The sequence below is a fragment of the Aegilops tauschii genome, chromosome 6 (genome assembly GCF_002575655.3).
Source record: "Aegilops tauschii subsp. strangulata cultivar AL8/78 chromosome 6, Aet v6.0, whole genome shotgun sequence".
Lineage (NCBI taxonomy): Eukaryota > Viridiplantae > Streptophyta > Magnoliopsida > Poales > Poaceae > Aegilops > Aegilops tauschii.
Genome location: NC_053040.3, coordinates 379,525,324 through 379,597,412, shown reverse-complemented (window position 1 = coordinate 379,597,412; position 72,089 = coordinate 379,525,324). Strand labels below are relative to the sequence as shown.

The window sequence follows — 72,089 nt, the reverse complement described above, 5'->3', positions numbered from 1 at the left end:
GAGTTGATGTAGATGCCCTCCATGATCGAATCCCCCTCCGGCAGGGTGCCAGAAAAGGCCCCAAGATGGGATCTCACGGGAACAGAGGCTTGCGGCGGCGGAAATGTATTTCTGTGGATGCCTCTGATGGTTTGGGAATATTTGGGAATTTATAGACCAAGAATTAGGGTTGGAGGACTCCCGAGGGGCCCACAAGCCAGGGTGCGCCCCCCCCCCCCAAGGACTCGCCCCGAGGGCTTGTGGTGCCCTCCGGACTCTTCTGCCTTCCTCTCCAAGCTCCGTGGATGTCTTTTGTCCCAAGAAAAATCATCGCGAAAGTTTTATTCCATTTGGACTCCGTTTGATATTCCTTTTCTGTAAAACTCAAAAACAAGGAAAAAACAGAAACTGGCACTAGGCTCTAGGTTAATAAGTTAGTCCCAAAAATAATATAAAATAGCATATTAGTGCATATAAAACATCCAAAACAGACAATATAATAGCATGGAACAATCAAAACTTATATATACGTTGGAGACGTATCAAGCATCCCCAAGCTTAATTCCTACTCGTCCTCGAGTAGGTAAATGATAAAAATAGAATTTTTGATGTGGAATGCAACCTAACATATTTATCCATGTAATTTATTTATTGTGGCATGAATGTCAGATCCATAAGATTCAAAAGAAAAGTTTAATATTGACATAAAAACAATAATACTTCAAGCATACTAATAAAGCAATCATGTCTTCTCAAAATAACATGTCCAAAGAAAGTTATCCCTACAAAATCATATAGTCTGGCTATGCTCCATCTTCATCACACAAAATATTTCATCATGCACAACCCCCGTATTGGCCAAGCAATTGTTTCATACTTTAGTATTCTCAAACTTTTCAACTTTCAGGCAATACATAAGCGTGAGCCATGGATATAGCAATATAGGTGGAAAGATTATGGTGGTTGTGGAGAAGATAAAAAGAAGGAGAAATTCCCACATCAACTAGGTGTATTAATGGGATATGGAGATGCCCATCAATAGATATCAATGTGAGTGAGTAGGGATTGCCATGCAACGGATGCACTAGAGCTATAAGTGTATGAAAGCTCAAAAAGAAACTAAGTGGTTGTGCATCCAACTCGCTTGCTCACGAAGACCTAGGGCAATTTGTGGAAGCTCATCATTGGAATACACAAGCCAAGTTCTATAATGAAAAATTCCCACTAGTATATGAAAGTGACAAAATAGGAGTCTCTCTATCATGAAGATCATGGTGCTACTTTGAAGCACAAGTGTGGAAAAAGGATAGTAACATTGTCCCTTCTCTCTTTTCTCTCATTCTTTCAGTGGGCTTCTTTGGCCTCTTCTTTTATTTTGGGCTTCTTTGGCCTCTTTCATTTTTTACAAAGTCCGGAGACTCATCCCAACTTGTGAGGGAATCATAGCCTCCATCATCCTTTCCTCACATGGGACAGTGCTCTAATAATGATGATCATCACACTTTTATTTACTTACAACTCAAGAATTACAACTCGATTCTAGAACAAAGTATGACTATATGAATGCCTCCGGCGGTGTACCGGGATGTGCAATGATCAAAAGTGACATGTATAAAAAATATGAATGGTGGCCTTGCCACAAATACGATGTCAACTACATGATCATGCAAAGCAATATGACAATGATGAAGTGTGTCATAATAAATGGAACGGTGGAAGTTGCATGGCAATATATCTCGGAATGGCTATGGAAATGCCATAATAGGTAGGTATGGTTGCTATTTTGAGGAAGGTATATGGTGGGTTTAATGCACCGGCGATAATTGCGCGGTACTAGCGACACTACTAGGGAAAACCTCATACACAAAACCTTAGCAGTAGCGCTAGATAAAATGAGGCGCTACTGCTACTTAGCAGTAGCGCGTGTCCACAGCAGGCCCTACTGCTATAGACATAGCAATAGCGCGGCACGGACAAAGAGCGCTACTACTAAAATTGCCCCACCGTTGCTGCCAGGCTAAGTGTAGTAGTAGCACTTTCCCTTGAAACGCGCTACTGCTAGGAAGTTTAGCAGTAGCGCTTTCCCCTAACACGCGCTACTGCTAAACCCATCCTATCTTCTCCACCGTCTGCCCCTCACTTTCCCCCTCTCCACTCCCACTCTCACTCCCCACACACCCTATCGTCCGCCGCCGCTTTTCGGCCCTCCCCGACCACCGTCGTCACCCGCCGCCGCCGACACTCCTGCTCCTCCTCCATCGAGGTAGTTCCTCCATCCCTCCTCCTTCCACCTCCCTCCCCTCCTCGTCTCTCTCCCGATCCCTCCCTCCCTCTCTCTCCCTCCTCACTCCCGCCTCCTCCCTCCCACCTTCCTCCCTGCCTCGTCTGTCCTCTCCTCCCTGCCTCATCCGTCCTCCTCCTCCCTGCCTCATCTGTTTGCCTCCTCCCTTCCACCGTCACTCACCCCTCCCTTCATTCCTACTCCCTCCACTTCCCTCTGTTTTTGAAATTTTAAGAATAGAAATTTTTAGTTATTAAATTTAGTAATAGAAGTAAGAAAATTTAGGGTAGAACTAGGGTAATAGAATTTTTAGTAAGTGTTTAATAGAAATAGTTTATTTAGTAAGTGGTTAATAGAACTAGTTTATTTGTAGTAAGTACTTAATAGAACTAGTTTATTTAGTAAGTGGTTAATAGAACTAGTTTATTTAGTAAGTACTTAATAGAACTAGTTTATTTAGTAAGTGCTTAATAGAACTAGTTTAGAGAGAGACCTATATTGGCAAATTTAGTTATGTTAGGTTTATATATAAGATATTTTGAAATGTTTTTGCTCATATTTTTAACCATTGAAATGCAATGACCATCAAGTTTGAATGCTCATATGATGTAGATATAAACATGTATATCTAGTGTTGCTCGAATAGGATATGTGCTTGCCCAAGTGGCCATGTGTGCAGGGAACACCTTCGAGTGGCCTATGTTTTGCCGGAATGTTGATTAGTTTCCAACTTTCCGTTCTGGCAAATTTCAGGCGCTCGATATGTCCTTTTTTAGCAAAGGTCATGCCGGATTTTTCTGTGAATTTTGGCATGGCTTGTGCTATAATATAGGAAATATCGAGTGCGTTGGAAATGTCGGAAAGAGCATTTAATGCCATTTTGGGTTGACTTAAGTCGACAGACCGATAGTCAACCCATGATGAACAATAATGATCTAATTTAGTTTTTGTAGTACATATATTGAATTGTACAAGTTTAATCTTTGAATTATGAATCATACGTCAAAAAAATTGTATTTATAATTTTTTTATTGTTCCATGCTATTATATTATCTATCTTGGATGTTTTATATACATTTATACACTGTTTTATATGACTTTTGGGACTAACCTATTAACCTAGAGCCCAGTGCCAGTTTCTATTTTTCCTTGTTTTAGAGTTTCGCAGAAAAGGAATATCAAACAGAGTCCAATCGAGCTGAAACTTTTCGGAGATTATTTTTGGACCAAAAGAAGCCCACGGAGTACCGAAGATACACCAGAGGAGTCCCGAGGCCACCACAAGGGTGGGGGTGCGCCCACCCCCTATGGCACGCCTCCCGACCTTGTGGGCCCCTCGTGGACTCCCCTGACTTGTTCTCGATGCCAACACCTCTTCTATATCCCAAAACCTCCAGAACAGAACCTAGGTCGGGAGTTCCGCCGCCGCAAGCCTCTGTAGCCACGAAAAACCAATCGGGAGCCCGTTCCGGCACCCTGCCGGAGGGGGAATCCATCACCGGTGGCCATTTTCATCATCCCGGTGCTCTCCATGATGAGAAGGTAGTAGTTCACCCTCGGGGCTGAGGGTATGTACCAGTAGCTATGTGTTTGATATCTCTCTCTCGTGTTCTTGATTTGGCACAATCTTGATGTACCGCGAGCATTGCTATTATAGTTGGATCTTATGATGTTTCTCCCCCTCTACTTTCTTGTAATGGATTGAGTTTTCCCTTTCAAGTTATATTATAGGATTGAGTCTTTAAGGATTTGAGAACACTTGATGTATGTCTTGCATGTGCTTATCTGTGGTGACAATGGGATATTCACGTGATCCACTTGATGTATGATTTGGTGATCAACTTGCGGGTTATGTGACCTTGTGAACTTATGCATAGGGGTTGGCACACATTTTCGTCTTGACCCTCCGGTAGAAACTTTGGGGCACTCTTTGAAGTTCTTTGTGTTGGTTTGAATAGATGAATCTGAGATTGTGTGATGCATATCGTATAATCAAACCTGCAGATACTTGTAGTGACATTGGAGTATCTAGGTGACATTAGGGTTTTGGTTGATGTGTGTCTTAAGGTGTTATTTTAGTATGAACTCTAGGGCTGTTTGTGACACTTATAGGAATAGCCCAATAGATCGATCAGAAAGAATAATTTGAGGTGGTTTCGTACCCTACAATAATCTCTTCATTTGTTCTCCGCTATTAGTAACTTTGGAGTGACTCTTTGTTGCACGTTGAGGGATTGTTATATGATTCAATTATGTTATCATTGTTGAGATAACTTGCACTAGTGAAAGTATGAACCCTAGGTCTTGTTTCGAAGCATTGCAATACCGTTTTCGCTCACTTTTACCACTTGCTACCTTGCTGGTTTTATATTTTCAGATTATAAAAACCTATATCTACCATCCATATTGCACTTGTATCACCATCTCTTCGCCGAACTAGGGCACCTATACAATTTACCATTGTATTGGGTGTGTTGGGACACAAGAGACTCTTTGATATTTGGTTCCAGGGTTGTTTGAGAGAGACTATCTTCATCCTATGCCTCCCATGGATTGATAAACCTTAGGTCATCCACTTGAGGAAAATTTGCTACTGTCCTACAAAACTCTGTGCTTGGAGGCCCAACACGAGTCTACAAGAAGAAGGTTGTGTAGTATACATCAAGCTCTTTTCTGGCGCTGTTGAGGATATAGACCTTAGAGTCACCCGCCAGGAGGGGCCGGGTTACTCATATGGTCATTGCCAGAAGCCCGGCGCCAAGCTTAAAGACGGTGGGCCAAAGATGGGCTTAAGACCCGGATATGGCTTAAGGCCCGTAGTTACAATCATTATTATGGTAGAACTTGTAGTGTAAGGCAAGAATAGTTGAGAGTCCGAGCCGGACACTCTTATGAGCCGGCCGGGACTCTGAGAGCTGCAGGGCGTCAGCCTCCCTATATAAAGGGACGACCCGGCAGCAGTTTAAGGACGACAACAATCTCATCGAGAGCCGGGCATAGCAGTTTAGCTCCCTGGTGATCGTAACCCTAATCAATACCACCTCAAACTGGACGTAGGCTTTTACCTTCACTGTAAGGGGCCGAACCAGTATAAACCCTCGTGTTCCTTGTCCCGCATTAACCCCTTCAAGCTTCCTAGCTGCGATGGCTCCACGACTAAGTCCTAGCTCGAGGACATCTGCCGTGACAATTCCATGGTAGTTGGCGCCCACCGTGGGGCCAGCGCACGGTGGATTTGAGTTCTTGAAGGGCGGCTTCGAAGGGCTCAAGTGATACGCTGTGGGCCGGATGACCAAGAGTCATTGCGGCAAGCTCTACATCGACGATGCAAACTGGGGCCCCGACGCCGGCTCAATTGAGTACGGGTACCGGGTCCCCTTCGGCAGAATTCATGTTTCTATTGGCAAGATTGGTGAGCCGGGCCCTGAGCCGGATCTCTGTGCCGATCTCATCGAGGTGGCTCAGCGTGCACGACCAGCCCGGGCCCGGCCTGCTTTAAGGCAGGCTTTTGTGGGGTGTATCCACGGAGGACTCTCTGATCGATCTGGATCGGGTGATGAGACGGCCGCCGGCTCTGACGGCGAGTCGTCCACCGATGAGTCAAACTCGTTGTATCAACTTCAAGATGGCAGGCTCATGGGTTGTTCCGATGATGACAGTATTCCGGACCTATTTGAGCCGCCAAGCCGGGTGGGAATCTTTATGGCCGGTGCACAGCCTGTTCAGAACCCCGCGGCTGGATCTCACGGACAAGATGACGGCCCTGTTAACCGCCACGGTTGACCCGACGGATCAAGCTCAGCATGATGCGGAGGTGGCACAGTTAAAATTGGATCTAGTGAAAGCTAAGGAGGACCTTGCAGCGGAAGGGATCAGGATAGCTGCGGAGAGGGCAGCTCTCGATGCCCAAACTCAGTTGATCCAGGCGCAGTCCTTCCAACTCACGATGGATCAGAACGCGTCCAATGAGTTCATGAGAAGGAGGCATCAAAAGACCCAATCTCGACTCCCTCCGGTTTACGATCCACGCAACCTCTTCAACACGCCAGGTGCAGGGTCTAGTAACCCGCCAGGGGTCATAGTGCCCGGGTCTGGAACCCCTATTCAGCCAATAGTGATGGGGCCTCCCCAGGTGCCCCCTGCCCCGCCTCAGTACGTGCCAATACCCCCGGGTCATTATAATAACCCACTGGAGAACATGGTCGCCGCGGCAGCACGGCTGGCGGCTCTCCCAGTTGACGGCGACTCTCCGACGGCTATTGAAACCCGTCGGGTCAGGGAACTCCTTCAGACAGCACTGGCGCAGCAAGAGGCGTACTCCTACAGCCGGGACAGGATCCACTCGACCCCTCGGCCAGGCCGGAGCCCAAGTTATAGCAGACACATGGTCTCAGCGACCGGCTCAAGTAACGTCCGACGCCATGACCCGCTTCCTGGCCATGGTCCGGCTCATAACGGAGCCTTTCACGCAGCAGACCAGGACAGAGCGCGGCAAGAGGCGGAGCAGGTGCCTCAATTGACGGCTTACCAGACCCCCCCCCCGGCTTACCCAACGACTTCCGTCGACGTGGGTATCCCTACCAGGACTGGGGGTGTCCCTTGTTTAGTACCAGCTATCTGTAATGAACGTTTACCTAAGGACTTCAAAGGCCCTAGGAAGGTGCCTAATTACACAGCTGACTTACAACCCACAGCCTGGATCGAGAGTTACGAGATGGCCATGGAGCTGCTGGAGGTCAGTGAGGCGGCAATGGCCAAGTATTTCACCATGATGTTAGATGGGACTGCCCGCACTTGGTTGAAAGGGCTACCGCCGAATTCCATTGGGTATTGGGCTGAGCTGAAGGCCCGGTTCATCCAAAACTTCAAAGATACCTGTAGGCAGTCTATGTCAATTGTGGATTTGACTAACTGTAAGCAGCAGGAGGGTGAGTCTACGACACATTGGGTTCGCCGGGTTAAGGAGATCATACACTTGTCAGACAAGATGGATGCCGGCTCAGCAGTTTTAATGCTGGAGCAGAATTGTCGTTTTGTGCCCCTGAAGATGAAACTCGGGCGGCTTAAGCGTGACTGCAATGATATGGGTACACTAATGGCAGCTCTTGTCAAGTACGTCGATTCTGATGGTACCAAGGATCCCCCTTCAGATGATGAAAGGACAGGGAAGGGAAAGAAGAACGGCAATGGCAAGGGTCCTCAGCATAACCCGGGGAACCAAGGAGGAAGCAAGCGCAAGGCTGATGGCAGCCTAGAGTTTGTAGCCAACGCCAGCTCACAAGGTAATAACCAGCGACGCAAAGGGAGGCCCCCTCCCCGAGGCGGTGGGGCAGGCCCGACGCTGGAGCAGCTGTTGAATGAGCCTTGTCCAAGGCATGGCTCTAGAGAGAAGCCGGTGACTCATCTATGGAAGGACTGTGCAATCATGAAGGCCTTTAAGAATTACAATGGCCCGGGCCGCGGCTCAGGCGCCGGCGGTTTCCATGGCCCGGGTGGCGGCTCAAATTCTAATCCTCAGAACAGTCAAGGGGGCTTCAATCAACAGTCTGGCCAGGGTCATCAACAGCAGCAGGGGGGTTATCAGACCAATCCAAAGCAGCTTAGCGGTGGACAGTACCATGTGTTTACCACCAGCCTGTGTAAGCGAGATCAGAAGCTTCATAAGAGGGCTGTGAATGCTGTTGAGCCGGCGGTTCCACGCTACTTGCGGTGGTCTGAGCAGCCTATAGTGTGGAGTAGGGAGGATCACCCTCCCCGGGTGGATAACCCGGGCCACTTGGCCCTAGTGGTGGCTCCTCAAGTGGGAGGATATAAGTTTACTAAGGTGCTCATGGATGGAGGCAGCAGCATCAACATCCTCTATTATGAGACGTTCCGTCGTATGGGATTGATTGATAAGAACCTCAGCCAGTCCAACACTATTTTCCACGGTGTGGTACCTGGTAAATCGGCTTATCCAGTCGGCAAGATCGAATTGGAAGTGGCCTTTGGAGATGAGAACAACTACAGGGTGGAGAAATTGACCTTTGAGGTGGTTAAGATAAGAAGTCCGTATCATGCTATATTTGGGCGGCTGGCTTACGCCAAGTTCATGGCTCGGCCGTGTTATGTGTACTTACAGCTCAAGATGCCGGGTCACAATGGGACCAATACGGTTCACGGCAGCCAGAAAGTGGCCCTGGAGTGTGAGGAAGGCGATGCAGCTTATGCAGAATCTGTTTGTGCAACAGAGGAGTTGAAGTTTTACAAGGACAATGTCGACCCAACAGATATGACCTCTCTGAAAAAGCCGACTACGGAGCATGAGCCGGCGATGAAATTTAAGTCGGCTGATGAGACTAAACTTGTTGATTTCGTTCCAGGAGATTCATCTCAGCAGTTCAGCATCAGTGCCAACCTGGATCCGAAATAGGAAAGCGCGCTCATCGAGTTCATCCGTGAGAATAGGGACATCTTCGCATGGACACCTTCTGACATGCCAGGTGTACCTAGAGAACTCGCTGAGCACACTCTCAATGTTGATCCGAAATTTAAGCCGGTCAGGCAGTTCCTTCGGCGGTTTAATGAAGAGAGGCGGAAAGCTATTGGTGAAGTGGTGGCCCGGCTCTTGGCGGCCGGGTTTATCGTTGAAGTCTTTCACCCAGAGTGGTTAGCTAACCCGGTGCTCGTACTCAAGAAGAACGGCACTTGGCGGATGTGTGTGGACTACACGGACTTAAACAAGGCGTGTCCGGCTGATCCTTTTGCCCTTCCCCGTATTGATCAAATTATTGATGCTACGGCCGGTTGTGCGCGCTTAAGTTTCCTGGATGCTTATTCCGGATATCATCAGATTAAAATGGCGGTTAAGGACCAGGAGAAGACGGCGTTCATCACTCCCTTTGGAGCCTTCTGCTATGTATCCATGCCCTTTGGACTCAAGTGTGCGCAGGCGACTTATCAGCGTTGCGTGCAGAACTGTCTTCATAAACAGATTGGGCGTAATGTTCATGCTTATGTGGACGACATTGTGGTTAAATCCATAAAGGAGGAAACCCTGATAGATGATTTGAGAGAAACCTTTGATAATCTCCGGGTCTACAAGATGATGCTTAACCCAGCCAAGTGTGTCTTTGGTGTTCCTGCAGGCAAACTCTTGGGTTTTTTGGTTTCTGACAGAGGCATTGAAGCTAACCCGGAGAAGATCAAGGCCATCACCTCCCTGGCTAAGCCGGCGTGTATAAACGATGTTCAGCGCTTGGCGGGTCGCATCGCTGCTTTAAGCCGGTTTATAAGCCGTTTGGGTGAGAAGGCCATGCCATTATATCAGTTGATGAAGAAAACTGATAACTTTGTCTGGAATGATGCAGCTAATACTGCCTTTGAAGATTTGAAGAAGCAGCTGGCAGAGCCTCCAGTCCTTGCTGCTCCGGTTGATAAGGAGCCCTTATTATTATATGTGGCGGTGAACACACGAGCCGTCAGTGTGGCTATGGTGGTGGAGCGCAAGGAGGAGGGTAAGGAGCATCCGGTTCAGCGGCCGGTTTACTATGTCAGCGAAGTGCTTATTGAGTCCAAACAACGGTATCCACATTGGCAGAAGCTTGTTTATGGTGTGTTCATGGCAAGCCGGAAGCTTAAGCATTATTTCCAGGGTCATCCCATAACCGTGGTCAGTTGTGCCCCTCTTGGTGATATCATTCAAAACAGAGAGGCCACAGGGAGAGTGGCTAAGTGGCCTATCGAGCTCGGACCTCATGGTCTCAAATATGTGCCACGCACTGCTGTTAAATCTCAGGCCCTGGTGGATTTCATCAATGATTGGACAGAGTCACAAGTGCCCGAGCAAAAGCCGGATAACACATATTGGACTATTCACTTCGACGGGTCCAGGCAGTTGGAGGGCTCGGGGGCTGGAGTTGTTTTGGCTTCCCCTAAAGGTGACAAGTTCCATTATGTGCTACAATTGATGTTTCCTTGCACTAACAATGCGGCTGAGTACGAGGCCTTGCTCCACGGCCTTCGGATGGCTAAGGAGATGAGCTTGAGCCGGGTGAGGTGTTTCGGTGACTCAGACTTGGTGGCTCAACAAGTATCAGGCAAGTGGGACTCTAAGGACCCTCTCATGGCGGCTTATCGCCGCGAAGTTGATGCCATTGCAGGGCACTTTCAGGGCTACCAGGTAGAGCACATTGATCGCAGGAGGAACGAGGTGGCTGATGCTTTAAGCCGGCTAGGCTCTCAGCGAAAGCCAATGCCGCCTAATACTTTCCTGGATGTCCTGTATAATCCTTCTGTTAAGTTGCCTACAGAGGAAGATTTGGCTGTCCCTGACCCGGAGGCACGACTGGTGGCGGCTCTCCATATCATACCAGACTGGACAATGCCGTATCTGGCTTACATGACCCGGGGCGAGTTGCCTGAGGATGAAACTTTGGCCAGGCAAATAACTCGGCGGGCTAAGTCAATGATTGTTATCGATGGCGAGTTGCATCATCGCAGTGTTACAGGGGTGTTTCAGCGTTGTGTTTCCCCCGAGGAAGGGCAAGAGATCTTGCGTGAGATTCATGAAGGGGATTGTGGCCATCACGCCGGCTCAAAGTCCCTTGTGGCCAAGGCTTTTCGTCATGGTTTTTATTGGTTGACGGCTCATGCTGATGCAGAGGACTTGGTCAGTAAGTGTGATGGTTGCCAAAGGTTCTCGCGACGGGCTCATGTACCGGCTCAAGAGCTGAGGATGATCCCAATTACTTGGCCCTTTTTGGTCTGGGGGCTGGACATGGTTGGGCCTTTCAAAATATCCAAGGATAAGAAGACCCACCTTTTGGTGGCAGTTGACAAGTTTAGCAAGTGGGTTGAAGCGGAGCCAGTTAGCAAGTGTGATGCAGCCACGGCGGTTCAGTTTATGAAGAAGGTGATCTTTCGCTTTGGTTTCCCACACAGCATCATAACTGACAATGGCACCAATCTCTCCAAAGGCGCCATGGAGGAGTTTTGTCAACGAGAGCATATCCGACTTGATGTTTCCTCAGTGGCTCATCCTCAATCCAATGGTCAAGCTGAGAGAGCTAATCAGGAGATTCTGAAGGGTATCAAGCCCCGGCTTTTGGTCCCTTTGCAACGGACGCCGGGTTGTTGGGTGGAGGAGTTGCCCTCCGTGTTATGGAGCATCAACACTACTCCTAACAGGTCTACAGGTTTTACACCTTTCTTCATGGTTTATGGGGCAGAAGCAGTCCTCCCCAGTGACATCCGTCATGACTCACCTCGAGTGGCGGCTTACGTTGAGGCGGATAATGAGCAGGCGCGCCAAGATGCTCTTGACTTGTTGGACGAACAGCATGATGTGGCAGCAGCCCGTTCAGCGATTTACCAACAAGACCTGCGCCGTTATCATAGCCGCCGGGTTAAATCCTGGGTCTTCCAGGAAGGGGATCTCGTGCTCCGGCTCATCCAAGATCAAACTGATGCGCACAAGCTATCCCCGCCTTGGGAAGGGCCCTTTGTGGTCAGCAAGAACTTGCACAACGGGTCATATTACCTCATTGACATTCGGGAGCACAAAGATTCACGTAAGTCGGAGGAAGAAACCCGTCGGCCGTGGAACATAGCTCAGCTTCGGCCTTACTACACTTGAGCCACCGGCTCTCATAATGTACATATTTCTCTCAGCCATGTATATATTATGATAAGCAATAAAGCAGGACCTCTGTCCTTTTTTCTCCTCCATATGTGCACGTGTTGTTTTCATTGCAAGATTACATGATAACTTGAAGGAGGATCCGGCTTATGATCGTATTCGAATCTAGCCGTAGGCAGTAAGGTCACTTGGGGGCTTCCTGTTCAAACATGGGTCGTATTCGAACCAAAGAGAACATAGCTGTCGATACCCATTTGATTGGCAAAGTGCCGAGCTCATTGAGGAGTTTTCTTTGATCATATTTGAATCTTAGTTTAAACCCTTTGAGAACCGACGTGGATCGTATTCGAATCAGCGTCGTTAAACAATTCTTAAAGTCATTTGGGGGCTTCCTGTTCAAACATGGGTCGTATTCGAACCAAAGAGAACATAGCTGTCGATACCCTTTTGATTGGCATCGCCACACCCACTGGGGGCTATATGATCGTATTCGAATCCTAGCATAACCCCTTTGGGCCGGGTCTCTGGTCGTATTCGAACCGGAAGCCCCTAAGTTCTTCTGTTTTATAGCAAGTTTCTTCTGATTATTTCAAAGTGTGTACGGCCGGGTCTCACTTTGCCGGTTTAACTTTGGTTTACAGTGTTGGTTGAACACAATGGGTGTCATTAAGACAAGTAAATCGGAATTAAGGTACCAACCTTATTACCCGGGTTATCTAAACCGGAAGTATGCTTGCAGGCTGCTAAGTGTGTTATTACGGCTGTATTAAGGATATAATCGAGGACCAGTCTTTTTTTTATTCATATTCCGGGTTATATATCTAAAACATATGATTCTCACGGCGGTAAGCCACCTGGAGACTTGTGATTCGTCTTTCTGTGCAGGATAGTTAAAGACAATTATTTGAGACTAAGGAGAATGAATAACCCGGAGAAGCATAAAGGAGACAACTTCAATAAAACTTCAAGCATTCAAGACGTGCACGATGGCACGGCAAAGATAAAGTGTTTGTCCTACTCTATTACAAGACTCGTTGAGTCCAAAAGGGTGAGGCATTGTTTGGTAAACCGCCAGCAGAATTACGACGCTTGCTGGGTTGATGTCTCCGGCTCGTCTCTTTCTTCTCCTCCGGCTGTTCCCAGGATCTGGAAAGTCGAAGACTTCCAGTCGATGCCGCTCAGAGCTTCGAACTGGGCTTCCTCGTCAATTAACCCGGCCGGGTCAATTTCCGGGGCGAAGGTGTACTGACGAGCCGGCGGGATTAAACTCAGAGCTTCATAGCGAGGGGTCGGGATCCTCTGATTCTCCGCATTGTAACCCGGCTGATACTTGGTCAGATCTGTGTCGTTGCCAATAAGAGTGGCCACCGGGCGTACAGTCTTCACGCAAGCTGCGAAGTCCTTCTGATCAAAGGCGGTGCCGTCTTCCTTCAGGCTTGGGTAGCCGAGGGCGATGTCCGCCGGGTCTAGCTCTGGCAAGAACGCCTTGGCCCGGCTCAACGCAGCGATTGCTCCGGCTCTCGCAGAGGCCCGTCGCAGCTCTTGGATCCCTTGAGGCAGAACGGCGAGCCGGCGGAGGACTTCCGCCAGGTGAGTCGGCACCTCGTTGGAGAGAGCCACCATAGCCAAGGCACGCTGAGACCCGGTGTAGAGTTTCTCCACCAGGGTATACACGGCCTTCAGCTTGGTTACCACGCTCTGGTTGAGGTTGGCACTTCTGGGACCTGTTTAACAGAGTCAGATAAGCCGCCGACAAGGATGAATTATGAGATATGAAAATTCTAAGATTGATGAAAGCCGGTGAGACGACTTACCGAAGATTGCAGCAACCATCTGGGACACCTGGCGCTTTAGGCGGGAGAGCTCGGCGGTCTTCTCGGAGAGAGTCTTCTCCGCCTGTTCAGCCCGGGTCACCAATGCGGCCTTTTCTTCGGCCCATGCCTTCCGCTCAGCGTCGAACTCCGTCTTCAGCTTCTCTTGCGCGGCGATGCTGGACACGAACTTGGCGTTTGCCTTCCGGGTCTCCATCTCTTGCATCTGCAGCCGGCTCTTGAGATCAGCCATGTCAGCCTCTAGCTTCTTGCCAGCAGCCTGCATACATTTCCGGGTTATGACATGAACAGTTACTATATAAATTTTAAGTCCCAAGCGTTTTCCAAGCAAACACACTTGGCACTTGGGGGCTAATGCATATTGAACGTATCTATCGACAAGCTGCCGGCTCAGTTGAGTAAGCCGGACCCTAAGTCTACAACATATTTAATCATAAGTCGCCGACTTGGGGGCTAGCATGATAAAAGTAACTATGCAGTAAGTAAGAGGATAGCAGAAGGATACCTCAGACTTTTGCTGGATCTGGTTCACCATGGCAACCTCTGCGTCCCGGCTCTTGTGCACTTGGCTGATGTAGCCAGAGACGAGTTCTCCAATGCTCAGGTTGGTGTGGTCGGAGAGGTCCAGGTTCACCCGGTGGGGCTGCAGCAACTCCCCCTTCGCGGAGCACTTAGCCAATGCGGTAGGTCTCCCCGGCTCAACAAATGCCGTCCGGGTGATTACCATGTCCGGGTCATTTGTTGGTTGAGCCGAGCCAGAGGCCTCTGGGTCAGCAGAAGCTTCTACAGGTGTCGTGTCCGTTGGAGTGGTGGCTTCGGGGGCGGAGGCAGCTGGCGGGTCTTGGACCGTCACCTCCGGCTCAGGCAAATCCGGCTCTCCGGCCGACTTGGTTTTCTTCGCCCTCTTGGTGAGTTTTGCCTGGGCACTGAAAGAACAACAAAGGTTAGTATAAAAAGTATGAGCAAGGACCAGAACAAATATGAGAGGGTTATCATTACCCGGGCACGGTCTTGAAAGCCGGAAGACTCGACTGTATAGAGTCGCCTGAAGAGGGGGAGGTCTCCTGATAATTGGAGTCAGAAGAATTGAGTGGCTGACGGATAACACCCGCCAACGGATGAAAAGGGTACAAGTGGGAAATAACCTCAGTTCGGCGCTTCCTTGTTGCGTCGGGTAACCCGGCTGAGAGGTCGGTGTCCTTGTTGGTCCGGGTGTGACGCCGGCTTTCATGAACCTGTCGCTTCAAAATAAATTGAGGGTCTTGATAAGCTAAAGGATGTGAAAAGCTTACTTTCCGGGTTACCCTTCGGACTTTCAGCTTGGGCAAGGGCTCCGAGTCGGAGGAAAGTGACATTACCTCTTCAACCACTGGGTTACTTGCGCCGGTGTCATCCTGTCAATGAGCAAATATTGATAAGGCGGACAGCAACAAACAACAAATACAGCAAGGACTTAAAGGCTCAGGGGTTACCTCTGACTCGGAGCTATCGCTTAATTGCATCAGCTCCGAAGCAGTAGGCCTGCTTCCTTTCTTGCGAGGGGCGGCTTTCTTCGCCTTCCTGGCCTTCTTGGCCGCTTCATGGTCGTATTTGACCCGCCAGAACTTATCATCAGCCTGAAAAATGCAATGAGGTTTTCTTAAAAACAATTCAGATGAAAGTCATGTACAGATAAGATGTTCAGATCAGCGGCTTACCGCTGGGGCTGGGTTGGTCTTGCAGAAGGGGGCTAGCCCGGTCCTTCCGCAGTCTGCCAGGCTCTCCTTCAAAAGAGCCTTGGTCATCTCTTCTGCAACGTCTTCAGGAAGATCGTTGCGGCTGTGTCTCTGAGGGTCATCGTTTCGGCCCGTGTACTCACACATTAAGCCGGGGCGGTGGCTCAATGGGATCACCCGCCATGAGATCCAGACCCGGACCAGGTCGATTCCATTCAGACCATTGCCCAGGAGAGCCTTGATCTTGTTGATAGTGGGGAGCAGAGGTTGGCGCTCCGCTTGAGTCAGCTCGTCTGACAGTGGGTGAGTCGGCTCCAGACGCGAGGGGCGAAAGCCGGGCAACGGACTCTCGTCAGCCGGCGACGTGTCTTGGCAGTAAAACCACGTCAGATTCCAGTCCTTGGGGTGGCTGGGCGGCTCTGCATAAGGGAAAAGGCAGTCCCTACGCCGCTGGATGGAGATGCCACCTAACTCCAGACTTGGCCCATTGGCGCACTCATTCTGACGGTTCAAATAAAAAAGCTCTCTGAAGAGCAGCAGACTAGGTTCTTCTCCAAGGTAAACCTCGCAGAACACTTGGAAATTGCAGATGTTGGACACTGAGTTGGGTCCTATGTCCTGAGGCCGCAGGTCGAAGAAGTTCAGGACGTCTCTGAAAAACTTTGAACCGGGCGGTGCGAAGCCCCGGCTCATATGATCCGCAAAAACCACTACCTCCCTGTCCTTTGGCTGTGGTCTCTCTTCTGACGGGTCGGGGGCACGGTAGGACATGACGTCCTTCTTGGGCAGGTATCCGGACTTAACAAAATCTGCTACTGTCTCACTGGTGACATTGGACCTCATCCAGTTGCAAGTGATGGAAGCTTTGGGAGCTTTGGGAGGCATGGTGAAAGTTGGCAGTCTATGATAAAAGGAAAAATGTCCGGGTTAATTATGAGCCGGAGGAAATCTACAGTTCAATGTCAAGGTGGCGGCTTATGAAGGGGGCTAATGGTATACACTTAAGTGCATCGGGCTATTTAAGCCGCCGAGGGATTGAGAGTAATTTGATCGTCTACAGGCCTTATCACAGCTAAGCCGGAAAATTTTATGGTGCATGGTTTATTTAAGCCGGACGGTTCTACCTCGCGTGATTTCTTTAAGCCGGAACTGTAAACCGCCGAGATTCAATGATTGCAGTTTTTTACTAAGTGTGGTAAAACAGGTTCCACACATCGCAGTAAAACTTTTGGATCAAAATGGTCGGGTAAAATAAAAAGTTTCTAGACCTAGAAACAGACGCGCGGATGTTCTTGAGCTCGAACGAAGCCGTTATGCAGTGGAAAGAGACCTACTGGCATTTGAAATAAGTACCAAACAACCACCGCACTAGTTCTATGCAGATCTAAGATCGAAAGGGGCAGTAAAAAAGAAAACTACCGGAGTTTGTGGCAATGGCGACGAACACGAAGAACGCGGACGAACCCTACGGCAGATCCATTCTACAGGACAAGCAGGACTTACAGGAGCTGGAGAGCTGCGGAGGTTGTTGCGTTTCTCTGGTCCGATCAGGGTGATGCAGCGGCCTGAGCTGGCGACGGCGAGAAGACCCGCGGCGGCGACGGCGGCGGAGCTCGAGCAGCACGGGGCAGTGAGAGGAAAGAACGACAGAGGAAGGAGAGTGAGAAAGGCCCGTCGGGCCGGCCTATTTATAAGGCGAGCTCGTAAAGCGGGCGCGAGAATCAAGGAGACCGTGGCGTGGTTATCTCCCCACGCAACGCCTCGATTTTCGGGATGACAGTAAAGGTAAAGATCCGTTGCGGATCTGGCGGAGTAAAAAACGGATTTAATGGAGGATGACGTCACGGCGGATTACCCGGAGTCCAGAGGATGACGTCACGCCGGGTTATGGCCTTCATACAATTGTAAGCCGGAGGTTTTTCTGTCGAAGGAGTTGAAGATTGACATGAGCCGGCTCAAATCAATCTGGGGCCTAATGTTGAGGATATAGACCTTAGAGTCACCCGCCAGGAGGGGCCGGGTTACTCATATGGTCATTGCCAGAAGCCCGGCGCCAAGCTTAAAGACGGTGGGCCAAAGATGGGCTTAAGACCCGGATATGGCTTAAGGCCCGTAGTTACAATCATTATTATGGTAGAACTTGTAGTGTAAGGCAAGAATAGTTGAGAGTCCGAGCCGGACACTCTTATGAGCCAGCCGGGACTCTGAGAGCTGCAGGGCGTCAGCCTCCCTATATAAAGGGACGACCCGGCAGCAGTTTAAGGACGACAACAATCTCATCGAGAGCCGGGCATAGCAGTTTAGCTCCCTGGTGATCGTAACCCTAATCAATACCACCTCAAACTGGACGTAGGCTTTTACCTTCACCGTAAGGGGCCGAACCAGTATAAACCCTCGTGTTCCTTGTCCCGCATTAACCCCTTCAAGCTTCCTAGCTGCGATGGCTCCACGACTAAGTCCTAGCTCGAGGACATCTGCCGTGACAATTCCACGACAGGCGCCGTTGCCGGGGAGGCTAGGTAAGCGGCACTAAATCCCCGTCAACTCAGGTCTTTTCTGGCGCCGTTGCCGGGGAGGTTAGTGCTTGAAGTTATATCTTTAGATCTTGCAATCGAATCTTTTAGTTTCTTGTTTTATCACTAGTTTAGTCTATAAAAGAAAACTACAAAAAATGGAATTGAGGTTGCCTCATATGCTTCATCTTTTTAATGTCTTTCGTGAAAATAAGGATTCCGATAATTGTGCCAAAGTGTTAGAAGAAGAATGCATTAAAATGTTTGGCATAAAATCTTTGAATGATGAGCATGATTGCAATGTTGTTAGTATGAATTCTTTGAATATCCATGATGCTAATCATATGCAAAGCCACAAGCTTGGGGATGCTATGTTTGATGAATATGATCTTTTTAGTCCCACAAGTTTTAATGAGCAAATTTATTATGATGATAGCATGCCTCCTATTTATGATGATTATATTGATGAAAGTGGGTTTGGAAGAGTTTCAACTTTAGGAAGTAAGGATCCCACTATTTTGGAGGGTGTTGAATCTTATTATAATGATAAAAGTGGATTTGGAGAGGTCATGACTTTATTTAGTGATGATTCCACTATTTCGAAAGAGGTTCCAATTGATTATAAGAACAAAGTTGCTATCTATGATGATTATTGTGATGACATGTACGCTATAAAGAATAATGATAACCATGAAACTTGTCATCTTGATTTTAATTTTCAATTGGATTATGCCTCACATGATAGTTATTTTGTTGAGTTTGCTCCCACTACTATTCATGAGAATAAATTTGCTTATGTGGAGAGTAATAAAATTTCTATGCTCGTAGATCATGAAAATAATTCTTCATGTAATGGTTATATTGTTGAATTCATTCATGATGCTACTGAAAATTATTATGAGGGAGGAATATATGCTGGTAGGAGTTGCAATAATATCAAGTTTCCTCTCTATGTGTTGAAAGTTTTGAAGTTATGCTTGTTTTGTCTTCTTATGCTAGTTGATTCTTGTTCCCATAAGTTGTTTGCTCGCAAAACCCCTATGCATAGGAAGTGGGTTAGGCTTAAATGTGCTAATCATATGCTTTATGATGCTCCCATTATGTTTCAATTCTTATCTTTTATGTGAGCATCATTGAAATCATCATGCCTAGCTAAAAAGGCATTAAAGAAAAGCGCTTGTTGGGAGATAACCCAACATTTACCCCTACTATTTTTGTGTGTTCACATGATTAAGCTACTATAGTAATCATGTTTTATAGCTTTTGTTTCAATAAAGTGCCTAATGAAGCCTTTGGGATAGTATGGATGATAGTTGACTAGATTTTGTGCAAAAATAGAAACTTTTGCTCCTAGTCCAGGAATTTTGAAAATTCACTGGAACGTGATTTTGATCTGAATTTTTTACACAAGATTGATATACAAATTGTCTAGATTGTCCTAACTTTGCAGAATTTTTGGAGTTAGAGAAGTATGATTTCAATTCAGATCTTTACAGACTGTTCTGTTTTTGACAGGTTCTGTTTTCGATGCATAGTTTGCTTGTTTTCTAGTTTCTATGGCTTATATTGCTTAATATAAATTGTAGAAATGATAGGATACAGTAGTCATCATGTGAGAAAAATTATGAATCTTGTCTTGACAGTACCAAAGTGAATGATTTGTTTTATTATACTAACGGAGCTCACGAGTTTTCTGTTAAGTTTTGTGTTGTGAAATTTTCAAGTTTTGGGTAAAGTCTTGATGGACTACGGAATAAGGAGTGGCAAGAGCCTAAGCTTGGGGATGCCCAAGGAACACCAAGGTAATATTCAAGGACAACCAAGAGCCTAAGCTTGGGGATGCCCAAGGCACACCAACGTAATATTCAAGGACAACCAAGAGCCTAAGCTTGGGGATGCCCCGGATGGCATCCCCTCTTTCATCTTCGTCCATCGGTAACTTTACTTGGGGCTATATTTTTATTCACCACATGATATGTGTTTTGCTTGGAGCGTCATTTTCTTTTATTAGGATTTGCTTGTTGTTATTTAGAGTAATGTTTTGCATCTTTTAGTTCAATAAAAGGGTCAAGTATAGCCTTTACCATGCTTATTTTGCAAGTCCATATGTTGTTGTTTTAAAAACAGAAAGTTTGTTGTTATGTTTTGAATATTTGTGAATAGTCAGAACATGATAAAATCTTGAAATTTTTACACAATGAGTAACAACAAAATTTCTACAGTGTGGTAATTTTTAAGAATTTTTGAAGTTAGGGAAGTATGATTCCTCTTGCATTCTTTACAGACTGTTGTGTTTAGACAGATTGCTGTTATGTTTGCATTGTTTGCATATGTTTGCTTGTTTAATGATTCTATTTGAGGATAGGAGTATTAAATATGCAGAGGCATTTAGTATGCAGTGTCAAATAATAATTTTAGTGATTTTCCACAGTAGAGAATAATAAGGTTTTGCATTGGTTTATACTAACTTATCTCACGAGTTCTTGTTGAGTTTTGTGTGCATGAAGTTTTTAAGATTTAGGGAAACCGCGATATGAAAGGAATTAAGGAGACACCAAAGCTCAAGCTTGGGGATGCCCATGGCATCCCTAACTAATATTTCGAGAAGTCTCAAGCATCTAAGCTTGGGGATGCCCCGGTTGGCATCCCACCTTTCTTCTTCAACAATGATCGGTTAGTTTTGGTTGAACCTAAGTTTTTGCTTCTTCACATGATATGTGCTATCCTTGCAATGTCATTTTATTTTGCTTTGCTCGCTGTTTGAATAAAATATTAAGATCTAAAATACCTAAATGGGAGAGAGTCCTCACATAGCTAAATAATTATTTGACTACTCATTGATCTTCACTTATATCTTTTTGTAGTAGTTTGTCATTTACTCTCGTGCTTCACTTATATCCCATGAGTAAATGGTTGAATGAATTGAATATCATAAATCTGAATTTATACATGTTTCATATGCTCATTCCATGGGGAGTAATGACTTCACATCTAAGTAGTATAGGTGGTAAATTTATTGAAAGTTAGCAAACATAGTTTCGGTCACTTGAACAATTCATGAAAGAATATTGAAGGAAGAGAGATTTCACATATAAATATACTATCTTGGACATCTTCTATGATTGTGAGCCCCATTAATTATTTTCAAACTTAATCAAATTAGTTGAAGTTGGACAAGGAAGACAACTTAATGAGTTATGTTTGGGTATATTTGTATAGAAGTTATATTGTTATGGATCCTCCAACATGTGGTGCTTGCTATTTAGAATCTTTTGCTAGCCAAAATTTCTGTACTAAGCGGGAATCCTGCTTGTGCATCCAAAATCCTTGAACCAAGTTTCTTCCATGAGTGTTCACCATATCTACCTATATGCGGTATTTACCTGCCGTTCCAAGTAAATTTGCATGTGCCAAACTCTAAACCTTCAAATAATAATCTGTTTTGTATGCCCGAATCGCTCATGTAGCGACTAGGGGCTGTCAGTATCTTCCATGCTAGGTGGGTTATTCTCACGGTGAGTGGACTCCGCTCATCATTCACGAGAAAATGGCTGGTAACTGGGATGCCCAGTCCCATGATCAAAAGATCAAAAACAAAATCGCAAATAAATTAAACAAAACTCCCCCAGGATTGTTGATAGTTGGATGGTACCCGTTGTTTCGGACCAGCCGTGGAATGTGATTGTTGGTGGAGGGGGAGTAAGACCTTTACCTTTCTGTTTCGGAACCGCCTATAATGTACTCCCTCCGTTCCTAAATATAGGGTGTATAGGTTTTGGCACGGAAATTAGTAAACGCACGTGGAGGGAAAATTTCACATGTTTTGGACGAGATTACACATGACTAATTCACATGATAAAATAGAGGAGCTTGCCTAATATAAGGAGATGTAATCAAATCCCTAAAAAAATATCCAAACGAGTGGTGTGATGCAATACACCTTATATTTTGATTTTTTTCTCAAAAATCTACACACCTTATATCAAGGAACAGAGGGAGTATCTAGTATGGAAGATATTGGGAACTCTTGGTTGTTATGTTGACAATGAAAGCATACCTCTCAAAATTATTTTCATCTCTGTTTTAAAAGCTTCGAGCTCTGGCACCTCTGCAAATCCCTGCGTCCCTCTGCGAAGGGCCTATCTTTTACTTTTATGCAAGAGTCAGTAGTATTCCTTCTCATTCCAACCTACTCTTTAGTTGGCAAGCATCATGTGGTGGGGAAAGATCTAAAGATATATGGCCATTCAAATATATTACTTAAGAACTCCCACTTAGATAGACATCCCTCTAGTCATCTAAATGATCACGTGATCCACATCAACTAAACCATGTCCGATCATCACGTGAGATGGAGTAGTTTTTAATGGTGAACATCTCTATGTTGATCATATCTACTATATGATTCACGTCCGACCTTTTGGTCTAAGTGTTCCGAGGCCATATCTGCATATGCTAGGCTTGTCAAGTTTAACCTGAGTATTCTGCACGTGCAAAACTAGCTTGCACCCGTTGTATGTGAACGTAGAGCTTATCACACCCAATCATCACGTGGTGTCTCGGCACGACGAACTGTAGCAACGGGGCATACTCAGGGAGAACACTTATACCTTGAGATTTAGTGAGGGATCATCTTATAATGCTACCGTCGTACTGAGCAAAATAAGATGCATAAAAGATAAACATCACATGCAATCAAAATATGTGACATGATATGGCCATCATCATCTTGTGCCTTTCATCTCCATCTCCAAAGCACCATCATGATCTCCATCGTCACCGGCTTGACACCTTGATCTCCATCGTAGCGTCGTTGTCGTCTCGCCAACTATTGCTTCTACAACTATCGCTACCGCATAGTAATAAAGTAAAGCAATTACATGGCGATTGCATTTCATACAATAAAGCGACAACCATAAGGCTCCTGCCAGTTGCCGATAACTTTTACAAAATATTATCATCTCATACAATAACGTATATCACATCATGCCTTGACCATATCACATCACAACATGCCTTGCAAAAACAAGTTAGACGTCCTCTACTTTGTTGTTGCAAGTTTTACGTGGCTGCTACGGGCTTCTAGCAAGAACCGTTCTTACCTACGCATCAAAACCACAACGATTTTTTGTCAAGTGTGCTGTTTTAGCCTTCAACAAGGATTGGCCGTAGTCAAACTCGATTCAACTAAAGTTGGAGAAACAGACACCCGCCAGCCACCTGTGTGCAAAGCACGTCAGTAGAGCCGGTCTCATGAACGTGGTCATGTAATGTTGGTCCGGGACACTTCATCCAACAATACCGCCGAATCAAAGGAAGACGTTGGTGGTCAGCAGTATGACTATTATCACCCACAACTCTTTGTGTTCTACTCGTGCATATCATCTACGCATAGACCTGGCTCGGATGCCACTGTTGGGGAACGTAGCATGCAATTTCAAAAAAAATCCTCTGCTCACGCAAGATCTATCTAGGAGATGCATAGCCACGAGACGGGGAGAGTGTGTCCACGTACCCTCGTAGACCGAAAGCGGAAGCGTTAGGTTAACGCGGTTGATGTAGTCGAACGTCTTCACGATCCAACCGATCTAGTACCGAACGTACGGCACCTCCGAGTTCAGCACACGTTTAGCTCGATGACGTCCCTCGAACTCTTGATCCAGCAGAGGGTCGAGGGAGAGTTCCGTCAGCACAACGGCGTGGTTGCGGTGATGGTGATGTGATCCACGCAGGGCTTCGCCTAAGCACTACGACGATATGACCGGAGGAGTAAACTGTGGAGGGGGGCACCGCACACGGCTAAGAGAACAATTGATGTGCCTTTGGGGTGCACCCCGCACCCGTATATAAAGGACGGGAGGAGGAGGTGGCCGGCCTTAGGGGTGGCGCGCCATGGGGGGGAGTCCTACTAGGACTCCACTCCTAGTATGATTCGGCTCCCCCCTTCATTCCAATAGAGAGGGAAAAGGGGAAAGAGGGGGAGAGGGAGAATGAAAGGGGGTGCCCCCCACCCCTAGTCCAATTCGGATTGGCCATGGGGGGCGCGCCACCTCTTGTGGCCTGCCTCCCTCTCTCCACAATGGCCCATGAGGCCCATTAACTTTCCCGGGGGGGTCCGGTAACCTCCCGGTACTCCGTAAAATCCCCGAACCTCTTCGGAACCATTCCGGTGTCCGTACATAACCTTCCAATATATCAATCTTTACCTCTCGACCATTTCGAGACTCCTCGTTATGTCCGTGATCTCATCCGGGACTCCAAACAAACTTCGGTCACCAAAACACATAACTCATAATACAAATCGTCATCGAACGTTAAGCATGCGGACCCTATGGGTTCGAGAACTATGTAGACATGACCGAGACACATCTCCGGTCAATAACCAATAGCGGAACCTGGATGCTCATATTGGTTCCTACATATTCTACGAAGATCTTTATCGGTCAAACCGCATGACAACATACGTCATTCCCTTTGTCATCGGTATGTTACTTGCCCGAGATTCGATGGTCGGTATCCTCATACCTAGTTCAATCTCGTTACCGGCAAGTCTCTTTACTCGTTCCGTAATGCATCATCCCGTAACTAACTCATTAGTCACATTTCTTGCAAGGCTTATAGTGATATGCATTACCGAGAGGGCCCAGAGATACCTCTCCGATACTCGGAGTGACAAATCCTAATCTCGATCTACGCCAACCCAACAAACACCTTCGGAGACACCTGTAGAGCATCTTTATAATCACCCAATTATGTTGTGACGTTTGATAGCACACAAGGTGTTCCTCCGGTATTCGGGAGTTGCATAATCTCATAGTCAGAGGAATATGTATAAGTCATGAAGAAAGCAATAGCAATAAAACTTAACGATCATAATGCTAAGCTAACGGATGGGTCTTGACCATCACATCATTCTCTAATGATGTGATCCCGTTCATCAAATGACAACCCATGTTTATGGCCAGGAAACTTAACCATCTTTGGTTAACGAGCTAGTCAAGTAGAGGCATACTAGGGACACTCAGTATTGTCTATGTATTCACACATGTACTAAGTTTCTGGTTAATACAATTCTAGCATGAATAATGAACATTTATCATGATATAAGGAAATATAAATAACAACTTTATTATTGCCTCTAGGGCATATTTCCATCAGCTACTTGATACGTCTCCAACGTATCTATAATTTTTTTATTGTTCCATGCTATATTATATTCTGTTTTGGACATTAATGGGCTTTATTATACACTTTTATATTATTTTTGGGACTAACCTATTAACCGGAGGCCCAGCCCAGAATTGTTGTTTTTTCCTATTTCAGAGTTTCGCAGAAAAAGAATATCAAACGGAGTCCAAACGGAATGAAACCTTCGGGAACGTGATTTTTGGAACGAACGTGATCCAGAGGACTTGGACCCTACGTCAAGACATCAACCAGGAAGGCACGAGGTAGGGGGCGCGCCTACCCCCCAGGGTGCGCCCTCCACCCTCGTGGGCCCCATGTTTCTCCACCGATGTACTTCTTCCTCCTATATATACCTACGTACCCCCAAACTACCAGATACTGAGCCAAAAACCTAATTCCACCGCCGTAACCTTTTGTACCCATGAGATCCCATCTTGGGGCCTTTTTCCGGAGCTCCGCCGGAGGGGGCATCGATCACGGAGGGCTTCTACATCAACACCATAGCCTCTCCGATGATGTGTTAGTAGTTTACCTCAGACCTTCGGGTCCATAGTTATTAGCTAGATGGCTTCTTCTTTCTTTTTGGATCTCAATACAATGTTCTCCCCCTCTCTTGTGGCGATCTATTCGATGCAATCTCCTTTTGCGGTGTGTTTGTTGAGACCGATGAATTGTGGGTTTATGATCAAGTTTATCTATGAACAATATTTGAATCTTCTCTGAATTCTTTTATGTATGATTGGTTATCTTTGCAAGTCTCTTCGAATTATCAGTTTGGTTTGGCCTACTAGATTGATCTTTCTTGCAATGGGAGAAGTGCTTAGCTTTGGGTTCAATCTTGCGGTGTCCTTTCCCAGTGACAGTAGGGGCAGCAAGGCACATATTGTATTGTTGCCATCGAGGATAACAAGATGGGGTTTATATCATATTGCATGAGTTTATCCCTCTACATCATGTCATCTTACTTAAAGCGTTACTCTGTTCTTATGAACTTAATACTCTAGATGCATGCTGGATAGCGGTCGATGTGTGGAGTAATAGTAGTAGATGCAAGCAGGAGTCGGTCTACTTGTCTCGGACGTGATGCCTATATACATGATCATACCTAGATATTCTCATAACTATGCTCAATTCTGTCAATTGCTCAACAGTAATTTGTTCACCCACCGTAATACTTATGCTCATGAGAGAAGCCACTAGTGAAACCTATGGCCCCCGGGTCTATTTTCCGTCATATTAATCTTCCAATACTTAGCTATTTTTATTGCCTTTTATTTTACTTTGCATCTTTACCATAAAAATACCCAAAAAAATATCTTATCATATCTATCAGATCTCACTCTCGTAAGTGACCGTGAAGGGATTGACAACCCATTTATTGCGTTGGTTGCGAGGATTTATTTGTTTGTGTAGGTGCGAGGGACTTGTGTGTGGCCTCCTACTGGATTGATACCTTGGTTCTCAAAAACTGAGGGAAATACTTACGCTACTTTGCTGCATCACCCTTTCCTCTTCAAGGGAAAACCAACGCAGTGCTCAAGAGGTAGCACTACTGCTAGGCCAAAAACCAGCGCTACTGCTAGGCTTTTCCCTAGTAGTGAGAGGCTAGCAATGGTGGAAGGGTGAGAGTGCATATAATCCATGGACTCAACATTAGTCATAAAGAAATCACATACTTATTGCAAAAGTTTATATGACATTGAAACAAAGTACTACACGCATGCTCCTAGGGGAAGGGTTGGTAGGAGTTAACCACCGCGCGATCCCGGCCTCCACACAAAGGATGGCAATCAAAAAATAAATCATGCTCCGACTTCATCACATAACGATTCACCATACGTGCATGCTACGGGAATAACAAACTTTAACACAAGTATTTTTATCAATCCACAGTTACTCACTAGCATGACTCTAATATCACCATCTTTATATCTCAAAACAAATGCAAGGAATCAAACTTCTCATAGTATTCAATGCTCTTAATATGAAAGTTTTTATTATATCCCTCTTGGATGCCCATCATATTAGGACTAAATTCATAACTTAAGAAAATTACCATGCTGTTTAGAGACTCTCAAAATAATATAAGTGAAGCATGAGAGTTCAACAATTTCTATAAAATAAAACCACCGCCGTGCTCTAAAATGATATAAGTGAAGCACTAGAGCAAATTGCCTAGCTCAAAAGATACAAGTGAAGCACATAGAGTATTCTAATAAATTCATGATTCATACGTGTCCCTCTCAAAAGGTGTGTACAGCAAGGATGATTGTGGCAAACTAAAAAGCAAAGACTCATATCATACAAGACGCTCCATGCAAAACACATATCATGTGATGAATAAAAATATAGCCTCAAGTAAATTTACCGATGGATTGAAGCCGAAAGAGGGGATGCCATCCGGGGCATCCTCAAGCTTAGATGCTTGGTTGTCCTTGAATATTACCTTGGGGTGCCTTGGGCATCCCCAAGCATAGGCTCTTTCCACTCCTTATTCCATAGTCCATCAAACCTTTACCCAAAACTTGAGAACTTCACAACACAAAACTCAACAGAAAACTCATGAGATCCGCTAGTATATGAGAATAAATCACCACTTTTGGTACTGTTGTGAACTCATTCTTTATTTATATTGGTGTAATATCGACTGTATACCATCTTCTCCATGGTTCATACCCCCCCCCCCCCCCCCCGATACTACCCATAGATTCATCAAAATAAGCAAACAACACATAGAAAACAGAATCTGTCAAAAACAGAAATGTCTGTAGTAATCTGTAAACTTCATATACTTTTGTAACTCCAAAAATTCTGAAAATTTAGGACAACCTTGGCAATTCATATATCAATTTTGTGTCGAAAAATCAGGATTTTATCGCGCTTCTGTGACTTTGAACAATTCTGTTACTGGACGCAAAAATTTCTGTTTTTCAGCAAGATCAAATCAACGATATACAAAAGTATCCCAAAGGCTTTACTTGGCTCAAACACTAATTGAAACACCAAAACACAATTACTACAGAGGTAATAATGTGTATTTTCACAAAAACAGAAAATTAAAATATTGGGTTGTCTCCCAACAAGCGCTTTTCTTTAAAGCCTTTTAGCTAGGCGTTGATAATTTTAATGATGCTCACGTGAAAGACAATAAATTGAAGCACAAAGAGAGCATCATATAGCATGTGAAAAACAAGTTTAAGTCTAACATACTTCCTGTGCATAGGCATTTTGTAAGCAAACAAATTATCAAGACAAGCAAAAACTAGCATATGCAAGGAAGAAGAAAGAAACAATAGCAATCTCAGCATAACGAGAGGTAATTTAGTAACATGAAAATTTCTACAACCATATTTTCCTCTCTCATAATAATTACATGTATGATAATAATCAAATTCAACAATATAGCTATCATATAATATATTCTCTACATGATCCACATGCATGCAAAGTTCACACTCTTCCAAAATAGTGGGATTATCATAAAATAAAGTCATGACCTTTTTGAACCCACTTTTATCAAAAAATTCATAAGAATGAACACTCTACAAATATGTGGGATTATTTTTACCTAGAGTTGACACTCTTCCCAACCCACTTTCAATATTATCGCAAACATATTCATCATGAGACTTAAATAAATTTCCAAGATCATAAGAAGCATTATCACCCCAATCATGATCATTACAATAAGTAGTGGACATAGCAAAATTAGCATCCCCAAGCTTAGGGTTTTGGATATCATTAACACAACTGACATTAATAGAATTTATAATAACATCATTGCAATCATGCTTTTCATTAAAGGAGCTATCATGAATCACTTCATAAGTTTCTTATTTAAACACTTCATCACAATTTTCAGATTCACGAATTTCAAGCAAAACATCATAAAGATAATCTAGTGCACTCAACTCACTAGCAATTGATTCATCATAGTTGGATCTTCTAAAAATATTAGCAAGTGGATGAGGATCCATAAACTCTTTGCTTCTGATTTTCAATAAACACACAATTATACCAAGCAAACGAGCAAACAATGTAAGAGGAAAACGAGAGGCAAAATGTCAAATAATGTAATGCAAGAGATAAGAGTTTATGATGGGTACTTGGTAGGCTGACGTAGAACCTCCCCGGCAATGGCGACAGAAATTCTTCCTGCTACTTCTTGAGCTTGCGTTGGTTTTTCCCTTGAAGAGGAAAGGGTGATGCAGCAAAGTAGAGATAAGTATTTCCCTCAGTTTGAGAACCAAGGAATCAATCCAGTAGGAGGTACGAGCAAGTCTCCAATCCATGTACCTACACAAACAATCAAACAGTTGCACCCAACGCGATAAAGGGGTTGTCAATCCCTTCACGGTCACTTGCAAGGATGAGATCTGATAGAGATAGATATAAAATATTACTAAAACGTAAAACAAAGAAAAAAACAAATAAATTGCAGCAAGGTATTTTGGGGTTTTTGGTTTTATAGATCTGAAAATATATGATGGGAAATAGACCCGAGGGTCATAGGTTTCACTAGAGGCTTCTCTCTTGAAAGAGAACATATGGTGGGTGAACAAATTACTGTCGAGCAATTGATAGAAAAGCGCAAAGTTATGACGATATCTCCAAGGCAATGATTATGAATATAAGCATCATGTATGTGTCAAGTAGACCGAAACGATTCTGCATCTACTACTATTACTCCACACATCGACCGCTATCCAGCATGCATCTAGAGTATTAAGTTCATAAGAACGGAGTAACGCCATAAGTAAGATGAGATGATGTAGAGGGATAAACTCAAGCAATATGATGAAATACCCATCTTTTTACCCTTGATGGCAACAATACAATACGTGCCTCGCTACCCTTTCTGTCACTGGGTGAGGATACCGCAAGATTGAACCCAAAATCTAAGCACCTCTCCCATTGCAAGAAGAATCAATCTAGTTGGCTAGACCAAACCAACAATTTGAAGAGAAATACAAAGATATTTAATCATGCATATAAGAATTCAGTAAACACTCAAATAATATTCATAGATAATCTGATCATAAATCCACAATTCATCGGATCTCGACAAACAGACCGCAAAAGAATATTACATCGGATAGAACTCCAAGAAAAATGAGGAGAACATTGTATTGAATATCAAAGAGAGATAAGAAGCCATCTAGCTACTAGCTATGGACCCATAGGTCTGTGGTAAACTACTCACGCTTCATCGGTAGGGCAATAGAGTTGATGTAGATGCCCTCTGTGATCGAATCCCCCTCCGACAGGGTGCCGAAAAAGGTCCCAAGATGGGATCTCACGAGAACAAAGGCTTGCGGCGGCGAAAAAGTATTTTCATGGATGCCTCTGATGGTTTGGGAATATTTGGGAATTTATAGGCCAAGAATTAGGGTTGGAGGACTCCCGGGGGGTCCACAAGCCAGGGGCGCCCCCCCCCCTAGGGCACGCCCTCAGGGCTTGTGGAGCCATCAGGACTCTTCTGCCTTCCTCTCCAAGCTCCGTGGATGTCTTCTATCCCAAGAAAAATCATCGCGAAAAATTTATTTCGTTTGGACTCCGTTTGATATTCCTTTTCTGTAAAACTCAAAAACAAGGAAAAAACAAAAACTGGCACTGGGCTCTAGGTTAATAAGTTAGTCCCAAAAATAATATATAATAGCATATTAATGCATATAAAACATCCAAAACAGATAATATAATAGCATGGAACAATCAAACATTGTAGATACGTCGTATCAGCGCTCCCCCAAGCGCCCGGGGGGAATCCTAATCGCCACCGCCACTCACCTCCTCCCTTTTTTCTCCTCCCCCGTTGTCTCCCAGGGGTGCCGCCAGGAAAAGTCCGGCTAGCGTGGGTCGGCCGCTCGTCTGGGGGCGCTAGCCTGTGGCAGGGGCCGGCGGCGCGGCGGCGCTGCCCCGGGACGACAGTGAGGGTGCCTGGTGGCGTCGTGGCGGCGGGTGCGTGGGCGTTTGCGGCAGATTTGGATCGAGCGATCATGTGGTGGCTGATACGTCTCCAACGTATCTCTAATTTTTTTATTGTTCCAGGCTATTATATTATCTGTTTTGGATGTTTTAATGCATTAATATGCTATTTTATATTATTTTTGGGACTAAACTATTAACTTAGAGCCAAATGCTAGTTTCTGTTTTTCCTTGTTTTAGAGTTTCGTAGAAAAGGAATATCAAACGGAGTCCAAACGGAATGAAACTTTCGCGATGATTTTTCTTGGACCAGAAGACATCCAAAGGACTTAGAGTGCAAGTCAGAGAAGCCACGAGGCGGCCACAAGGACGGAGGGCGCGCCCAGGGGGGTAGGGCGCGCCCGCACCCTTGTGGGCCCCTCGTGACTCCACCGACCTATTTCTTCTGCCTATATATTCTCAAATATCCCAAAACCTACCAGGAGAGCCACGAAAACACTTTTCCACCGCCGCAACCTTCTGTACCCGTGAGATCCCATCTACGGGCCTTTTCCGGCATCCTGCCGGAGGGGGATTCGATCACGGAGGGCTTCTACATTAACACCATTGCCTCTCCGATGAAGCGTGAGTAGTTTACCTCAAACCTACGGGTCCATAGCTAGTAGCTAGATGGCTTTTTCTCTCTTTTTGATTCTCAATACCATGTTCTTGGAGATCTATCCGATGTAATACTCTTTTGCGGTGTGTTTGCCGAGATTCGATGAATTGTGGATTTATGATCAGCTTATCTATGAATATTATTTGAATCTTCTTTGAATTCTTATATGCATGATTTGATATCTTTGCAAGTCTCTTCGAACTATCGATTTGGTTTGGCCAACTAGATTGGTTTTTCTTGCAATGGGACAAGTGCTTAGTTTTGGGTTCAATCTTGTGGTGCTCGATCCCAGTGACAGAAGGGGAACCGACACGTATTGTATTGTTGCCATCGAGGATAACAAGATGGGGTTTTCATCATATTGCGTGAGTTTATCCCGCTACATCATGTCATCTTACTTAATGCGTTACTCTATTCTATGAAACTAATACTCTAGATGCACGCAGGAGTCGGTCGATGTGTGGAGTAATAGTAGTAGATGCAGCAGGAGTCGGTCTACTTGATAAGGACGTGATGCCTATATTCATGATCATTGCCTTAGATATCGTCATAACTTTGTGCTTTTCTATCAATTGCTCGGCAGTAATTTGTTCACCCACCATATTATTTTTTATCTTGAGAGAAGCCTCTAGTGAAACCTATGGCCCCCGGGTCTATTTTCCATCATTTAAGTTTCCGATCTACAATTTTAGTTTCCGATTTACTTCCTTTGCAATCTTTTACTTTCCGTTCCTGATACGTCTCCAACGTATCTATAATTTTTGATTGTTCCATGTTGTTATATTATCAATCTTGGATGTTTTATAATCATTTTATATCATTTTTTGGTACTTACCTATTGACATAGTGCCAAGTGCCAGTTGCTGTTTTCTGCATGTTTTTTACATCGCAGGAAATCAATATCAGACGGAGTCCAAATGCAACGAAACTTTACGGAGATTTTTTTGGACCAGAACAGAACGGACCCTGGCTACGCCTGGGGTGCTCCGAGGACACCAGGGCGTGCCAGGAGGCCCAGGCGCGCCCTGGTGGGTTGTGCCCACCTCGGGTGCCCCTCGGACCGCCTCTTTGTTCTATAAATACCCCAATATTCCCAAAACCCTAGGGGAGTCTACGAAATATTCATCCAGCCGCCGCAGAATCCAGAACCACCAGATCCAATCTAGACACCATCTTGGATGGGGTTCACCACCTCCATTGGTGCCTCTCCGATGATGTGTGAGTAGTTCTTTGTAGACCTTCGGGTCCGTAGTTAGTAGCTAGATGGCTTCCTCTCTCTCGCTGAATTCTCAATACAATGGTCTCTTGGAGATCCATATGATGTAACTCTTTTGCGGTGTGTTTGTTGGGATCTGATGAACTTTGAGTTTATGATCAGTTATACCTTTTTATATCCATAAAAGTATTTGAGTTTCTTTGATCTCTTATATGCATGATTGCTTATAGCCTCGTATTTCTTCTACGATATTTGGGTTTTGTTTGGCCAACTTGATCTATTTATCTTGCAATGGGAAGAGGTGCTTTGTAACGGGTTCGATCTTACGGTGCTTGATCCCAGAGACAGAAGGGGAACCGACACGTATGTATCGTCGCTACTGATGTCTACTATGCAACCTTATTCTTGTAGACGTTGTTGGGCCTCTAAGTGCTGAGGTTTGTAGGACAGTAGCAAATTTCCCTCAAGTGGATGACCTAAGGTTTATCAATCCGTGGGAGGCGTAGGATGAAGATGGTCTCTCTCAAACAACCCTGCAACCAAATAACAAAGAGTCTCTTGTGTCCCCAACACACCCAATACAATGGTAAATTGTATAGGTGCACTAGTTCGGCGAAGAGATGGTGATACAAGTGCAATATGGATGGTAGATATAGGTTTTTGTAATCTGAAAATATAAAAACAGCAAGGTAACAAGCGATAAAAGTGAGCGTAAACGGTATTGCAATGCTAAGAAACAAGGCCTGGGGTTCATACTTTCACTAGTGCAAGTTCTCTCAACAATAATAACATAATTGGATCACATAACTATCCCTCAACATGCAACAAAGAGTCCCTCCAAAGTCACTAGTAGCGGAGAACAAACGAAGAGATTATGGTAGGGTACAAAACCACCTCAAAGTTATTCTTTCCGATCAATCCATTGGGCTATTCCTATAAGTGTCACAAACAGCCCTAGAGTTCGTAGTAAAATAACACCTTAAGACACACATCAACCAAAACCCTAATGTCACCTAGATACTCCAATGTCACCTCAAGTATCCGTGGGTATGATTATACGATATGCATCACACAATCTCAGATTCATCTATTCAACCAACACAAAGAACTTCAAAGAGTGCCCCAAAGTTTCTACCGGAGAGTCAAGATGAAAACGTGTGCCAACCCCTATGCATAGGTTCATGGGCGGAACCCGCAAGTTGATCACCAAAACATACATCAAGTGAATCAATAGAATAACCCATTGTCACCACGGTTATCCCACGCAAGACATACATCAAGTGTTCTCAAATCATTAAAGACTCAATCCGATAAGATAACTTCAAAGGAAAAACTCAATCCATTACAAGAGAGTAGAGGGGGAGAAACATCATAAGATCCAACTATAATAGCAAAGCTCGTGATACATCAAGATCGTACCACCTCAAGAACATCAGAGAGAGATCAAACACATAGCTACTGGTACATATCCTCAGCCCCGAGGGTGAACTACTCCCTCCTCGTCATGGAGAGCACCGGGATGATGAAGATGGCCACCGGTGAGGGTTCCCCCCTCCGGCAGGGTGCCGGAACAGGGTCCCGATTGGTTTTTGGTGGCTACAGACGCTTGCGGCGGCGGAACTCCCGATCTATTTTGTTCCCTGATGTTTTCAGGCTATATGGATATATATAGGCGAAAGAAGTCGGTAAGGGGAGCCACGAGGGGCCCACGAGGGTGGAGGGCGCGCCCAGGGGGTGGGCGCGCCCCTACCTTGTGCCTTCCTCGTTGCTTCCCTTATGTATACTCCAAGTCTTCTGGATTGCTTCCGTTCCAAAAATAACTCTCCTGAAGGTTTCATTCCGTTTGGACTCCGTTTGATATTCCTTTTCTGCGAAACACTGAAATAGGCGAAAAACAGAAACTGGCACTGGGCTCTAGGTTAATAGGTCAGTCCCAAAAATCATATAAAAGTGCTTAGTAAAGCCCATTAAACATCCAAAAGAGATAATATAATAGCATGGAACAATCAAAAATTATAGATACGTTGGAGACGTATCAAGCATCCCCAAGCTTAATTCATGCTCATCCTCGAGTAGGTAAATGATAAAAACAGAATTTTTGATGTGGAATGCTACCTAACATATTTATCAATATAATCTTCTTTATTGTGGCAAGAATATTCAGATCCATAAGATTCAAGACAAAAGTTTAATATTGACATGAGAACAATAATACTTCAAGCATACTAACAAAGCAATCATGTCTTCTCAAAATAACATGGCCAAAGAAAGCTATCCCTACAAAATCATATAGTCTGGCTATGCTCTATCTTCATCACACAAAATAATTAAATCATGCACAGCCCCGATGACAAGCCAAGCAATTGTTTCATACTTTTGATGTTCTCAAACTTTTTCAATCTTCACGCAATACATGAGCGTGAGCCATGGACATAGCACTATAGGTGGAATAGAATGGTGGTTGTGGAGAAGACAAAAGGGAGAAGATAGTCTCACGTCAACTAGGCGTATCAACGGGCTATGGAGATGCCCATCAATAGATATCAATGTGAGTGAGTAGGGATTGCCATGCAACGGATGCACTAGAGCTATAAGTATATGAAAGCTCAACAAAAGAAACTAAGTGGGTGTGCATCCAACTCGCTTGCTCACGAAGACCTAGGGCATTTTGAGGAAGCCCATCATTGGAATATACAAGCCAAGTTCTATAATGAAAGATTCCCACTAGTATATGAAAGTGACAACATAGGAGACTCTCTATCATGAAGATCATGGTGCTACTTTGATGCACAAGTGTGGTAAAAGGATAGTAGCATTGTCCCTTCTCTCTTTTTCTCTCATTTTTTTATTTTTTTTATTGGGCCTTTTCTCTTTTTTTTATGCCCCCCCTTTTTTTAGTCCGGAGTCTCATCCCGACTTGTGGGGGAATGATAGTCTCCATCATCCTTTCCTCACTGGGACAATGCTCTAATAAAGATGATCATCACACTTTTATTTACTTACAACTCATGAATTACAACTCGGTACTTAGAACAAAATATGACTCTATATGAATGCCTCCGGAGGTGTACCGGGATGTGCAATGACTCATGAGTGACATGTATCAAAGAATTATGAATGGTGGCTTTGCCACAAATACAATGTCAATTACATGATCATGCAAAGTAATATGACAATGATGGAGCGTGTCATAATAAACGGAATGGTGGAAAGTTGCATGGCAATATACCTCGAAATGGATATGGAAATGCCATGATAGGTAGGTATGGTGGCTGTTTTGAGGAAGGTATATGGTGGGTGTATGATACCGGCGAAAAGGCGTGGTATTAGAGAGGCTAGCAATGGTGGAAGGGTGAGAGTGCGTATAATCCATGGACTCAACATTAGTCATAAAGAACTCATATACTTGTTGCAAAAATCTATTAGTTATCGAAACAAAGTATTACGCGCATGCTCCTAGGGGGATAGATTGGTAGGAAAAGACCATCGCTCATCCCCGACCGCCACTCATAAGGAGGACAATCAATAAATAAATCATGCTCCGACTTCATCACATAACGGTTCACCATACGTGCATGCTACGGGAATCACAAACTTTAGAACAAGTATTTCTCAAATTCACAACTACTCAACTAGCATGACTCTAATATCACCATCTTCATATCTCAAAACAATCATAAGGAATCAAACTTCTCATAGTATTCAATGCACTTTATATGAAAGTTTTTATTATATCCCTCTTGGATGCCCATCATATTAGGACTAAATTCATAACCTAAGCAAATTACCATGATGTTCTAAAGACTCTCAAAATAATATAAGTGAAGCATGAGAGTTCATATATTTATTCAAAATAAATCCACCGCCATGCTCTAAAAGGATATAAGTGAAGCACTAGAGCAAATGACAAACTACTCCAAAAGATATAAGTGAAGATCAATGAATAGTTGAATAATTATGTAACTATGTGAAGGCTCTCTAACATTTAATAATTTCAGATCTTGGTATTTTATTCAGACAGCAATCAAAACAAAATAAAATAAAATGACGCTCCAAGCAAAACACATATCATGTGGTGAATAAAAATATAGCTCCAAGTAAAGTTACCGATGGATGAGGACGAAAGAGGGGATGCCTTTCGGGGCATCCCCAAGCTTAGACGCATGGTTATCCTTGAATATTACCTTGGGCTGCCTTGGGCATCCCCAAGCTTAGGCTCTTGCCACTCCTTATTCCATAGTCCATCGAATCTTTACCCAAAACTTGAAAACTTCACAACACAAAACTTAACAGAAAACTCGTAAGCTCCGTTAGTATAAGAAAATCAAACCGCCACTGTGAACTCATTATAAATTAATATTTGTGTAATATATACTATATTCTAACTTCTCTATGGTTCATACCCTCCGATACTACTCATAGATTCATTAAAATAAGCAAACAACACATAGAAAACAGAATCTGTCAAAAACAGAACAGTCTGTAGTAATCTGTATCATTCGAATACTTCTGTAACTCCAAAAATTCTAAAATAAATTGGTGGTCCTGAGGAATTTGTCTAGTAATCATTTGCAAAACAAATCAACTAAATATCACTCTCCAGTAAAAAGTTTTAGCTAATCTCGTGAGCGCTAAAGTTTCTGTTTTTTTACAGCATGATCATAAAGACTTCACCCAAGTCTTCCCAAAGGTTCTACTTGGCACAAACACTAATTAAAACACAAAACCACATATAAACAGAAGCTAGATGGATTATTTATTCCTAAACAGAACCAAAAAGCAAGAAACTAAAATAAAATTGGGTTGCCTCCCAACAAGCGCTAACGTTTAACGCCCTTTGCTAGGCATGATGATTTCAATGATGCTCGTATAAAAGATAAGAATTGAAACATAAAGAGAGCATCATGAAGAATATGACTAGCACATTTAAGTCTAACCCACTTCCTATGCATAGGGATTTTGTGAGCAAACAACTTATGGGAACAATAATCAACTAGCATAGGAAGGCAAAACAAGCATAACTTTAAAACTTTAAGCACGTAGAGAGGAAACTTGATATTATTGCAACTCCTACAAGCATATGTTCCTCCCTCATAATAATTTTTAGTAGCATCATGAATGAATTCAACAATATAACTATCACATAAAGCACTATTTTCATGATGCACAAGCATAGAATTTTTATTACTCTCCACATAAGCAAATTTCTTCTCATGAATAGTAGTGGGAGCAAACTCAACAAAATAACTATCATGTGATTGAAAATTAAGATCAAGATGACAAGTTTCATGGTTATCATTATTCTTTATAGCATACGTGTCATCACAATAATCATCATAGATAGGAGGCATGCTTTCATCATAGTAAATTAACTATTCAAAGCTTGGGGGACAAAAAATATCATCTTCATCAAACATAGCTTCCCCAAGCTTGTGGCTTTGCATATCATTAGCATCATGGGTATTCAAGGAATTCATACTAACAACATTGCAATCATGCTCATCATTCACATATTTTATGCCAAGCATTCTATGTAATTCTTCTTCTAGTACTTGAGCACAATTTTCCTTCCCATCATTTTCACGAAAGACATTAAAAAGATGAAGCATATGAGGCACCCTTAATTCCATTTTTTGTACTTTTATTTTATAGACTAAACTAGTGATAAAACAAGAAACTAAAAGATTCGATTGCAAGATCTAAAGACGCCAGAAAAGAGCTTGATTTCTACTACGCAACCTTCTTCTTGTAGACGTTGTTGGGCCTCCAAGTGCACAGGTTTGTAGGACAGTAGCAAATTTCCCTCAAGTGGATGACCTAAGGTTTATCAATCCGTGGGAGGCGTAGGATGAAGATGGTCTCTCTCAAACAACCCTGCAACCAAATAACAAAGAGTCTCTTGTGTCCCCAACACACCCAATACAATGGTAAATTGTATAGGTGCACTAGTTCGGCGAAGAGATGGTGGTACATGTGCAATATGGATGGTAGATATAGGTTTTTGTAATCTGAAAATATAAAAACAGCAAGGTAACAAGCGATAAAAGTGAGCGTAAACGGTATTGCAATACTAAGAAACAAGGCCTAGGGTTCATACTTTCACTAGTGCAAGTTCTCTCAACAATAATAACATAATTGGATCACATAACTATCCCTCAACATGCAACAAAGAGTCCCTCCAAAGTCACTAGTAGCGGAGAACAAACGAAGAGATTATGGTAGGGTACGAAACCACCTCAAAGTTATTCTTTCCGATCAATCCATTGGGCTATTCCTACAAGTGTCACAAACATCCCTAGAGTTCGTAGTAAAATAACACCTTAAGACACACATCAACCAAAACCCTAATGTCACCTAGATACTCCAATGTCACCTCAAGTATCCGTGGGTATGATTATACGATATGCATCACACAATCTCAGATTCATCTATTCAACCAACACAAAGAACTTCAAAGAGTGCCCCAAAGTTTCTACCGGAGAGTCAAGATGAAAACGTGTGCCAACCCCTATGCATAGGTTCATGGGCGGAACCCGCAAGTTGATCACTAAAACATACATCAAGTGAATCAATAGAATAACCCATTGTCACCACGGTTATCCCACGCAAGACATACATCAAGTGTTCTCAAATCATTAAAGACTCAATCCGATAAGATAACTTCAAAGGAAAAACTCAATCCATTACAAGAGAGTAGAGGGGGAGAAACATTATAAGATCCAACTATAATAGCAAAGCTCGCGATACATCAAGATCGTACCACCTCAAGAACACGAGAGAGAGATCAAACACATAGCTACTGGTACATACCCTCAGCCCCGAGGGTGAACTACTCCCTTCTCGTCATGGAGAGCGCCGGGATGATGAAGATGGCCACCGATGAGGGTTCCCCCCCTCCGGCAGGGTGCCGGAACAGGGTCCCGATTGGTTTTTGGTGGCTACAGAGGCTTGTGGCGGTGGAACTCCCGATCTATTCTGTTCCCTGATGTTTTCAGGCTATATGGATATATATAGGTGAAAGAAGTCGGTAAGGGGAGCCACGAGGGTGGAGGGCGCGCCCAGGGGGTGAGCGCTCCCCCTACCCCGTGTCTTCCTCGTTGCTTCCCTTACGTATACTCCAAGTCCTCTGGATTGCTTCCATTCCAAAAATAACTCTCCCGAAGGTTTCATTCCGTTTGGACTCCGTTTGATATTCCTTTTCTGCGGAACACTGAAATAGGCAAAAAACAGATACTGGCACTGGGCTCTAGGTTAATAGGTCAGTCCCAAAAATCATATAAAAGTGCTTAGTAAAGCCCATTAAACATCCAAAAGAGATAATATAACAGCATGGAACAATCAAAAATTATAGATACGTTGGAGACGTATCAGCTACTAAGGATAAAACGATGGGGTCTATCTCTACATAGGTAGATCTTGTCTACATCATGTCATCGTTCTTATTGCATTACTCCATTTTTCCATGAACTTAATACACTAGATGCATGCTGGATAGGGTTTAGCGGTCGATGTGTGGACTGCGGAGTAATAGTAGTAGATGCAGGTAGGATTCGGTCTACTAATCTTGGACGTGTTGCCTATATAATGATCATTGCCTGGATATCGTCGAAGTTCTATCAATTGCCCAATAGTAATTTGTTCACCCACCGTTTGCTATTTTTCTCGAGAGAAGCCATTGTGATCTACTTTTCCTTTGCATTGGTTCTCCTACTGGTTCGATAAACTTGATTTCTTATCTGAGGTAAATACCTACCGCCGCTGTGCTGCATCATCCCTTCCTCTTTGCAGAAATACCGACGTAGCTTCAAGCGACATCGAAAGCAATTTCTGGAGCCGTTGTCGGGGAGGATCTTCAACATATACCAGGTTCCTAATCACAAATCTCATCTCCTCGCAATTTACATTATTTGACATTTGCCTCTCGTTTTCCTCTCCCCCACTTCACAAAAAAAATTCGTTTTATTCGCCCCTCTTTTCCGTTTGCCGTTTTCTTGCCGGATCTGTTTTTTAGTGCAATCTTGTTGTGTAGTCATCATGACTCAAGACAACACCAAGTTATGTGATTTCTCAAATACCAACAACAATGATTTTATTGGCACTCCGATTGCTCCTCCCGCTAGTAGTGCGGAGTCTTGTGATATTAATACTGCTTTGCTGAATCTTGTTCTGAAAGATCAATTTTCCGGTACTCCTAATGAGGATGCCGCGTCCCATCTTAATACCTTCATGGAATTATGCGATATACAAAAGAAAAAATATGTGGACAATTATGTTGTGAAGATGAAATTATTTCCGTTTTCTTTGCGTGATTCTGCAAAAATTTGGTTCTCTTCTTTGCCTCGCAATAGTATCGATTCTTGGAATAAGTGCAAAGATGCTTTTATCACTAAGTATTTTCCGCCCGCAAAAATTATTTCCCTTAGAACCCAGATCATGCATTTCAAGCAACTTGAACATGAGCATGTTGCACAATCTTGGGAAAGGATGAAAATAATGCTAAGGAATTGCACAACTCATGAAATAAATCTTTGGATGATCATACAAAAAATTTATGCGGGGTTGAATTTTGTTTCTCGTAATCTTTTAGATTCCGCCGCGGGTGGTACTTTTATGGAAATTAATTTGGGTGAAGCCACCAAATTGCTTGATAATATCATGGCAAATTATTCACAATGGCATACCGAAAGAGCTCCTACTAGTAAAAAAGTTAATTCGGTTGAAGAAATTTCTTCTTTGAGTGAAAAAGTTGATGCTCTTATGAAATTGGTTGCTAGTAAAAGTTCTCCTATTGATTTTAATGGTATGCCTTTTTCTACTTTGATTGAGCAAAATAGTGATGCCATAGATGTGAATTTTATCTCTCGAAATAATTTCAATAACAATGCTTATAGAGGTAATTTTAATCCAAGGCCTTTTCCTAGTAATTCCTCTAATAATTATGGTAATTCCTATGGAAATCAATCTTATAATAATAATAGGAACACCTCTGATCTTTAGAATAATATTAAAGAATTTATCAACACGCAAAAAGTTTTCAACACTTCCATAGAAGAAAAGTTGAATAAGATTGATGACTTGTCTAGAAGTGTTGATAGAATTGCTCATGATGTGGAAAATATCAAGATGAAAATTTTTGTGCCTAAGGTTGATGAATCAATTAAAGCTCTTTATGTTTCTATGGATGAAAGTAAGAAAAGAACCGCTATGCTTAGAGCTAAAAGAGAATTTTTAGAAAAAGCGTTTTCTAGCGATTACTTTCGCAAAAGTGATGAAGATCTTAAAATGATTGGCGTTTCTTCTATTGATTCCTTGTTTAGTAAAGTTAAGATTGATGAAAAAGGGACTAGAGAAGAGTCAACTTTTGGTAGAAGGCGTCCCAATATTTCGGAGGGTGAAAATCTTGTTGAGAAAATTGATAAAAGTGGGTTTGGAGAGGTCAAAACTTTAACTAGTGATGTGCCCACTCTTTTGGATTACAAAGAATTTAATTATGATAGTTGCTCTTTGACTGATTGTATTCCTTTGTTGCAATCCATGATAAATTCACCCCATGCCTATGAACAAAATAAAGCTTTTACTAAACATATTGTTGATGCTATGATGAAAGCTTTTGAAGAAAAATTGGAATTAGAAGTTTCAATTCCTAGAAAATTGCATGATGAATGGGAACCTACTATCAAAGTCAAGATTAAAAATTATGAGTGTTTTGCTTTGTGTGACTTGGTGCTAGTGTTTCTACAATTCCGAAATCTTTATGTGATGTGCTTGGTCTTACCGATATTGAATCGTGTTCTTTGAATTTGCACTTGGCGGGTTCTACTATTAAAAAGCCTATGGGAAGAATTAATGATGTTCTTATTCTTGCAAATAGGAATTATGTGCCCATAGATTTTATTGTTTTTTATATTGATTGCAATTCGTCTTGTCCAATTATTCTTGGTAGACCGTTTTTACGCACTATCGGTGTCGTGATTGATATGAAAGAAGGCAATATTAAGTTCCAATTTCCTTTGACGAAAGGTATGGAACACTTCCCTAGAACAAGAATTAATCCACCTTATGAATCAATCATGAGGGCATCTTATGGATCTCGAACCAAAGATGACAATACTTAGATCCTTAGCTTATGCCTAGCTAAGGCGTAAAACTATAGCGCTTGTTGGGAGGCAACCCAATGAATAAAATTTATTTTTGCTTTTTGCTTTCTGTTCTTGAGTGTTTGCACAATTATGCTACTATTATGATTGTGTTTTTTGTGTTTTAATTAGTGTTTGTGCCAAGTAAAGCCTTTAGGATCTTCTTGGGTGATAGTTGTTTGATCTTGCTGAAAAACAGAAACGTATGCAATCACGAAAACAATTGTTAAAAATCACCAGAACGTGATAAAATGCCAATTCTTTTCGTAGAAGATTAATATACAAATTACCCAGGTCTTCCTAATTTTTCAGGATTTTTGGAGTTACAGAAGTATTCGAAATGGTCAGATTACTACATACTGTTCTGTTTTGACTGATTCTGTTTTCTTTGCGTTGTGTGCTTATTTTGATGGCTCTATGGTTTTCTTTGATGAGTTTTTGTCATAGAAAAGTTGGAATACAATAGATATAATGCAAAAACAAAATATGAATTGGTTTGATATAGTACTTATAGTAGTGGTTTGCTTTCTTATACTAACGGATCTCACGAAGGTTTTGTTGAGTTTTGTGTGATTGAAGTTTTCAAGTTTTGGATTATCTTACGATGGATGAAGGAAGGATAGAAGAGCCTAAGCTTGGGGATGCCCCGGCATCCCAAGCTATTATCCAAAAATGAGCAACCAACTAAGATTGGGGATGCCCCCGAGTGGCATCCCCTCTTTCTTCTAACGACCATCGGTATTTTACTCGAAGCTATATTTTTATTCGTCATATATTATGTGTTTTGCTTGGAGCGTCTTGTATGATATGAGTCTTTGCTTGTTTTATTTTGTGTTTTAAGTCATCAATCCTTGCTGGACACACCTATTTGAGAGAGCCAAAATTATGTCATGACTAGTTAGAATTACTCTCTATGCTTCACTTAAATTTTTATGACCTATGGACTTGCTCTAGTGCTTCACTTATATCTTTTTGAGCCCGGTGTGCTTTAGTATTTTTTTAAGAAATGCTCTCTTGCTTCACTTAGATATATTTGAGAGTTAGTAAAATTTTCAAGAAATTCTCTCTTTCTTCACTTAAATTATTTTGAGAGAAAGAAAAGAATTATGCTCATGATCTTCACTTATATTTGTTTGAGCTTATGAAAAGCAACACATGAAAATTAGTCCCAAAGTGATAGATATCCAAGAAGGATATAATAAAAACTTTCGTGAAGATCATTGGACAAAATAAACTTGATTCTTAGTAATAGTTTTGAGATATGATGATGTGATATGTGAGTTGTGTTGATGAGAAATTATGCTTTAGTAAGAATATTGGTGTTAAGGTTTGTGATTCCCTATGCAAGCACGAAAGTCAATATTCATGCAATGAAATTATACCTACTTGTGATGCATTATTCGGTGTTAATTATGCTTAATGCTTGCTTATGAGATTATTCGTTTCTTGGTTGGTCGCTTCTCAATCTTTTGCTAGCCTTCATTTTGCACTAAGTATGATCTCTACTTGTGCATCCAAAATCCTTTAAACCAGTTTTGCCACATCAGTCCACTATATCTACCTATATGCGGTATTCTTTTGTCGTTCTAAGCAAATTTGTATGTGCCATCTCTAATTTTCAAAATAAACTTCTCTTTTGTGTGTTCGTTTCGCTCGTGGAGCGGTGAGGGCTGGCTAGTATTTTCCATGTTGGATGTGTTATTCTCACGATGAGTGTTTATTCACTTGTCATTGCACGAGAGTAAGGCAAAGGTTTTAGGGATGCCCAATCCCGAAATGAAAAAAATGAATTTACTTTATGTTGTTAAATAATAAAATCCTTGGAAAGTGTTGGTATAGAGGGCAAGCATGGATACGGCTACCCATGGAAAGTGAAAGTATGGTGGAAAAAGGAATAAACTTTATTTTCTGTTTGGTAACCGCCTATGATATATCTAGCATGGAAAGTGCTGGGAACTCTAAGTCGTTTTCATTGGTGGGATGGATACACCTCCCAGAATGTTTTTATCTCTAATTTTTCGCTTTGAGCTCTGGCACCTCTACAAATCCCTACTTCCCTCTGTGAAGGGCCTTTCTTTTACTTTATGCAATTTTTATTTTTGAATTTGAGTCTCCACCTTCTCTTATAAAAGCGCCAACTAGGAGGCAATATGATCGTACTTGAGTATTGGGTGTAGCTTATATGCGAGTGTGTTTCATGAATGGATCAATGGTTGAGCATGATGGGATAGGGATAACTTATTTTAGCGTTGATATGTTGAAAGACATGGTTGCTTGTTGATATGCTTGAGTATCTAAATTATTATGTCAAAACTAGACTATTGCTTTGAATCACATAAAAGTCCAAATGTCCATGCTGTAAAGAAAAGAATATGATATGACATGTTAGGCAGCATTCCACATCAAAAATTCTGTTTTTATCACTTACCTACTCGAGGACGAGTAGGAGTTAAGCTTGGGGATGCTGATACGTCTCCAATGTATCTATAATTTTGGATCGTTCCATGCTGTTATATTATCAATCTTGGATGTTTTATAATCATTTTATAGTCATTGTATATCATTTTTTGGTACTAACCTATTGACATAGTGACAAGTGCCAGTTGCTGTTTTCTGCATGTTTTTTATGTCGCGGGAAATCACTATCAGACGGAGTCCAAATGCAACGAAACTTTACGGAGATTTTTTTGGACCAGAAGGAACATAATGGGCCCTGGCTGCGGTTAGGGGGTGCTCTGAGGAGAGCACAACCCACCAGGGCGCGCCAGGAGGCCCAGGCGCGCCCTGGTGGGTTGTGCCCACCTTGGATGCCCCCTGGACCGCCTCTTTGCTCTATAAATACCCCAATATTCCCAAAACCCTAGGGGAGTCACGAAATAATCATCCAGCCGCCGCAGAGTCCAAAACCACCAGATCCAATCTAAACACCATCTCGGATGGGGTTCACCACCTCCATTGGTGCCTCTCCGATGATGCGTGAGTAGTTCTTTGTAGACCTTCGGGTCCGTAGTTAGTAGCTAGATGGCTTCCTCTCTCTCAACGAATTCTCAATACAATGGTCTCTTGGAGATCCATATGATGTAACTCTTTTGCGGTGTGTTTGTTGAGATCTGATGAACCTTGAGTTTATGATCAGTTATACCTTTTATATCCATGAAAGTATTTGAGTTTCTTTGATCTCTTATATGCATGATTGCTTATAGCCTCGTATTTCTTCTCCGATAATTGGGTTTTGTTTGACCAACTTGGTCTATTTATCTTGCAATGGGAAGAGGTGCTTTGTAGTGGGTTCGATCTTACGGTGCTTGATCCCAGTGACAGAAGGGGAACCGACACGTATGTACCGTTGCTACTAAGGATAAAACGATGGGGTCTATCTCTACATAGGTAGATCTTGTCTACATCATGTCATCGTTCTTATTGCATTACTCTGTTTTTCCATGAGCTTAATACACTAGGTGCATGTTGGATAGCGGTTGGAGTAATAGTAGTAGATGCAGGCAGGAGTCGGTCTACTAATCTTGGACGTGATGCCTATATAATGATCATTGCATGGATATCGTCATGATTATTTGAAGTTCTATCAATTTCCCAACAAGTAATTTGTTCACCCACCGTTTGCTATTTTTCTCGAGAGAAGCCACTAGTGAAACCTACGGCCCCCGGGTCTCTTTCTCATATATTTGCCTTTGCGATCTACTTTTACTTTGCATTTATTTTCAGATCTATTAAACCAAAAATACAAAAATACTTTGCTGCACTTTATTTTATTTGCGATCTATTTATTCAATCTATTACAACTTATTCCCGTCCGCGCACCGTTTCTGGCGCCGTTACCCGAAAGGGATTGACAACCCCTTTAACACGTCGGGTTGCGAGTGGTTGTTATTTGTGTGCAGGGGCTGTTTACGTTATGTTGCTTGGTTCTCCTACTGGTTCGATAACCTTGGTTTCATATATGAGGGAAATACCTACCGCCGTTGTGTTGCGTCATCCCTTCCTCTTTGGGGAAATACCGACGTAGCTTCAAGCGACATCAGTTCCATAAACCAAAAATATTACTTTACCGTTTGTCCATCTCTATCATATCTCACTTTGCAAATAACCGTGAAGGGATTGACAATCCCTTTATCGCGTTGGGTACAAGTTGGTGTTTGTTTGTGCAAGTATTCGGTGACTTGCCGTTGTCTCCTACTGGATTGATACCTTGGTTCTCAAAACTGAGGGAAATACTTACTCTACTTTGCTGCATCACCCTTTCCTCTTCAAGGGAAAAACCAACGCAAGCTCAACAAGTAGCAGGAAGAATTTCTGGCGCCGTTGCCGGGGAGATCTACGCCAAGCCAAGACATACCAAGTACTCATCATAAACTCTCATCTCTCGCATTACATTATTTGCCATTCACCTCTCGTTTTCCTCTCCCCCACTTCTAAAGCGATTTTCGAAAAGATTTGCCTTTTCTTTGCCCCTCTTCCGTTCGCTTTCTTCGCTTGCTTTTTGTGTGCTCGTGTGTTGGATTGCTTGCTTTTTCACAATGACCCCACCAAAAATCATTGACCCTCACCTTAGGAGGTTAGATGAAATTGAAAATAATGTTAGACGCTTCATGTCTTTGCAATTTGAGCATAAAAATTTCTTTAGAAACGAGCTCAAGGAGCAGAAAAGTTTCATGGAATACATGAATAAGGAACTTGATGATATGTCTAAAGAATTTTATGGTTTGAAATCTCAGTTTGCGCATCTTGGAAATTTAGTAGGCCAAATTTCTGATAAACAAGCTACCTTAGTAAACAAAATGGCCGCTAAACCGGAGGCTTTGAATAATGATGAAGATCTTAAAGTGATTGATGTAACTCCTATTGAATCTTTGTTTTCCAATATAAATTTTGATAAATATGGGACTGGAAATGAGTTAACTTTAGTTAAAAGGCGTCCCAATGATTCGGAGTTTTTAGATCTTGATGCAAAAAATGATAAAAGTGGGATTGGAGAGGTCAAAACTATAAGTAGCAATGAACCCACTCTTTTGGATTTCAAGGAATTTAATTATGATAATTGTTCTTTAATAGATTGTATTTCCTTGTTGCAAACCATGTTGAATTCTCCTCATGCTTATAATCAAAACAAAGCTTTTACTAAACGTATCGTTGATGCTATTATGCAATCTTTTGAAGAAAAGCTTGAATTGGAAATTTCTATCCCTAGAAAACTTTATGATGAGTGGGAACCTACTATCAAGATTAAGATTAAAGATTATGAATGCCATGCTTTGTGTGATTTGGGTGCTAGTGTTTCCACGATTCCAAAACCTTTATGTGATGTGTTAGGTTTTCGTGAATTTGATGATTGCTCTTTAAATTTGCATCTTGCGGATTCCACTATTAAGAAACCTATGGGAAGAATTAATGATGTTCTTATTGTTGCAAATAGGAATTATGTGCCCGTAGATTTCATTGTTCTTGATATAGATTGCAATCCTACATGTCCTATTATTCTCGGTAGACCTTTCCTTAGAAAGATTGGTGCAATTATTGATATGAAAGAAGAAAACATTAGATTCAATTTCCGTTAAGGAAAGGCATGGAACATTTTCCAAGAAAGAAAATTAAATTGCCTTATGAATCTATTATGAGAGCCACTTATGGATTGCATACCAAAGATGATAATATCTAGATCTATTCGTGTTTTATGCCTAGCTAAGGGCGTTAAACAATAGCGCTTGTTGGGAGGCAACCCAATTTTATTTATGTTTTTGCTTTTTAGGTTCTGTTTTGCATTAAATTTTTCATCTAGCCTCTGGTTAGATGTGGTTTTGTGTTTTAATTAGTGTTTGTGCTAAGTACGACCTTTGGGATAGCTTACGGTGATAGTTGATTTGATCTTGCTGAAAAATAGAAACTTTTGCGCTCAGTCCCAAAATTGTTAAAAATCACAGAAGTGTGATAAAATATTGATTATTTCTGCAGAAGATTAATAAACAAATTGCTTAGGTCTTCCTAATTTTTCAGAATTTTTGGAGTTACAGAAGTATTCGAAATATGCAGATTGCTACAGACTGTCTTGTTTTTGACAGATTCTGTTTTCTATGTGTTGTTTGCTTATTTTGATGAATCTATGGCTAGTATCGGGGGGTATGAACCATGGAAAAGTTGGAATACAGTAGATATTACACCAATATAAGTAAAGAATGAGTTCACAATAGTACCAAAAGTGGTGATTTATTTTATTATACAACGGAGCTTACGAGATTTTCTATTGAGTTTTGTGTTGTGAAGTTTTCAAGTTTTGGGTAAGGATTTGATGGACTATGGAATAAGGAGTGGCAAGAGCCTAAGCTTGGGGATGCCCAAGGCACCCCGAGGTAATATTCAAGGATAACCAAGAGCCTAAGCTTGGGGATGCCCCGGAAGGCATCCCCTCTTTCGTCTTCGTCTATCGGTAACTTTACTTGAGGCTATATTTTTATTCGTCACATGATATGTGTTTTGCTTGGAGTGTCTTGTATGATTTGAGTCTTTGCTTTTTAGTTTGCCACAATCATCCTTGCTGTACACACCTTTTTTGAGAGACACGCATGAATCGGGATTTATTAGAATACTCTTTGTGCTTCACTTATATCTTTTGAGCTAGGCAATATCGCTCTAGTGCTTCACTTATATCTTTTAGAGCACGGTGGTGGTTTTATTTTATAGAAATTTATGAACTCTCATGCTTCACTTATATTATTTTGAGAGTCTTTAAACAGCATGGTAATTTTCTTTGGTTATAAATTTAGTCCTAATATGATAGGCATCCAAGAGGGACATAATAAAAACTTTCATATAAAGTGCATTGAATACTATGAGAAGTTTGATTCCTTATGATTGTTTTGAGATATGAAGATGGTGATATTAGAGCCGTGCTAGTAAGTAATTGCGAATTTGAGAAATACTTGTATTAAGGTTTGTGAGTCCCATAGCATGCACGTATGGTGATCGTTATGTAACGAAGTTGGAGCATGGGATATTTTTCGATTGTCTTTCTTATGAGTGGCGGTCGGGGATGGGCGATGGTCTTTTTCTACCAATCTATCCCCCTAGGAGCATGCGCTTAGTACTTTGTTTTGATGACCAACGGATTTTTGCAATAAGTATGTGAGTTCTTTATGACTAATGTTGAGTCCATGGATTATACGCACTCTCACCCTTCCACCTTTGGTAGCCTCTCTAATACCGTGCAACTTTCGCCGGTACCATAAACCCACCATATACCTTCCTCAAAACAGCCACCATACCTACCTATTATGGCATTTCCATAGCCATTCCGAGATATATTGTCATGCAACTTTCCACCGTTCCGTTTATTATGACACGCATCATCATTGTCATATTGCTTTGCATTATCATGTAGTTGACATCGTATTTGTGGCAAAGCCACCGTTCATAATTCTTTCATAGATGTCACTCTTGATTCATTGCACATCCCGGTACATCGTCGGAGGCATTCATATAGAGTCATATTTTGTTCTAGTATCGAGTTGTAATTCTTGAGTTGTAAGTAAATAAAAGTGTGATGATCTTCAATATTAGAGCAATGTCCCATGTGAGGAAATAGAAAAAAAAAAGACAAGGCCAAATAATAAAAAATGAGAGAAGGCCCAAAAAAGAGAGAAAAGAGAGAAGGGGCAATGCTACTATCCTTTTACCACACTTGTGCTTCAAAGTAGCACCATGATCTTCATGATAGAGAGTCTCATATGTTGTCACTTTCATATACTAGTGTGAATTTTTCATTCTAGAACTTGGCTTGTATATTCCAACGATGGGCTTCCACAAATTGCCCTAGGTCTTCGTGAGCAAGCAAGTTGGATGCACAACCACTTAGTTTTCTTTTTGAGCTTTCATAAACTTATAGCTCTAGTGCATCCGTTGCATGGCAATCCCTACTCACTCACATTGATATCTATTAATGGGCATCTCCATAGCCCATTGATATGCCTAGTTGATGTGAGACTATCTTGTTCTTTTTGTCTTCTCCACAACCACCGTCTATTCCACCTATAGTGTTATGTCCATGGCTCACGCTCATGTATTGCGTGAAAGTTGAAAAGGTTTGAGAACATCAAGAGTATGAAACAATTGCTTGGATTGTCATTGGGGTTGTGCATGATTTGAATATTTTGCGTGATGAAGATGGAGCATAGCCAGACTATATGATTTTGTAGGGATAAGCTTTCTTTGGCCATGTTATTTTGAGAAGAGATAATTGCCTTGTTAGTATGCTTGAAGTATTATTGTTTTTATGTCAATATTAAACTTTTGTTTTGAATCATACGGATCTGAACATTCATACCACAATAAAAAAATTACATGGATAAATATGTTAGGTAGCATTCCACATCAAAAATTCTGTTTTTATCATTTACCTACTCGAGGAAGAGCAGGAATTAAGCTTGGGGATGCTTGATACGTCTCCAACGTATCTATAATTTTTTATTGTTCCATGCTATTATATTATCTGTTTTGGATGTTTATATGCATTAATATGCTATTTTATATTATCTTTGGGACTAACCTATTAACCTAGAGCCTAGTGTCAGTTTCTGTTTTTTCCTTGTTTTAGAGTTTCGCAAAAAAGGAATATCAAACGGAGTCCAAACGGGATGAACCTTTCGTGATGATTTTTCTTGGACTAGAAGACATCCAGAGGACTTGGAGTGCAAGTCAGAGAAGCCATGAGGTGGCCACAAGGACGGAGGGCGCGCCCAGTGGGGTAGGGCGTGCCCCCCTCCCTTGTGGGCCCCTCGTGACTCCACCGACCTATTTCTTCCGCCTATATATTCTCAAATATCCCAAAACCTACCAGGAGAGCCACGAAAACACTTTTCCACCGCCGCAACCTTCTGTACCCGTGAGACCCCATCTAGGGGCCTTTCCGGCGTCCTGACGGAGGGGGATTCGATCACGGAGGGCTTCTACATCAACACCATTGCCTCTTCGATGAAGCGTGACTAGTTTACCTAAGACCTACGGGTCCATAGCTAGTAGCTAGATGGCTTCTTCTCTCTCTTTGATTCTCAATACCATGTTCTTTGAGATCTATCAGATGTAATACTCTTTTGCGGTGTGTTTGCCGAGATCCAATGAATTGTGGATTTATGATCAGCTTATCTATGAATATTATTGAATCTTCTCTGAATTCTTATATGCATGATTTTATATCTTTGCAAGTCTCTTCGAACTATCGATTTGGTTTGGCCAACTAGATTGGTTTTTCTTGCAATGGGAGAAGTGCTTAGCTTTGGGTTCAATCTTGCGGCGCTTGATCCCAGTGACATAAGGAGAACTGACACGCATTGTATTGTTGCCATCGAGAATGACAAGATGGGGTTTTCCTCATATTGCTTGAGTTTATCCCGCTACATCATGTCATCTTACTTAATGCGTTACTCTGTTCTATGAACTTAATACTCTAGATGTAGTCAGGAGTCAATCGATGTGTGGAGTAATAGTAGTAGATGCAGGCAGGAGTCGGTCTACTTGATACGGACGTGATGCCTATATTCATGATCATTGCCTTAGATATTGTCATGACTTTGCGCTTTTCTATCAATTGCTCGGCAGTAATTTGTTCACCCACCGTAATATTTTCTATCTTGAGAGAAGCCTTCAGTGAAACCTATGGCCCCCGGGTCTATTTTTCATCATATAAATTTCCGATCTACAATTTTAGTTTCCGATTTACTTCCTTTGCAATCTTTTACTTTCCGCTCCTGATACGTCTCCAACGTATCTATATTTTTGATTGTTCCATGTTGTTATATTATCAATCTTGGATGTTTTATAATTTTTTGGGACTTCGGGAGGGGGGCAGGTGCCCCGCCGTTGCATCTGGCGGCTACTTTGTGTGTCCGTTTTGTGGTGGAAGGGGGTCTTCTACCCCTTCCCGATCGGCCGCATCGGTACGGTGTATCCCCTGAACGAGGGTTGGGCTCGGATGCTTGGGCGGCGACCCTGCTGGTGGTTTCGGGGTGCTCGGGAGCGGAGCACACGGCTCGGGCGCTGTCCGGTCACCATGGTTGTGTGCGCGGCATGGTGGTCAGGGTGTGTTGTTCAATGGCGGTGGTGCGGTAGTTCGTAGCCCATTTTTATGACGGTGAGTGTTGGCCGGGGTGAAAACCTGCTCTGACTTGTCAGGCCGACGGCGGCAGCGTTCTAGGGTCGTCCCCTTCTTGCAGGCATCGTCGCGGTATCTCACGTGTCGTTGTGGTGCTCTGGGGGAAACCCTAATCCTTGGATTGGGTGGTGGCGGCGCTCCGGTGTCGTTCCTTTCCTGAAGGCATCACCTTAGAGCCCATTGTTCGGCATGCACAGCTTCTCCTCATCGTGGTGGCTCATCCACGTTGAAGGCTCCGACGTCTTCATAGTAGTGCTTAGCTTGAAGTGGTTTGGGGTGGTGTTGTTGTTCTCAACGTCCTTGTATCTACCCTTGGGTGTGTGTTGGTGTGAGGTGTGTTTGTATCGGCTTGTTCGGTGATGATTGCTTTATATATATAAAGCGGGAAAACCTTTTTCGTCAGAGGTCCGAATGCCGGACGCGAATCCTCTGCCGTGCGCCATGTGACGTCGTGCCATTGACATGTGGACCAGGTTTCGAATAGGCTCACAAGTCATTGATAGAACGGCAGGGTGCCGAACGGTAGAGGATCCTCCTCCCCGAATGCTTGCAAACTTCCCATACATTTGGTTCCTGATTGTCAGAGTTCAGACATCCGGACCGGTCCATACAAATTTGATGAACGGTGTGGGATGACAAAAATGAGTTTTTCAGAGTACGCAAATTGCGTACCTTATAGCTAAAAAATGTGTTTGAAAATGCCGGTCCGAACATTTAGGAGCGGTTTACAGGAACGAAGTTGTCCTTAATTAGGGGAGCCTCATGTACAGTAGTAGTACTACTACTACTGAATAGGTATACGGCGATAGATTTGACGTGATTTTCAGATTCCCCGACAATCAACCAACCTGTCCCGTTTTCCAACGGCGTCAAGCTCAGGCTAAGCAAAGGGTGCACCGGCCCGTCGGCCCGTCCGGTGGCACGGCCGGCAGATACGACACGGGTGCGCCGCCTCGGCGAGACCCCCGTCCCGACCGCCGTGCAGCAGCACGGCCACGGCAGTCCATCACACGCCCCGCACCTGCGCAACTTTAGCAGCAAACACGTCACGTACGTGTGCCATGCGTGGATAACGGGGCGGGGCCCGGCCCACCCGAATCCGTCCCACGGTGCCGGCACGCCACGCATCCAGGCGGGCGATACGGACGGCGCGGACCGCCTGAGCCCGACCGACCGACCTCGCCGGGGCTGGCCGTCGCCCCTATATAAATACTCGGGGAGGCACACCGCTGGGTCGGCGTGCGCGTGCTTTGGCAGCGGCATTCGCTCGATTTCCAGGGCGGATCAGACGGCTGGGAGCGAATCCGGGGATCCCGTCCCACCCCGCCCCCACCAGCCCCTCTCTGCTCCTCCCTCCCTCCCCCCTCTGCCCTCCTCTCTCGAAAAAAAGAAGGCAGAAAATAAACTCCCTCCTCGTCAGTTGCTCGAGGGGGCTGCGTCAGCCGATAGCTCTGCCGCGCGGTGTCGTTTCCGCGGCGATCCTGCCCCTCCGCCGCCGCCGCGCCCGCGCGCGCCTACGAGGATCCGTCCGCAGTCTGCTCCACCGGGCATTTCACCAGAGGAGCAGAGCGGAGGCAGCGGCCAAGAAGAAGGTACTCCTCCCAAGTTCTTGTTTCTTTTTTCTTCCCTTTCCCGAGAAGATCTTCTTCGTCTTCGCTTCGCATTCAGGCCCTGTTTTTCTCGGTCCTTTCTTTGCTACTACCGGGACATCTTCGTGTGCCTACTCTTCTTTTCTGGGCGCCATCGAGTTCGTTGCGACGTTGATCATTAAGATCTCCAACCCCTCCTGGGTCCATCCATTCGGGGGGCAATCCCATTGTTTCCCACTGTGGCCTTTTTCCCGTGGCGTGGACGCCCTCTCGCAGCAATGAGTGCTCCTCCTCCTCCTCCGTTTCTTTATTGGGGCTGGCTCGTGTTGATTTGCACACCGAGCCTTCGCGTTTAGCTGCCCACTTGCATCATCATCATCATCATACTAAGTGGAGTATAATCCTCTTCCTCTCCCTGTTCAATCTTCAGATCATTTCGACATCAGAAGCAGCAGTGAGATGACCATTCAAAAAAGGATGCAGCAGTGAGCGACGGGGGATACGGACGCCACCACTGTTGCCGCGTGGTCGGAATCGCTGCTGTGATCGGGACGTTTGAGGAACTGGTAAGTGTGCTGCCTTCATTTGGCATTATGCATATCCGTTCATGGCTCGTATATCAGCTTCTGCTTACAAGGGAAACAGCTCAATAGCTGGTGTTAAAAATCTCTGCGTGACACTGTTATCCTCATCTTCTCTGAGATGGCACACTGTTATGTTAGCTAGCCGGGGGCAGTGGCGACGTTGGATTTGTGTGATGTTAGTTTGCATTTAGATTTTCTTAGTGGGGTCCGCTGCCAGTGACTGAGAACCTCCTCAGGGCCCTGGGCCTCAAGGGGCCTCATGGGCCTATCCAGGCAATATGTGCATCCATCAGGTCCCTTGTTCGCCTCTCTCAAGCAGACAGAGGAGCGACAGGGATCAAGATACAGAGAGGGCGGGCTGTAGTTGTACCACTGTTAATTTATTGTTACTGTTCTTTTTTTGCGAGAATTAAATCCGTGGTCTTTAGACAGCGATGATACACTTACACAAGATCTACGCAGAACCTTCTCTGCGCACGCTGTACTTGCGGCAGTCTCCAGCAGCGCAGATAAATTCGTCGTAGAACTTGAATGAATACTCTACCGAGCCTACCCGTCCTCTCTAGCCCGCCGGCCGATCCCACCGGTGGCTCGCAGCGCGCAGCATCCAGCAGCGATCCGGTAGCACCCTATCATCACCATCATCCTTGCACCCATCCATGCATGCAATCAACCTACCGGCCTACACCACACGCCGCTGCTCTCTGTCTGTGCATAGCCTGTGGTACGATACAAAGCAGCCTCCTACGCTGCCGCATTGACTCGGTTCCTTGCTCCGTGGTGCCCCTACCGCGCAGGGCCTAGCGGGCAGCTCCACGAGACAGACATGGCATAGCGACAGTGCCCTGCAGCCAGAGCGGACATGGACGGACGGAGCTAGCTAGCTGCTAGGCCCGGGCGCCCACCCCGGCGCGTGCAAACATGCATGGGGCCCGTCGCGCGCGCGCGCGCGTGCGCTCTCCCGATCGGCACTGCGGGTGCCCGCCCCCGCCCGTACGGCCATGGCTGTGGCTGCCCGCGCGCGACGTGCGGTTGCTGTCCGTCCGCGTGCGCGCGTTTAAGGAGGCCCCAAAAGCTGCGGCAAAGGCCAGAGCGGCATGCATTAGGCCTAGGGTGGCCGGCGCGCGCACGTCGCCGGCACTGACTGACTGACTGACCAGGAATTTATGCCGGCCGCGCGCTCGCCCAAACGTGCATGGCCCTGCTCATGTGCTTCTCGTACGGGCCTGGTGCCACGTAGTACAAGTTCGATGCAGAAATATTCATTCATTTCATCCGAGAAGAGACAGACCCTTTACACATGCCGGTGGCTGCACTGGAACTTCTTAACCACTCGTTGTACATTTCAGTTGCATTTTCTTTTGCGTGAAGCTTGGTGTCACTCAAGATAAGCATCAACCAACAATCGTTTTATATACGTGCGATGCAGTGTGATCTGGTCTACCTAAGCAGAGCAGGGGAGAAGTAAGCGATCGAGCGGCCGGCGGGCGTGAAAGAGAGAAGAAGCGAAGATGCTGGCATGCATCGCCTGCTCGACCAAGGACGGTGGAGAGGACGGCTCCCGTGCTGTCGGCGCACCCAACGGCAGGGACGCCGGCAAGTCCCTCACCTCACAGGTATGCCTGTCGTGCACGCAGTAGTACTAGCTTCCTACCATCTGCATCTTTACCTACTCACTTAGTGTTTTGCTACGGCATCCGAACAAACGAACACAGTATCCCGAGGAAGAACAGCTATAAGCTAGCGCTCAACATGGCTTCTGCTTTTTCTGCTCGTACACGGCCACCGAGCACAGAGAGTACCACGTACTACATGCATTGATCAGTCGATTTGAATGCGCTCTGCAACTACTCGCCGCCACCATGCATGTCCTTGGCATTTGAAAAAAAAAACACGAGGGAGCACAACAGTGCACTACTACACAGTAGCACACAGCGTTCCAGTCTAGTTTTCAAATGAAAAGCGGGAGAACGGTGTCCAAGTGGGAGCTAGTCGTACATGATGGATGACAGTGCCCTCACATTTCCAAACATTCTTGGGTCACAAAGTCGGTCAAGGCCCAGGGGAATACGAGCGCTTGCTTTTCCTAGATCGATCCCCGCACCGGAACGCCCAGGCTTGGGGCGCTGTGCGCAAGGATGTGATTTGTTCTCGTCGCTTTTGTTCCCCACATTCCCCTCTCCGCCTTTCGCACTTGGTACCGTTGCTTGTTCGTCCGTCCTCTTTGCTCCAAAGAAAGGTGTGGCGAAGCACACATGATGGGAGATGCCAATGGGGTCTTTCCAGGATGGAAAGACGCTCTTTGGCTGATTTAACCCTGGGCTTTACTCTTCCAAGCCAATACAATACTCCTCTATCACCTTTTTTATATAGTACGAGTTCCAAATGTTGCTGCTCACGCAAGGAATAAAGTGGGCCGTAGCCCGTAGTAGCAGCACTCATTCCATGGTCCTTACATTACATGGGCTTGGCTATGCTAGGCCCAGCCCGGACCTCTTTCTCCCTGCACCATCCATCCATCTCTGCCTTATCATTTGTCTCAAAAACAAAAACTCTGCGTTATCATGGCACGCCTCGAGTGTTTACCACCGTCCTTGCACCTTGGCTTCCTGCACGCTTTGCCTTTTGCAATCAGTTAAAGTACAAGTCTTAAGCAACACACGGCATGCATTATGGGAGCCTCCCCTCTGGCTGATCATGATCGGCACCGGCTGCGGTGCGGCTTTGTGCTGGAGTAGTACGCAAGTGCTTATTTGTTCCTTGCTTCAGACCAAAGATGTCCTCGCTGGACTAATTAGGGCACGGTGGTGCGCTTGGCCTTTGGTTCCTTTGTGCTTTCTAGGCTTCTGCTAGGCGAAAATGTGCTGCCTTGTTAGTTTCCTACTACTACTAGTTACAACAGCGTCTATCATTAAACACCCGCTGTTATGATTGAAGCTTTGCTTAAAGACTGAATTATCGCGCACTAGGCTCGATCTTGATGCTTGATCCCGGGAACAAAATTAGGGCACATTCTAGACCTAAAAGTGATCATGATGATACCTCCCTGTGGCTCTTGGGTTAGGCGGAGCCGTTCATTGTGGATGTGTGTGGGGGGAAATATCAGGTGCTCCCAATGCTTAGGTGATACCATGATGAGCCGTTGGAACGGCATACAAATAAATGCAGAGATTGTACGCCTCACCCCGTCGGCAAATGTGGTAGTGGTGGTGTCTATTGTACTCTTCTCTCTCGGGGAGAGAGTTTCTCATAAAAAAGAAAGAAAGTACTAACCGTGATGGATGGCATCACACTAGAGCGAGACGTTTGATTGCGGGGCGAAATATTATTCGTGACACTGATGTACTTGGTGATATTGTTTGAAGAAATGTGTGTCTGAATATTCAGCTACACCCCGGCAAGCTAACGCAGCGTTCCTTTCGTCCGCTCTTTTGTTGGGTCCTAATCGAGCAGGATTAATTAATTAGTCAGTTTTGCTAAGTCTCAGTCGACTGGGACTTTGTTATGTCTCAGTCGATGCTATAATTAATACGTTCCCTTCGCTAGTACTATATGCTCGCACTATAATTCGAGTCACAATTGATATCTTCTGCTATGAGTATATTACATTACATTAATTGGTGATCTGACTGACTGACGGAGCTCCTGCAAATGTGCTTCCAGCTCAAGGACATGGTGCTCAAGTTCTCCGGCTCCGGCAAGCACTACAAGGCCACCGGGAGCCCATCGTTCAGGGGCAACCGCTTCCACCGGTCGAGCCGGCTGGCCGCGTACCCGGGCATCATCGACGACTCGGGCTTCACGTCCGACGGGGCCGGCGAGGCGTACACCTACACGAGAACAACGTCGAGCGCGGGCGCCCCGTCCACAACGTGGGACATGCCCAAGATCAACCATGGCTTCCAGCCGCACGCGAGGAACCCGAGCGCGAGCTGGATACCGAGCATCGGGGAGGAGGCCGAGGAGGACGACGAGGAGGCCGTCGTCCTGGAGGAAGACCGCGTGCCGAGGGAGTGGACCGCGCAGGTGGAGCCCGGCGTGCACATCACTTTCGTCTCCATCCCCGGCGGCGCCGGCAACGACCTCAAGCGGATCCGCTTCAGGTTTGTGCCGATCGGTCGATGCTTCGATGCCGGTATCGTTAGTAGAGACCGAGTGATGATGATGAACTGATGAAGCAACAACAAAAAAATGCAGCCGGGAGATGTTCAACAAGTGGGAGGCGCAGCGGTGGTGGGGCGAGAACTACGACCGCGTGGTGGAGCTGTACAACGTGCAGACGTTCCGGCAGCAGGGCCTCTCGACGCCGTCGTCCTCCATCGACGACGCCATGCAGGTCAGTCGCCGGCCGCCTTCCAATTCCACGTCGTTCTCTCATTTCATCCGTGTGCTGATCGTCATTTGACACCGTGGGTTTGCACTGCAAGCAGAGAGAGTCATTCTACTCCCGCGCGGGCTCGACGAGGGAGAGCCCGGTGGTGCTGCCGCCGTCCGCGGCGGCGGCGAGCAGGGAGCGGCCGATCACCCGGACCGCGTCGTACAAGGCGGCGTGCCACCCGTCCACGGCCGTGCCGGACCCGTCCGACCACGTGTGGGCGCACCACTTCAACATGCTCAACACGGCGGCGGGCGCGTCGTCGATGCCGTCGAGCGCGGGCGCCCCGCCGCCCTACGACCCGTCGCGCGCCACCACGTCGTCGCTGGACGAGGCGTCCGTGTCGGTGAGCAACGCGAGCGACCTGGAGGCGACGGAGTGGGTGGAGCAGGACGAGCCCGGCGTGCACATCACCATCCGCGAGCTCGGCGACGGCACCCGCGAGCTCCGCCGCGTCCGCTTCAGGCACGCCCGCCGCTGGCCGGCCACCTTTGCTGTTGCTGAATCTCGCGCGCTCACGTGAACCCGACTAACCGACCGATGGTGTGGTGTTGTGTGGTTGCAGCCGGGAGCGGTTCGGCGAGGAGCGGGCCAAGGTGTGGTGGGAGCAGAACCGGGACCGGATACACACGCAGTATCTGTAGCAGCGAGCGGGACACCACTGAAGCAGCTAACACGTACGTACGTCAGGTGACTCAGGTCCGGATGGGACTCGTAGGTTAGAGTGATGGTGATGGTGTGATACTTACTGTACTAAAGCTAGTGCTGCCGTTAGTCCATTCGTCTTGAGAGGCGGCAGGTTGATGGTTCATGCTGCTGCGCCTTGTGTAAAATGTGTTTACCGGACAGTTACCGGTTCTTTTTTTTTTGGATCGGTTTGTATGTTCCTGAACAGTGTGAATGTGTGATTCGTTTGTTTCTTTGTTTATTTTACCTGCTTTGTGTGAAGCTTTCCTTCGATGTGCTTAAATCTCACACGAACTTCGTAACGGTAAGAAACAGGGCAAACAAATGTATAGATTGGTAAGTTGCCTGAAAAGGAAATTGTGCCAGGGACATCGAGTTTCTAGTTTCGAACTCACACGCTCCGGGTGCATGTGAGCTTGAGACTAGGAACACACTTTCGTTGAGCCCTTCCTTCTCCCTCTGCACTTTCTTCCTACTCCAACCATCTTTTCATTAGACACTCGCCTCCCTACCTTTCCTCCAATTGCGGTCGCACATTACCTAATCCGAGCGGCAATCAAAAACGAAAAGCAAACCCCCTCCCCCATGTCAACGCTCCGCCTATCTTTGGCTAGTGCTTGATCCCGGCCCGGCCTCAGGGCAGAGCTTTCCTCCTTTTCTTCTCCCAAATAATCGACTTACATCAATTAACATATTTTTCTTCTTCAAAATGGAAGCATGAGCTTTGCATCATCTATTAATTAAGAGAAGAATAGAGTTGGTGTTACAGGCGACCAGCCTTATAAGATAAAATGATTGCTCTCAAGGCATTATTGACCCTGATTTTTTGGCACACGCAGTGACTCAAAGCCTGTCCTCGTTCTTTATAGTGTTGAGCAAAATAGGTGGAGGGGGGCTCTTGTGACGGAAGACACAGCCATTCCTTTCATTTCAAATTGTCCAACACACAAGCTTTGTTAGAGACACCATAGCCTTTCTATTTGGGGTGTTCAATCTGGAGAGGTTGATCCACCAATCCTTAACAGCGTGCTCCAAGTGTCATAAGAAGGTATCAAAGGTCCCAAGATGAAGTCAGTCGAAGACAAGGCTCCAAAGTCAAAGCGTGAAGCGACATTTGTAGAAGAGGTGAGCCCCGGATTTGACCTCCCTTTTACAAAGCGGGCAAGGGCCGTAATTTGGCCATCCACACTTGGCCAAGCGGGAGGCGGTCCAAATCATTACTTGAATAGCTAGGCCACACGAAAAACTCGACCTTGGGAGGGGCCCAAGCTTCCAAACCGTGTGCTCCATAGAGGATAAGATGGTTTCCGAGAATTATGCTTTATGTGCAGAGGTTGCAGTGTAATGATCATCGGGAAAGTATCAGGTACTCCCATCCTTGAGGTACTCCCAATGCTCCAAATTCAGAAACCATTCTTAAATGTAACCAAAAAATTCGGAAAAAAATGTGAATGTTCATAGGTAATGTGACTACAACTCCTAAAAGTTTGAGGTCCAAACTCGAAACGCATATTGAGAAACAAAAATGTAAAATCTAGCATGAATAGTGTAAGGAAAAAGACAAAATCAACATTGATACTATTCACATTTGGATTTCATTCTTTTTTTTCTCAATGTGCATTTGGAGTTTGGATCTGAAATTTTTAGGAGTTGTAGTCACATTCCTTGTAAACATTCATATTTTTTTCTGGATTTTTTTGTTACATTTAAGAATGGTGTTTTGAATTTGGAGCACCGGGAGTATCCCAAGGATGGGAGTACCTGATACTTTCCCAATGATCATCATTTGTATGCTTTCAGACTGTCATCCTCGGTGAGGTCAAGGTCAACGAAATCACCGATGTGAGCCCAGGAGAAATCGTGGGAGAGCTTAATTTTATAGATCCAAGCATTTTCCTTGAAAACCTCATACACCTTCCAATTTTTCGGTGAGGACGCGGTGTGAATGAGGGGTGCAATATCCTTTGCCTTGTGCCAATTATCATTTGATAGTGGAACCCCGATCCATTTTTTTGGATCGAATGGACTAAAAATTGACTTACACCATTTCAATTTTCAGGCAAACTCACCAGTAGCAAATGCATTTCAAAGGGAAGAAAAAAAAACCTTCAAACTAAAGAGACCGTAAAAGCTTTGAAAATGTAAGGGAGATATCTGTCATGGTGCAAATTTAAAATTTGACCAGGGAGGATACACTAACGTGCTCTATTAAATATCGCAAACTGTACAAGCGAAGCCAAATTATCCTCTTCATTGGAGGGTTTGTCGACTGCTAGATTGCACATGAACAGGACAACGGTCTGCGATATGAACGATTGAGAAACTAGTTCACAAACCAAACCAAGACCACACATGTTTTGTTCATACACGGGACAAACTCGGGGCATGGGCAAATCCACACCCCAGTACAGGGAAAGGTCAGCAGGCTCGAGCACATTCGCAACACATTCTCTACCGTGGCACCTGGACCAAGCAAGCAGGGGGAGGAAACTACCGCAAGGACCATGAACAGGCAAAACACACGGTTGGCGCCGAGGCGAACCTGGTTTTAGCTCTGTAGCCCACACGCCTCGCTGCTGCAGCTGATCGGTTCTTCACTCTATACTCCTTTAGCTCACCAACTTTCTTGTCAATCTCTTTGCCGGAGGGATTTCGTCGGATTTCCCGAGGAAGTCTGACTTGAGATGCCCAGCCTTCAACAGCGGGACAGGGGGCTTCACAGCCGTGCGTGTTCGAGAGGTCACAGACATATGAGCAAGCTTTTCGGTGATAGTCGAAACCTTCTGAACCGTTGCCCGGCCAGTTTCAGGTAAACTGCGTGAATGCCTTAATATCGGGTTCGCGTTCCCTGTGGTTCCAATGAAAGAAAGAAAAAAGATCTTCATGATCAGACCACAAGCTTTGGGATGGAAATTCCGCAAAGCAGTTTCATATAGGAAACTTGCCTGGGCTATTCCTTGCCGGTACTCGACTAGTAGTTTGTTTGGTGTTACTCTCAGTGGGCCGTGTACTCTTCTGTGGTGCCTGACGATCCAATTGAAGTTTTCTTTGCACACCTGGAAGATGGATAAACAGATTTACAATATAGACGTAATGCTAGTTAATTATGAGTACTTCAAGAAAAGAGATAATATATATTACCGATCTTAGATAAGCTGCTAGGTTTTATAGATATGTTTGCAGCAGGTTTGCTTGTGGAGAGAGCTCCAGTGGAGTATCTCCGAGCAATGTGTCCTGAAACTCCTCTTGCTCCAACTGAAACAAATGGACCAATCATAGTAAAACAAGGGCTTTAGGAACGAACAGGCTATGGGGCGAAAGTGTGTATACTAACCACCCGGAGGAGTTTTAGGGGGACCTGCAGCTTTTGGCCGGACAGCAGCTGGAACATATGTACAATCCTAATGGTTGGATAACAAGAAGAAAACCGATCAGTCTCCAGAGCAAAGACAAAGCAACATAGCAATCGGAATAATAGTTTTACCTTAAAGAAGGCATGTTGGAGAACTTCCGCGGCTTTTGGTCTCTTGCAAGGATCCCATGAGCACAGAGACTACAAGATGTAGAAGGAAAAGGAAAATTAGGAAATCCAATGAGTTCGGAAATGTCATCTAGGACAAAAGATTTGAAGGACTTACGGATATAAGGTCAACTGCCTCACTACTGGCTGATTTCATTACCTCCGACAGTTGATTGCCTCTGATCTGCATATACAAAGAACCACCCAAGATTATTAAATTAAGCCCTGAACAAGTATTCATGTGCATTCATAGTGCACAAGATCACACATAATCTAGGTTAAAGTCATGAATCAAGTTAGAACAAGATGTTGACTCGTGTCTTGTTTCAAACCTAACAGAGTTGCACTGCATAAACCATGCATACCACTAAAAAGGTGTGAAGGCTACACAATATGCAAAGTGAAGCAGCCCTGATATTCTCAAGAAAACAGGACCCATAGGATTAACATGAGGGCATAAAATGCACGACGACGAAGGAAATAACACAGCTCACAGATGCTAGTAACTTACAGATACTCAAATAACAGGTATTAGTTCTACTGCTTACACAAGAATTGCTGACCCGGAGAATCACAACAAAAGTATTATAGACAAGGAAACATGAATATTGACCTGTGGGAACTGATACTTCATCGCCTCTGCAAGAGACAATCCCTGGGGCCATGTTTGCTCGTCTGGGCAACCAATAACGTTGCAAATCTTGAGAATCTCATCCGCTTCACTATACAGTGAAAGAAGAAACAAGTGATCAAAGACGGTAACTACGAGGGGAAAAGAACAGACACAATCATACGAAGTATGCAGAGAGTGCCAGTCACAATAGCAGAAGATATGGTAAACCATATTACCTTGTGCCAGGGAAAAGAGGATGGAGTGTCAACAGCTCGGCCATTATGGCACCCATTGCCCACATATCTACCAAGTTATGAAGAAGGCCCATTTATTAGTTGGAAGCATGTGTAGGCAAGCACAAAGTAGACAGTAGTAGGTTCTTACCAACTGCAGAATCATAAGCAGATGACTGGAGCAACACTTCAGGTGCTCGGTACCTAAGACATTGAAACACATGGGGGTCAAGAAAAAGTATATCATTGTTGTTCACTGTGTGGTGGGGCTATGGGAGCGGCACTAACCAGCGTGTTGACACATATTCTGTGTATGGTGGTGCAGATGAAACTTCTCTTGCTAGACCAAAGTCTGCTAGCTTTAGGACATCTTTGCTAACCAGCAGATTCTCTGGAATGGTATAGCAATATAGTTAACAAAACAATAAAATATGAATGAATGAAAAAAATGCATTAGTTGATCTGCAAAATTGGAACGACTATAGCTGCTAGAAGGCTTTAACAAACAACTCACAATACACTAATGTCAGACTTCCATTTAATTTGGCTGGTAGAAAAATACAGGGCAGGGGGTAGATGAGTACATAAGAAATCCTACCTGGTTTGAGGTCACGATGAAAGTATCCCCTCTGGTGCATATAAGCAAGAGCCTGGAAAATCTGAAAGCACCAATTACGAACATCTGACTCCGCGAAAGGCTTGACTCTGTCTTTCATAAGTTGGTAGAGATTGCACTCCTAAATGAAACAATGGACAATATTCAACAAAAGCATGACATGGGGTAGTTATAAACTTTGTTATCAATCACGTGCTTAAGTACCATGTATTCCATTATGAAGTATAATATATCATTTTCCCTTATGACCTCCTTGAGCTTCACTATGTTAGGGTGATTCATGCGCCGCAAAGACTTCAATAAAGAAGAAATGTTATTTGAGGGAAAGTAATATGCTAGAGAACATCAGAGAGACGAGTACATGACTGGCTAAAGTACCTTTACTTCACGTAAACTCATACATTCCTCGAAAGAATAATATTTTCTTTTCATTTTCTTAACGGCCACCTACATTAGATTAATATGAAACATTGACGTCAACTTTGTTGTTTCACAGTTCAGGTAAAGATAGCAAGAGTGATATATCATAGGATACGTACAACTTCACCATTTTGTTTATTTATAGCGCGCCATACGCTCCCGAATGTCCCATCACCAACTTCCTTAATCAACTTGAATCTGCAAAGATAAGGCGCTCTAAGAAAAATGCAAGCCCGAAACAGGAATTCAATACAACTGATATCCAGAGGAGAGAAAAATACAAAAAGGGTTACCTATCCATTTTTCCAGTAATTTTGTTGCCTGATAGAAGCTTTTTCCTTTGGGACAACCAGGTATGAAGAAGCCTTTTCCTTTGGGATAACCAGGTATCAAGAAAAATCAACAACAAGCACAGAGAAGTGTTTCAAAGTCTAAGCGACCAATATATTGTCTATCAGTCCGCACGAACAGATTTATGATCCGTGAATTGAACAGTGGGCCTCCACTAGTTTGTGCTGTCTTGGCTTTGGTCCCCTCACGAAGATCCCACAGCAACCATTAAGAGTCCCAGAATATAGCAAGGATGAGCCTTGACCTCAGATGGTACACAGTAAAGCAAATGGCAACTAACTAGGGAGTGACAGATGGAGACTGAATGCAGTAAAGATGGTTGACCCTGCATATATTAGCAAAGAGAAAAGAAATTCAGAATGTTTCAAGAGATATGGGCACATCATTAGCCAGTTTACATGATCAGCATCAACTACTGGATTTGACTACGATAAGAAGTTACTCTGAAGATGATGCGCTGATAAATAGAGAATACAAAATGCAAAAGAAAGGAAAAACAAAGCAGGTATTTTACATGTAGATGTGGAGCATAGACTGGAGTATCGCTTCAGGATCGCCTCAGCCTGCTGTCGTTGAGCATAGAACCACTATGTGCAGTTCACCAGAGAGAAGAGTTGGGTGTTCCCACGAGCTAAAACACGCCAATCAAAAGTTTCTTCTGAAACAAATAGCTTGCATTGAAGGTGATATGCCCCGAAGACCACTTTTCCCATGTCTTTGACGAACACTTTAAGCTCCTAAGATCACTGCTTGTGCAATCTGATACAATGAATGTATTTGAATCAGAATGATGTGGTCGATTATAAAACTTTTTGCGCTCCATGACATGGTATAGTGTATGCCAAAGGAACAAGAATCATTTCCATGAAGCATGAACATCGGTGCGACATAGAACCATTTGGATTATATATAACGCAGTCGACTGACGACCTCTATCAGAAAACAACACAAATTTAGCAACATTCCCAAATCTAGTTTAAAGCATCCATTTTAATATACTAAGATATATGGAGGTCTGTACACAGCAAAAATTTGAATTGAATCATTTTAAGTGGGTAATAATTTACGGCCCACGTGTTGCTAGAGCCAACATTAATGCACAAAATGAAACATAGTTCTCAGGGAAATATCAGAATCAGATATAGCACTCGTTTACCTAAATCACATAATACTAGGCATACATTAATACCAGGGTAGAAGTGTATAACATTGGTGGAGCTGGACATTGCAAACCATATTGACATCATTGATGCTATTCACCAATCGCAGTAACGACCCGGCATCTCAATTGGCATGGTGATCAAGCTATACCGCTGCTTGAAACATCGAAGTTTGAAAATAATGTTGCTATCCAATTACAGGCTCAAACGGTTTTATCGTAGCAAAATCCATACATATAGAAACATCTCCGAACTCAAAATACCGCCTCCGGTTGGAACCAATGGGAAGACGCCTGCGTTGCTGCCTTATTTTTCTGGGCTTCTCTCTCAAACTTCTGTATTGCCACCTCAATCACAATTTACATTGCAAGCACGAAAACACATAGATTTTTCTCATCTATAGGAAGAAAAAGGGCGCCTTTTAACGGGAAAAAGTAACCTTTCCGCGTAAAAATGTAAATCAGCCAACAAAAGGAAGATGGAAAATCCAAACAGGAAAGCATCTCAGAATAATCCTGAAAACAAGCTATCGCGGCACCGCCAGGCACAAACCTACACATGGATTCGCATTGGAGCGAATGCCCGGTGGCGGCTCAGATCCGGCGCCTGGGACACAGATCCGGGGCAAATCGCCTGGAGCAAGCAAAGCGAGGAGGGAGAGAGGGACGGAGCGCGACGCGAGAAAGGCGGGGGGCAATGGAGCGGAATCGATGCCATACCTTACCAGGCGGGCAAAGGAGCATAGGGTGTGGTGGTGGTGGTGGCTCCCCACGTGCCGCTGCAGCGGCCGCGTGTCGGCGCGGCCCACCTCAGCCCAGCCCCGCGCGGCGCGGCGCAAAGGAGGAGGCCGGTGGGGCGGCGCAGCGCCGGTGACTGCGTCGCCGTGGCGGCGGCGGCGGCGGCGGCGGCGTGGAACGGTGCGGGCGGGCGGGGGGGGAAGAAAGAAGGGGGGAAATGAGCCGCGGCCTGCCTCCCACCGCACCCTCCCCTGGCTTTCTACCCGCGACGCGCCCCGTTACTTTTTATAACCGTGACCAACAACATCCATCCCCGGCACCGCCTCGCCTCTGGCGCTCCGCCGGCCTCCCCTCCCTCCCCTAACCTTTTTTTAACCTCTCTCTCCCCGGCTGACGAAGCCCTTTTCGTTCGGGTTTGCCCCAGCGGAGGGGAAGCAAAGTATTTCCTGCCTTTTCACCCGCCCCCGAACCAACGACCTACTATCTTTCCTTCCCCGTCCCACGATTGATTGCCATTGACACTTTGGGGTGGGGTGAGGTGAGGTGAAATGATGGGGAGATCGTAACCGTGTGGACTTCTCTCGCCACGGCCCGCCCGACGTTGATCGGCGGTGGTTACCGGATGCAGCGGGACGGCGACGGACGGACGCGATGCTCCTCCACATGCCAGTCAGTGCCAGCTCGGCATATTTATTCAGCATTCCAAGTAACAGTTCTTCACCTGGATGATTTCTTATCCTCGCTGTAAATGGTCCCGGAGGACCCGAGCTGCCCACCACCACCATCACCTGCGAGGCACCACCACACCAACACCAAGCAAAAAAGGCTAGCAAAGGTGATCCGGCCATTCGGGTAATCACGAGCAGAGGCCATCGGCCATCAGCGCTGTCTCTACATTCCGTGCCACTGACAGCATCATGGGGGGTTGGTGCGCGTGTTTATGGCGTTTGGATTGGACCCGACGCAAGCTAGCGGCCGCTCTCCACTCCATTCTCTCCGGTTGGTAGCCGGTCACATGGACGTGATGTTGATCGGTGTGGTGTGACACTGATCTGCTCTGTTCCGGAGGGCATGCTGATGACTGATGGTGGGATTCCAGACCCATGCGTGGTCCGTTCTAGTGGTGTTTTATCATTGGGTTGGTTCTCGGCGTTTTTGTGTTTTGTTCTTTTATGGAGCTGGTGGTACAATGATTAATGTCTTCGATTATTTGAGCGCCGGATGTGGTGAAATGACAAAAATGTTTGTTGAAAGACTGTAGTCAGGCATCCATGGCCTCTTCTTCTTTTCTTTTCTTTTTGAGAAATCACTGCCTCTTCTCGTATGAGTGGAGATATTTTTGGCCCACATTTCGTTGGAGTGGATCTAGATAATCTGGCTGTCCACTGGAGCGGATTATTAAAAAACCGCGTGACTCATTTTCACAAACTTAGTGAGTGTAGTGTAGCATTTTCTAAGTTCTGTGTAAAACTCACACATAAAAATTGATGCGGCTATTAAGTGGGTGTAAACTCGTGTCTGGCAAATTTTGGAAAAATAAAATAAAATAGGTCGTCTGTGTTACGAGCAAAAATTATAGTGGGTTTTTGCTAAAAATATATGCATAACTTGTATTGCAGAAATTTACTCAAATCAAAATTTTGATTTTTAATGAAGATCGCACGTGAACATATTTTATTACAACTCGCAAAAAAACTTATTCTATTACAAACATTGGCGACATAAAGGGACTGTGTGACTATGTATGTACATGTACACTTAGAAATATGACATTATTTGAATTGTCGCCAATGTGATAAGGGAGAATGAGAGAGAGATCTGTAGAATGATTGAGACCGAGAAAGAGATTGGCAACGTCATTTGATTTTTTTTGTTGGTCAGCAAAGTGTGTATTTTTTAGGCTATTTTTCTATAGAAGATCACTCACACATTAGGTGTAATAACATGTAATGGTTCCCCAATGGCAATCTTCTAGACACGGTGTTTTCTGGTAACTCATCGGCAGTATGAAAAGGTATTGAGTACAGACTTGAACTTGTTAAGAAAAGTATAATTTGGAGAGTGGGGGATGGCTCTTCCATTGGAGCATGGAGAGATCCCTGGATCCCTAGGGGACCGTCTTTCAGGCCGGTGACACCTAAACAGAACTGCGGCTTTGATTGGGTCTCGGATTTTGATGCTTGGGATGTTCATCATCTTCGGGACCACTTCTAGCCCATGGATGTGCGTGAAATTGTAAAATCCGCACTTCACCCAGACAGCGGGAGGATTTCTTTGTATAGTTCCCACAGAAGCGTGGATACTTTTCTATTAAGAGTGCATATCAACTCACGACAGGTCCTCATGATGATTTATTCATGGTTAGGGCCTCGAGCTCGAGCCTAGAAGGGGGTCAGTTCATTTGGAACTTAACCTGGTGGTCGAAGTCTCCCCTAAAGAGGAAGATCATGCTTTGGAGTGCAGCGCCGGGTGCCCTTGCTACCACGACCTGCAAGGCTTCTCGGCACTTGCCCACACGTTCGACCTACACCCTTTGTGGTGTAGAGGACGAGGGAATCTTCCATGCATTGATTTCTTGTGACCACTGCAGGAGTATTTGGGAAAGGATGAAGACTAGACGGCAACTACCTGTTGATGACCAACTAGTTGAGACAGGCAATGACTGGCTACTTAACCTTTTGTGTGATTGTTCAAAGGACGTTCGCGACCGCGTTATTATCTAATATGACGATTTTGGCAGCTGCACAATGACCTAGTTCATGGTAAGGAGGCACCCTCATTGATATTACGGTTGAGCTCCTTGATAGCTATATAAATCCATCATTCATGTTGGGAGGTACACAATTGAAGAGATAGTTAAAGGAAAGATGCCAGTTGTGGAAGACGGGGTACAGCCAAAGGTGAGGATTCCAACCCCTGCCCATCACTGGCCGCCACCTCCGGTCGATCAAGTCACGTTATCTGTTGATGGTTCATTGTCTTTGGAGGATGGTAAGGCGGTTGTAGGCATGATTCTTCGCTGTCATGACGGTTCGGTGATCTTTGCGACATACCGGTTCATGTTCAATTGTAATGAAACTTTCGAGGCGGAGATACATGCACTGATGCAAGGGATGGCTCTTGCCATTCAACATAGTAATCTCCCATTCATTGTTCAATCAGATTCCATAGAGGCTCTTTCTGTCCCGTCAGGAAGTGGTTTTGTCCGCTTGGCCTATGGACACCTAGCTACCGAGATCAAAGCATTGATGGACGACAGGGAGTTTATTTCATAGAAGCTCAGTAGAGTTCAAAATAGAGTAGCCGATTGTTTGGCGAATTATAGTTGTAGTGAGTGCACCACTGTTGTGTGGTTGCACCAAGGGCCCCCCTGCATCGAGGAACTTCTGCCTCTCGACTGTAACTCTATAATTATGGAATGAAACTCCTTTTCACCACGCAAAAAAAACTTATATTAGGGAACAGGGGGTAGCAAAATAAATAAACAATCTTTTATAAGGGCATCTCCAAAGTGGACCCTCAAACCGCTCACATCCGTCTAGACCGCACGGTCCGGACGTGTTTTGCCATCCAACGCGGGCCAGTGCTGGTCCGTCGACCGGTCCAGACGCGCTTTTTCCCACAAATTGGAAGCAAGCTGGGGGGGTTGCAGGAGTCCCGACAGCAGCCATGCAGGACTCTGACACCCCCGGCCCACTCAAATCCCCCTCCCGGTCCATTATCTTCCACTTCGCCCTGCCCCCCTTGCTTTACATCCGCGCCCTCCTCCTTCGACGCCACAGTTGTACCTCTCCGGGCGCCACCCAGACATTGTTGGACGTCCGCAACCACCACCCACGTGCCCACTCGACTTGTACTTGTTGGAGATCGTAGCAGGAATTTAAAATTTTCTACGTATCACCAAGATCAATCTATGGAGTCATCTAGCAACGAGAGAGAGGGGAGTGCATCTACATACCCTTGTAGATCGCGCGCGGAAGCGTTTA

At 44.5% G+C, this 72,089-nt stretch overlaps 2 protein-coding genes across 5 annotated transcripts; one reads left to right on the top strand and one right to left on the bottom strand.

Moving 5' to 3' along the window:
- Positions 1-54,507: 54,507 nt before the first annotated feature.
- On the top strand, positions 54,508-60,699 carry LOC109750633 (protein Brevis radix-like 2). 2 transcript variants are annotated; one of them, XM_020309599.4, is made up of 7 exons: positions 54,512-54,810; positions 55,238-55,373; positions 56,821-57,007; positions 59,055-59,494; positions 59,589-59,727; positions 59,822-60,231; positions 60,332-60,699. In XM_020309599.4, exons 3-7 carry the CDS (start codon positions 56,903-56,905, stop codon positions 60,408-60,410), a joined length of 1,173 nt encoding a protein of 390 aa, XP_020165188.1. In that variant the 5' UTR covers positions 54,512-54,810; positions 55,238-55,373; positions 56,821-56,902; the 3' UTR covers positions 60,411-60,699. The 2 variants fall into 2 exon arrangements, with proteins under 2 accessions (XP_040248608.1, XP_020165188.1); XM_040392674.3 differs by lacking the exon at positions 56,821-57,007 and having other exon boundaries at positions 54,508-54,810.
- A 1,945-nt stretch (positions 60,700-62,644) lies between these two features.
- Positions 62,645-68,526, bottom strand: LOC109750630 (cyclin-dependent kinase F-4). Of its 3 annotated transcripts, none has more exons than XM_073501898.1 (17): positions 68,091-68,526; positions 66,721-66,965; positions 66,149-66,531; positions 65,975-66,053; positions 65,814-65,882; positions 65,640-65,729; positions 65,418-65,556; positions 65,108-65,210; positions 64,971-65,023; positions 64,823-64,889; positions 64,587-64,695; positions 64,092-64,157; positions 63,938-64,006; positions 63,788-63,854; positions 63,595-63,708; positions 63,399-63,509; positions 62,645-63,301 (listed from the first exon to the last, which is right to left on the bottom strand). In XM_073501898.1, the coding sequence occupies exons 3-17, from the start codon at positions 66,154-66,156 to the stop codon at positions 63,063-63,065; spliced, it is 1,383 nt and encodes a 460-aa protein (XP_073357999.1). In that variant the 5' UTR covers positions 66,157-66,531; positions 66,721-66,965; positions 68,091-68,526; the 3' UTR covers positions 62,645-63,062. The 3 variants fall into 3 exon arrangements, with proteins under 3 accessions (XP_073357999.1, XP_020165182.1, XP_073358000.1); XM_020309593.4 differs by having other exon boundaries at positions 68,086-68,443; XM_073501899.1 differs by lacking the exon at positions 68,091-68,526 and adding an exon at positions 67,919-68,058.
- Between the last annotated feature and the right edge of the window lie 3,563 nt (positions 68,527-72,089).

Excerpts from the sequence above, each read along its gene's own strand:
- LOC109750633 (XM_020309599.4), top strand. The coding sequence starts at position 56,903 with ATGCTGGCATGCATCGCCTGCTCGACCAAGGACGGTGGAGAGGACGGC. Across the intron at positions 57,008-59,054 it reads GCAAGTCCCTCACCTCACAG|CTCAAGGACATGGTGCTCAA; the intron begins GTATGCCTGTCG and ends ATGTGCTTCCAG. Across the intron at positions 60,232-60,331 it reads CTCCGCCGCGTCCGCTTCAG|CCGGGAGCGGTTCGGCGAGG; the intron begins GCACGCCCGCCG and ends GTGTGGTTGCAG.
- LOC109750630 (XM_073501898.1), bottom strand. Across the intron at positions 64,007-64,091 it reads AGGCAGTTGACCTTATATCC|TCTCTGTGCTCATGGGATCC; the intron begins GTAAGTCCTTCA and ends TACATCTTGTAG. Across the intron at positions 63,709-63,787 it reads CCCTAAAACTCCTCCGGGTG|TTGGAGCAAGAGGAGTTTCA; the intron begins GTTAGTATACAC and ends CATTTGTTTCAG.